This window comes from Schistocerca gregaria, chromosome 5, assembly GCF_023897955.1.
Source record: "Schistocerca gregaria isolate iqSchGreg1 chromosome 5, iqSchGreg1.2, whole genome shotgun sequence".
NCBI lineage: Eukaryota > Metazoa > Arthropoda > Insecta > Orthoptera > Acrididae > Schistocerca > Schistocerca gregaria.
In genome coordinates this window covers 239,735,997-239,808,085 of record NC_064924.1, presented here as the reverse complement: position 1 = coordinate 239,808,085, position 72,089 = coordinate 239,735,997, and positions in this window count along the sequence as shown.

Sequence of the window (72,089 nt, the reverse complement as noted above, 5' to 3'; positions counted from 1 at the left end):
GACTATTACTGACAAAGACGGTGTTCTTAGGTAAGAGAAGACTACAGCATGTCTCAACTGAGGAACAAATTTCTGACAATGCACGTTTGGTGTCCATTATTGTGGTGCTGTGAGAGATGTATTGTGGGAAAACCGGAACAGAAGAGAGCAGAAGCATACAGCATGATGCTACAGAAGAATATTGAAACTTCAGCGAACTGATAAGATTTGAAATGAGGAGGCTCTCCTCAGTCTAGACAAAGAAGGGAGTATATCGAAAACACTTACAAGGAGAACGGACAGGATGGTGGGACATATGTTAAGGCAGCAGGGAATAAATTCCAGGGTACTAGTGGCAGTTTTAGAGATTAAAAACCTTAGAGGAAGATAGAGACTGGGATACATCCCGCTAGTATTTTGGGATGAAGGCTGCAAATGCTACTCTGAGATGAAAATGTTGGCGTACCATCACGTTTCCGGATTCTAGCCTATCGCGATTGCGGCTTATCGTATCGCGACATTTCTGCTCCCGTTGGTCGAGATCGAATGGCTGTTAACAGAATATGGAATCGGTGGGTTCAGGAGGGTAATACGGAATGCCGTGCTGGATCCCAACGGCCTCGTACCACTACGAGTCGAGATGACAGGCATCTTATTCGCATGGCTGTAATGGATCGTGCATCTACGTCTCGATCCCTGAGTCAGCAGATGGAGACGTTTGAAACACAGCAACCATCTGCACCAACAGTTCGACGACGTTTTCAGCAGCATGGACTACTATCAGCTCGGAGCCCATGACTGCGGTACCCTCGACGCTGCATCACACACAGGAGTGCCTGCGATGGTGTACTCAACGACGAATCTGGGTGCACGAATGGCAAAACTTCATTTTTTTCGGATGAATCCAGGTCCTGTTTACAGTATCATGACGGTCGCATCCGTTGTATTATTTTACAGTTGCTGATTTACACGTGCTGGGGCGATTATCATACTAAAAACAGGAGAAGCAGTAATTTTCTTGGCATCTACATGGAGAACCTAATGTTCACTTGCAGCTGCCAATGGTTGCTTGGGCTATTGTCCAGACCCTTCATAAAATTTTAAAAACTTATCACACTCGTAATGACTTCAACTACAACAGAGGGCTGGTCTCACCCTAAATTTACTTTTGTCGCCTAGCCAAATATAACATTTACGTAAAATATGGTGTATAAGAATTTATACGTCACAGGAATCACAGATTTTGTCGGCGACTCACCAAACTTTGAACCCATTAGTTGGAACTGTGGTCTGTTCGGACGGGAGTCAGGGTAACTTCATCACGTCAGAGTGACGTGTATGAAGTGGGACTTAACAGGATGATAGGCCAGTCACACCTTCTGCTACTGTCGTATAGCTCTCTGACCTGCAGGGTAACACCACACTGCCTGATGTTGTCTTCCCTACAGGTCTCCTTGGGTGCAGCACCTATCATGGAAATTATACGTCTTAGACAGGCATCTAAACCCGAGTGATAACTATGGCGGTTCTATATTGGTTTCGAAGCAAGAAACACGGGTCTCTTATGAGACGACTTTGTTTAATAGTTGTAAAACAGTAAAAATTCAACAAAAAAACACAATATACAATTTTCTCTAAAAACCTTACGTGCACACACACATACACACAAAACACTCGAACAATTACCAAAATCGTATTTACAGACATTTCCAAAACTGATAATAAGACTGACAGACTCCCCCAGTCCACACAGGCCCTAGTTCTCCTCCTCCATGTTTTCAGCACATTATATCTATGCTTCTGGCACTAGATAAGTTAATGTTGATGTCTAGCTCGAGAGCAATAGATTTAGGTTTCATATTGTGTTTCTCGTTTGTGAGATGTTAGTTTTTTTGTCTTATTCTACAACTGTACGTTTTTGATATCACTTAAATGCTTTCTGTTTGTGTACACCGTCAGTCCTATAAAATTCTATGGTCGGCCATTTTGTTATACTGAATCATGGGTAATAATGACGAGACCTGCAGTATTAGCTAAAATTTGCATAAAAGCAGTGTGAGATAAAGCGACCGTTGGATGCATTTCACCACTTCCCGAAGTCTCGACAACAATCTTATGATTCCAATACGCCTTATGCGTTTCTTGATAAATCCTGTAATAAACGTCGACAAAATTCTATCGTAGGAATAAGAGATATGTTACATTTCCAACAAATAAGTGCAGTCATAATGTAGAAAATGCAAATATGGTTTAATGCTAACCAAATTCTTTATGTCATTACTATGAAGCTGCAGAACTTGTCCAATTGATTACATAGTATCCTACCAAGATTCCTTTACATCAAGTAGGTGCAAACTGACTTCAGAGACCTAGGTTGATACAAAGTGGAATAAATCGCTAGGGGGTGTTAAAGTCGCGGTATAATCAGGCAACTGTTTGTTAAGAAGTTTGCATGTCTAACCAATTTCATAATACAGGTAATCATGTCAGAAAAGAATACATGAATTTGAAAACATAGATACCAATTACATATTTAAAATACATATCGTCGAATACAATAATTATAACCGAGCTTATGTTTTGCTACGCTTGTTACTAAAAGTAAAATTTCGTAGCAGGTAAAAAGTGAATAAGCATTATACAGGGAAGAAATGATGCAAACCAAAACTGTTGCCTAGTGTAGTTTAATTACATCGTGTATGTATTGCACCATACAGTCGCCTTTGTCGCCGACCGAAAAATCGTTGTAAGTTACTATTTAAAGCTTGACGCTAAAAGGCACAAACTCAAAGTTCCTCTTAATTTTTAAAACACCTCAAAATGCTTTCTAGATTTTTAAATTTTAGTCGTGATATGAGGTGTTGTTTTTACATCCCAATAAACAAGTTTGTACTTAAAGGACTAAGGGTAGTTTTTAAGCAGTTTTTATTTTGAATATATACCAATTGCAATACTGGTTCTATGTTTTCCCTTGTGTTTCTTCTCATCCTGCCTCACTCACTTCCCAAACTCCCACCTCTCGTTTTATTATTTCACTTAATTATTTACCACATGACACGCATAACTGTAATATACGTTTCATAATATCCTTATTGTAATCTCTAAAAATTAGTTTGGATTCCATGGTTTTGAAAATGAATAAAATGGAAATGTAAACCAATTTCGTTAGGTACACAAATGTGTTTATGCCATTATTGTGGCTTATTGATGTCACACTAGTTTTATATAGATAATGTGAATGATTTCTATTTGCTATTGATTAACTTATGTGTGGCATATTCGAAATTTCGTTACTGAGGAACAATTTTGGTTTGAGTCAACCTTTATCTGTGTAACACTTATCCACTAGTTCGCCGAAATGAAATTTTGCCATTAGTAGCAGGTAAAATAATAGCTAAGCGCTATTCATATAATTTGTCTTCACGACAGGTATTTTATAAATAGTCTCTCTGTCTATCATCACCTTCCCGTCGATACAAATTATATCCGAATGTCTCCTAAGAAATTAAGTTGAGCGATATTTAAAAAAAAAATGTTGTCATAATGGTACATGAGCACAAGCATTTAGAAGCCACAGGACTCCTTTTCAAAATTTGGCAAGCCAATTTAAACGCAAACTCACCAATGCTAACGACAATGCTTCAATGAATAGAATGGCTATCAAGTCTATGCATCTGAGGACACAAACTAGTCCACGTGGTCCCGAAACTTCCTCATTAACTCTGTAATCCACGTGTAATGTAATCCTACACAATACAGAAACTAAAACGCAGTTGATATTTATCGCTCGCATTATAGGTGTTCAAGCATTCGGTTTGCTTTCATTTATTAGTCTACCTTTACCCCTACTTACGAAACTATATGGGTATGAAACAGTGGGTATCTTTCCACATTTAGCAACTGGTCATCATAGAAAAGTGACGAGTATCCTTGCAAGTAGAAAACATAATCGGAAGCACTCTTACTGAAATCAAACTACTGCTGCATTTCACTGAACTCCAGTGTGCGAATAACAATTGGTTAGCGTATCGATGCAACCTCAAACAAATAAATGAAAAGATACTTCGAACGTATGCTTAGCCTTAAGATCTACTCTAAATTCAGGATATATTCATGACGAATACTGCTTAAATATTTATGAAGTCCCTCCTCATCCTCCTACCTTTCCCGCTACGATTTATTTTGAGCGTTATAGTAATGTTAGAGACAAAACGTATGCCATAGGAGATTAATTTTTATCTTATTTTGTAATCTACAATCTTGCAAACCCGGCGTTGCTTAGGTATTCATGTTGGCAATTATGTATTGGAGAAAACACCTCTGGGATTATGGAACAGTCGTACAAAGAAATGTATAAATGTATAAGTTCAGTTGCTTCGAGTGTCTACAAAGCGATTTTGTAGACGACTCTATGGCAACGCCTATTCATAACTCTACAGACGGCTATTGTTTCCGCCTACAGCCGTTTGCGTTTCGCAGTTGAAAGTTGTCAAAAACCCTGCCAGATGTCAGAGATTTTCTTAAGCTGAGCTGACTGCACAAGAGCCTTAGTAGTAAATAATACATGCATTAAAGCGTCATGGATGATGAAGCAGTTTTTCATGCATTTCAGTTCTTATGATGACGTATCTCCTGAACTATTTGTGGTACACCGGTACAATTTAGTTGGTGCATTTAGCGGCATGTGTGGATACAGTCAGCGAAATTTATTGCGAACAGAGTTAGTAGCACGGAAGTAATAAATTTATCCCTCATGCATGATGTGGCAATTTTTCACACATTTCATTGTTTACGACATTTTATCTCCTCAACTATGAAAGGTAGGTGGTTCTTATCACGACAGCTATAACTGACAGTATGCGTTGTGTGTACCAAGTTTGATTAAAATTGGTCCAGTTGCTTCGGAGGAGGTGTGGAACACAAACACATACACACACACACACACACACACACACACACACACACACACACACACACACACACAAACACCACCGAAAGTAATAGCAGACTATTATGGGATATTTATGGGGGCTACGATATATTTGTTAACTATCTTATATAATAACCTCTTTCAAGTGAAAATTGTTGTTTCCTTCACAGTAAATGCATACCATAGATGTCTTTCCCTCGAATGTCAAAGCCTTTCGAACGTAGCGAACTGATCTCTGCCCCCACAATTTAACAGCGAGACTTAAGTCTGTGGCTAAAAGTTTGAGCTGTTTATCATTACGGCACCACAGCAGCTCGCTTCAACATTTTAACATTTAAATTTACCTTAGTCGTCAAATAACTGACCACATGCAACAGAATAGTGGATTACATCTTCATTAAACTGCTTAATGACTGTGACAGACCGTGATGTAATCTAGATAAAACCTTGGAGGCGACAGAGTTGATATGTCACCCATCACAGTAGCTGCCAGAAGTTTCTAAACACTCGTCCATTATGACTAATGACGTTATCTCAATCCCCCCCCCCCCCCCCACTTCCCAAAAAAATGGCGATCAGGACGCCATAACCGCCCATCCTCATGGTGCCAAAATATAAAAAACAATTACAAAATCCTTCAAAATCAAAATAATAAATTTTGAACCTAACAGGGACACTGTTGCAAAATGGAAGTTTTGGGCAGAGACAAATTGAATTATCAAATAAAAGCATTTTAGTCACGAAAGTACGAAAACATACAAACAAATACAACCAGAAGAACACGGTGGGATGTTTGGCATTGAAAACGCAAAAATACAACTTAAAAGCCAGACATAAATACAAAAAGCGAAAAGAGATACCAATGTATATGGTCACAAATCGCAGCTATTAATGAAGTGCTGTAACCGGAAAAACAATTGAGACGTATTTGCCTCAGAGTACTAACAATGCCGGTGTTCTTCCTTACTATTTGTCAAACAGATCTGTGCTAGCGTGCGTGTCGTCAATGTAAATACAATAATCCTTTTCGTGCAACTCGTGAGCAATCTTCGTTCAAAACAATTCGAGTTTTTTCCTTTTCGTGATGCTGAATATCGTAATTTGTATCCTCACCAGTATAAAAAATGTAAAATGTTAAATCTGTCAGAGAATAGCTTATCTTGAGTGACGAAAGTTACTGTCTATTGGATGAAGTATTAATTATTAGCAGTATGACACCCGAAGGCTTAAAACTCGTCATTCCCACTAGCCACAAGCTACAGAACGCTGGAGACAGATATATTCGTCGAACGAGAAGGTCATGGACTGATATATATGCCATGTCCACTTAAAGTGATAAACGTTGTACATCATCGTGTTTTCTGTAATAAGTCGAGGATCCGTTTTCACTTGAGCTGAAAATACTCGTGACGTCTTGAGCTTATAATGTAGGCTCTTTGAAATTTATTTTTTTGTTGTTTATTTACTTTTGTCATCTGTGAACTGACCGATTTGATGAGCCTCATCACGAATTCCTGTCGTATGCCTGCCTCTTCGTCTGAGGGGAGCTCCTGCAGCGTACATATTCAGTTATTTGTATGCTGTATTGAAGTCTCTGTCTTCTCTTACAAGTTTTACCTCATATAACTCCCTCTAATACCATTACAGTTATTAACTGATGTAGCACATGTCCTGTTATCCTGTTCATTCGTTTTTCAGTGTTTTCCATTTGTTACTTTCTTCGCCAGTTCTAGGAGACTTTCTTTATTCTTTATGTTATCAGTCTACACAATTTTCAACATTGTTAGATAGCACCACATGTCAAACGTGTCCATTGTGTTCTAGTTTAGTTTCTCCAAAGCACATGATTCACAACTAAAGAGCACTGTATTCCATCCGTGTCTTCTCAGAATTCTTTATCTCAAGGTAAGGCCAATGTTTAATACTAGTAGATATCTGTCGATTAGAAACGCCATTTTGGCCTATGTTAGCCCTCCTTGCTAGGGCCTCCATCTCTAACTTTGCTTCTAAAATAACATAACTGATTAACGTCGTCCACTTCGTGCTCATCAATTTTTACGTTAAGTCGCTACCTAATCCTATTTCTGGTACTCCTCGTTACTTTCTTGATTCTTCGAGTTACGCATATTACCAACCCATATCCTGTACTCATTAATCTATTTATTGCCTTCAACGTAACATTATTTTTCATTTTCACGGAGGATATCAATACTGTCAGCGAATCTTGTCACTGAAGTACTTCCACACTTAATTTTAACTGCACACTTGAATGTTTCATACATTTCCGACATTGTTTCTCTGATGTAGAGATTAAACAGTAGGGGTGAAAGACTGCACCCTGCCTTTCACTCTTTTTAATCGCATCACTTCGTTTTTGGTCTGACACTCCTATTGTTCCCTATTGTTTCTTGTTCATGTTTTGTATTAACGGTCTTTACGTGTACATTACTCCTATTTTGTTAAGAATTTCGATCTTCTTGCACTATTTTACAACGTCCAATGTTTCTCCTAGGTAAACAGAGGTGTCTTAATTTTTCTTAGGTCTCGCTTCCGTCATCAGGCGAAACGTCAGAACTGCCCCTCTGGTAACTTCACCTTACCTAAAGCAAAACTGGACTGTGATCGCCCACGCACGGTCCTCAGGCAGTTTTCGCCAACCCGCCTCAGATCGATTTTGTATTCTCGAAATCCCGCAGCGAAGCCACCAGGCAAAAAGAATATGTTTCCTCATGTATGAAAAAGTATTTCATTATCAGAGGATAAGGCGGTGCGGTGAACGAAACGGAAACTTTCGGTCCTTATCATGGTAAAAGGAGATGCCTGATATATCTACCGAAGGCTGTGCAGGAATAATAACCATGCGTAAATTGAATTTGAACTTCTCTGATGGGAGATAGTCTGATAGAAAATAATTGAAAATAAGTCACTTCATGAATAATTCAAGAACAGCAATAATATTTGAAAGCCACTGGGATGAAACTATCACAGTAAATCAAAAGTTCCCAGTTCCAATGCCCATATATTGAGCATGCCACAATCACCGTCTGGAAGGGATACGCAAATTTATAAATCCCAAAGGGGAACAGACAAAGTTAAATTCCCCAAGAAATGCAGGAAAGCTTAAGTCCACATACTATATATGGCAAAATAAAAACACGGACAGTTGCTGGTCATGGCGTCAGAGGGCTTAACTTATCTACGTAGAGAGAGCTGCTGGAGCAAAAGATGACGCAGATGGTGGTGTAGTCGTAGTTGTCGCTCCATAGTGACATTCTGATTGTGACATTTCTTTCGCAATTGTCGCCTGGCCCAGGAACGTCGTTTGGAGCAAACTTCAGGAGACAGGAGGCACTTGTTTCAGTCAAATGGCCCACTGGGGAGAGAAGGTTTACTGTGCCAGTGACCTCTGGGGGTGTTTGGCTTGCCGTGTTAGCCAGACTGAGTGTGACAATCTTTTACATGTCATCTAAAGAGCTTCCACTGTAAAGTCTGTACCTGCCTAATCTGTCTGTGACTTTGGTTACTGACTGAGTAGGCACAAGGCCTCGACACAGCATTCCTCCACTTCCCAAAAGGGGAAGAGAAGTGGTAGCACATCTCACCATCCCTGGAAGGGGCTGGGTCCCCATTGGCGGCCACTGTAGCTAGGTTGCTGAGGTTGATGTTCATCGTTGTTATTGACGGTATGGTCTGTGGTGCAGCTGAGGATCCCTCCAGAGACCTGGCTGTAGGCTGGAGCTCAGACTGGTGAATGATATCCAAGATGGGCATTGTGAAATACTCCATCTCTGGAAAATAGATAATGGTAATCTACCAGATCCAGGAAGAATACCACAGCAAAGCCAAATGTGGTGTAGTGCTTGTGGCACACTATTGGTCCCAAAGTTTCACCTCAGCCATCGGCCATCCCAGGAGGTTGTGAACTACTGCAGGAAATAATTACAGGCAGGTTTTGATAAAGAAACAGATCTTGGAGAGAGACATGGTTACAGCTGGATTGCTGAAAGAGTGTTGGGCGTATACATGGCAATAGTTTGGATAGATTTTGAATGGTTGCCCTGTGGGGATGGTACACATGCGTGAGGCATAGGGGAAGCCACTGCCGGAATCTATGGTTATTAACCGGTAATAGCCAGGGAAGACATCCATGAATTCAGCTGTAGATGGGACCAGGGGCAGAAGTGTCTGGACAAGGAAGAAAACGACGTAGACAGGTGACATGTTTGCTCTGGCGAGAAGGTGAGGAAGTAACCATGCAGGTGATTGCAGCAACTGTGTTCTTCCCCCAAGTGCTTGGTGAGGACAATGCCCCAATGCCCGACAGGCAAGAGGGACAAGACACGACATTGGAGAGCTGACAGCATCACTATCATGACACTGCCACTTTCCTCCCCCCCCCCCCCCCCCACAGTACGCCTGGACCTCCAAGTGTCACAACTGCTTACGCCAGGTAGAGTACTTTGCAGAGAACTGTGTCCTTGGTGGTGTGGCATGCAACAAGTTTGGCCTGCATTGGAAGGTTGGCCATGGATAGTTCAGCAGAAACGTCCAAATGGATACAGACTTCAGGATCCATAAACAAGGCAGGGTCGTGGCGCAGGGGCACAAGCAAGAGGAACTCAGTAAGAGAATATTAGCATTAACATATCAGGTTGTCGAATGGTACTGAATGTTATAATTTGAAAGAAACGGAGCCCACCGTTGAAGGTGGCATGACGGTTTGGTCGGAACATTGTCTGTACTTTGAAAAGGGGGAGTAAGGTCCTGCAGTTGCTAGGGATTCATTTTTACAGACTGTAGTTAGGCTGTGTGGTAGTTTGTCACTCCACCCCGTCAATCACATGTGAAAGAAACGTCCCCAACCCACTGACCACCGATACATCAGCTGCCGAGATAAGGGTCGTAGAGGATCCCATGTACATCTGCAGTTCCATAGAGCTGTTGTTGCTGGCTACCATTAACGATAGAGATTCCTCTGAGTGAGGAAGCACGTCTTGGATGCAGGATACACTTGGTAACATGTCAGCCTTGTCTTCCACACCTGCTACCAAGGTTCCATACATGCACATTTGACATTCATTTTTGGCACTGCTTGGCATACTTCAGCCCTATGAGTGCATTTCCCATAATAGGTGCATTTAGGATGCTGGTAGTAACACTGATGTACCCGATGATGAATCAGTTGCTCGGTGCAGGAAGGGAGCTTTTGAACACAGTGTCTAGCCTGCATTGACCGCATCCCACCCAGGTGAAGGGCGAGACTGGAGTTGAGGAAGACACATTTTCCGGGTAGCGAACACTTGTGATGAGTCTTGCAGAGTAGCAGAGGATCTGAGACACGGTTGAAAAGCTCTGATCTGGGAGGCTGTTCAAGAGCTCTGATACTGAGGATGCATGTTGGTAAAGAACGTTCCTTCAATTTAATGAGATCTCTGCACAGATATTCATTGGGGACTCAGGGACTGAACTTAACTAAATGCTTCCCTGTATCGCATTCTCAAGGGATGCCTGAGTTTAGTGATCAGAGGAGCGCGAATGGCGTGCTGGTACGCAAATTGGAGGCGATTTTAACAACTAAGCCAGCCGGGGTGGCCGAGCGGTTTTAGGCGCTACAGTCTGGAACTGCGCGACCGATACAGCCGCAGGTTCGAATCCTTCCTCGGGCATGGATGTGTGTGATGTCCTTAGGTTAGTTAGGTTTAAGTAGTTTTAAGTTCTAGGGGACTGATGACCTCAGAAGTGCCATAGTGCTCAGAGCCATTTAACTAACTATATTGATAAACAACATTTCTTCAAAAAATCGATCCTACTCCTGAACTTCAAACATGTGACCTCTATAAAATCTTAACGCCATAGTTCCAAATGTTCAAACCATATTGATCATCATTATGCAGCAGGGATCAAGTTTGGTCAGGACCGCAACGTGGGTGCACTTATACCCAAATGCAAAGGGTGAAACTTTCAACCAATAACTGAAGGTAAGCTTCACGATTCTTATTACTTGTTGAGTAGACAAAACTGGCTTGTCCATCACAGCGGAAAACGAAATGAAACTCAATCGCAAACACAATGCATGAAATGGACCGTGATTGATTCAAGAGTAAGTTCTGCCCCTCCGAATTTAGTTCATTGATAGGAAATTCGTGAATTGTGAGTACACGATATTGCCCGACAAATGACTTTACAGGCATAGAAAGTCCATTACTCGAAAAATCTCAGCTAACTCACTTTCAAATCCGCTGCATAAGTGAGCAAAACATTACTTTTATATCTTTTTTCGGGATATAACAGTATGATGTTCTGGTTGAGGGAACCTACCTGATACATCAAGGAATCGTCAGATTTGAAAGGGGACAGCTTTTGAGGCGGGTAAAAACCCCATAAGAAGGCAAAGGCATGACTACAGAGAGCAGTGTCTTCTGAATGTAGGTTGCAATCCTTACGTAGCGACGTTCGAGTCAGATTAGACTGAAGCCCTAACGACGACAACACATCTTTGATGGCAGATTTACCAAAACTGAACTCCGCCCGAACAGGCCATGAATTTCCAAAGATACCGACCGGCCATCGAGTCATCCTCAGCCAAGAGGCGTCACTGCATGCGTATATGGAGGGACATGCTGTTAGCACACCACTCTCCCGGTCGTATATCAGTTTACGAGGTTTGAGCCGCTACTTCTCAATCAAGTAGCTCCTCAGTTTGCCTCTCAAGGCTGAATGCATAGCGCTTATCAACAGCACTCGAAAGACCGTATAGTCACCCATCCACCTGCTACCCCATTTCGGTAATCTGACGGCAACCAGTGTTACCACGGCCGTTGACTTGGCAGGTTTACTAGCTTTGGGAGGAAAAGGATACAAGGTTAAGTGAGTTTTCATACATATTTTCTAGGTATTACATAACGCACAATCCCGTTCTATTCTTTTACCCTTATTATCGTAAAAATTATTTGCTGTAATTTTTTTCCTTTGCTGTGAGGTGCATAGGTTTGTTAGTAGGAGAACCTATTTATTTTATTACTCAAAAGTATTTAATAATATTACCCAAGGATCCAAGGGGGTTGGAACTTAAATGGTGGCAACTATTTATTCATAACCGATATGAAAGAGTTACATGTTTGCACCTGTTACTGTTCTTAAAAGTAGTCAGCAGCGTTGTGTAGAACCCGTGGCCAGCGATGTGGAAGGCATAGTATACCGTTAGCAGAGCCTGTTCTGTTGATGGTGCGAATGGAGCGGTTTACTGCCTGTCGATCTCTGGAACAGTTCTGAAGCGAATGCCACGAAGTGGTTCCTTCATCTTCAGAATCGAATGAAAGTATGGTGGATGGCACTGTACTTCCCAGTCCCATCGACCGTACAGACCACCCACAGCTTGCGCCGTATTCGCCCGCGCATTGTCATCCAAAATGATATGTGGGTGGCGCAGAAAGTGTCGCCATTTCTTTCGCAAAGCTGGTCGAAGGTAATACTGTGCACTGACGGTCTGCCGTTGAGGAACGTAATGCGTTAGAATAGCGCTATCACAGTCGTATACGTGAATCACCATACCTTTCACCATACTGGAGCTCTGACGCTTTTCCGACTTTCACGGGTACCCATAATGGCGCCATTCGTTGGATTGGCCTTACAGTTGTGGCTCGTACGATGTGGCCCATGTCTCATCCAGTGTTATGATAAGGCGTAAGAAAGTTTCTCATTCGCGCTCATACCGCTCCAAGAGAACCTCAGCAGGGTCGTAACGCATCCATTTTTGCATATCCATCAAATCATGCGGAACCCATCGTGATGCCTTATTTGATTCGGAAGATGAAGAAACCACTTCGAGGCATTCGCTTCAGAACTGCTCCAGAGATTCGACAGGCAGTAGACCGCTCCATTGGCACCATAAACAGAACAGGCTCTGACAACGGTATACTACGCCTTCCACATCGCAGGTAACCGGCTCTACAACGCTGGTGATAACTTTGAAGAACAGTAGTAGGTGCAAACATGTCATTCTTTTGTATCGGTTGTGAATAAATAGTTGCCACTATTTGTGTTCCAACCCTCGTACATATATCGGTACATCTATCTTCAACCAGAAAAGTGTTTCGACCAGCACAGTACTTTTCCACGCATGATCCTGTTGCTTCCTCTGACCTTTTAACTCGTTTAGCCAGTACGTTGTAGGCGGTCCTGCAGTTTAACAGGTAGTACGAGCCAAGGTTAGACCCCGAATTTCTCATTTAAACAAATCATTGTCGAACGTGAAAGAACCGATAAGCGTAAAATAGTCTTTGGGCCAGTCCCGGATTAGATGTTGGAACTTAGCGATTTGTAATCTGACACTTACCCACTCAACTGTGGAGCAAACTTGAAATGATAATATTTACCCTTTTTTTTTAGTCACACCGACGTATAATGATGTAATAATAGTGTTAATAACTCTTTTTGGATAATTAAAAATGAAATATTGACAGTGTTTTTATGATGAGAGTGAAGTACCTCACGGCAGTGGTGATAGGATGGTAGGTGCAGGGTAGCAATGGAGAGGGAGCAGGAGAATTAGGGCTTAACGCCTCGTAACGTTTTGCTCGATACCACTGTGGTCGGGGCATAGGCTTTCCTATTATTATCCAACTACAGTAATATTTGCATCAGCTGTGTAGCTGACTTCAGTTTTTAGTATTTTGTTAATTTGAAAGGTTCCAAATTCGTCGTTACATGATGAAGCAATAATTCTACTAACGCAGGATGAATGCGGTTAATGATCTATTTTTCCCATTTTCGATATTCTCTAGAAAGGGCGCTAAGGTACTCCCACTTTCCTTACAGAATTGAATTTACTTTAGAGTTACTAATCTGGCTTTTCAGCATTATTTCGTTGCATCTGCCAGGCGTCTACTAGCAGCTGGAAAGCTGTATATGTCTTTGCAGCTATTGTCTACATTTGTCAGTTTCATATCATTTTCTGCTGCAGTCGACGTAGATATTTGTGTGATGCCATCACTAGCTTATGTATTCCTGTTAAGCGTTTAGGACTCCTTTTGCAATGTCGCATTGTTACATAAGCTGGAAGGGATGCAACATTATCTTAACTGCGTGTCGATACTGTTCTCATCATATTCTTGTCTACTTACCAGCCACCGACAGAAGATCGTATTGGCGGTTGGGTCTCCTTGTTCGCAGTCGTTAGTGAAATGAGATACTACAAAATGCGGAGAACTATAACAGAATGACCCACTTATACGACGTGACTAATCTTCCCTAAAAATTTAATTGTTACATCTATCAGTAACTGACATTCTAAGTACACTATTCAGTTAAAAACCATCATAGTTGAGTTTCAATTACAGGCACAAAGATAAGTGAGACGGGTGTTCATAGCACCAAGAAAAAGTTCGAGGATGCAAGACTCGCTTTCAAACCACCATGTTGGGTCTCTGTTCTCTACGCCACTCTAGCTTAATTCGACAGTGAAATTTTGCTCTCTAAACTGGTTCTTTTCCGGAGAATACCAATTAAAATATATGAAAGGCACAATACCTCCATTTCATAAAATAATTTATTAATAAAGTAGTGAAATACACCGAAGAAAGAAACCGCAACGCCAAAAAAATTAATGTACAGTAATGAAATTTCGGAAATACATTAGTCTTGGTAACATATTTAAGTGATTAACAATACAAGAGCGCGAGACAAAGCATATGCAGCTATGGAATGATAGTACATTAAGAACAGGTGTAACCGCCAGAATGTTGAATGCAAGCGTGCAAACGTGGGTACATTGCATTACCCTGGTGCCAGGTGTCAGTTTTTGTGACGGAGTTCCACGTCCGTTGCACTTGATCCGTCAACACTGGGTCAGTTAATGCTGGTTGTGGGTGACGCTGGAATTGTCATTTGATGATGTCCCATACGTTCTCGATTGAAGTAAATCTATAAACTCACCACATCCAGTCACAAAGGTAACTAACGCTAACGACCTTTATAGTGTGTATTTAAAGCAAACATGCTTTGCATTCTTATATTGATGCTACTAGGTTGTTTCAGTTGTTTCCATCAGGAGGAAGCCAATAAAAGTACTTGTGGCTCAACTGATCCGTGGCATTGACAAATCTTCCAATTTTAAGACGGAAACATTCATCGAAAGGGTTAGGAAATTAACCACCAGAAAATGGGTTAGTTGATCGAATCAAGGTGGAAGTTAGTTGCGTTGATGCGAATTAATTTTTGTGCGTGTGAAAACATGTAAACAAATGACGTGAATGTGCAATCGAAGACGCGAGCGTACGCCGTCGTTTCGCTTTGATGCCAGAATCTGAAAAGCTGCAGCCCATGTTTAACTTATTTACAATGTCATTTCAGTGGTAGCTTAACCACTGCTATCGATGTTCCTGTACAATGGTTGGATCAGTCGCTTCTGTGATTGATGTCAAACATTGATAACAGGATATGTTAACAATAATGCTATGCTACCTAAACCGGTGAAAACCGTTGCCTTGCAATTACTTCCGTATTCTCTCGAGTACTAGAAGTGTGTACACGACTTCGTTGTGCAAGTTACTGAGTAAAAGAAGCTCCAGGTTTGATTGAAGTGTTGTAGCGTTGGATTTTGAGTTTCGAGAACATCTAACGAAGCATTTTAAAGTTCTTGGTGAGCTTTAGAAGCTTTGAACAAAGCGAACGCCCAGCTTCATAGACAAGGTGCATCGTACCCGCAAGAGGTATGAGCCATTGTTGACTTAACTATCACCTATTTATTTACCATAAAGTCATCTGTGGTTAAAATACCATATAAGATTTTAAATGACGGTGTATTTGGTGGACAAATGTGTTAAATTTGAGCGTGTGGGGGAGTTTTATTCGATCTCCGAAAATGAATTTTTTAACAGTATACAACGTGAAATAGCTCATTGCTTTAATATTTCATGCGGTTTCAAATGTTAAATGTTTACTTATATAAGTAGATCGTGGTCTTTAATCACGTATACTCAAATCAGTTGCTTAGTTTCACAACGACGACGGTGTAACCCATTTTCCTATGTTGTCGGTTATACATACAAACCATTTGTGGTTGTTGTAGGGTCGTGCTGCTGCAATTTTTGTTCCGTCTGTGAAGAAGAATTCATTTTGGCTCAAATGGCTCTGAGCACTATGGGACTTAACATTTGAGGTCATCAGTCCCCTAGAACTACTTAAACCTAACTAACCTAAGGATACCACACTGTGACGGTACGTCACATAAATATTGGGACTGATGACCTTAGCTGTTTAGTCCCCCTTTAACATCACAACAACCACAACATAAATATTGACATTTTTAGCGGTTGTAAACAGTGAACAATATTGTGAAGTGATAAGGGTAAACTAAAAATTATTTGTAAACACTTGAATATTTTATGAACATGATTAGTATCAAAGATACAGTTAATGTTCTTGAAACAACGGATATGCAGCGATAATTTAAAAGTAGCATCTTTATTCAAAGCATGTCTATGAAAATAAAAAAGGATCATTAAGAGACGCGATTATACGGCCGAGAAGGAAGGACGTACTTTATGGTACTCACACTGTTTTGTTTCACGATACGGAAGGCAGCCATTGAGCGGCTACACACATATTAACTAAGTTATTCGGTATTCTGCTAAAATAAACTAATTATTGTTTTCACAAAATGAATTTCTTTGTAATAGTTGTCACCTCAAAAGGTCGCAGTGGATAGTTATTTTTAATAAGCATTTTTCCAGTAATTTGCGCTGCTGGAAGCTAATCTTCCGATGCAGCCTCTGGTCGGCCATTGCGCGCCGAGCTATTAATTTATTTTTCAAAGTGTTAACAGTAACTGTAAATGCGAGAGATTTCGTTGTAAGATTCTATCTAAATTGCAACAGATAATTAAGTTTACGTTAAAGTTCACTTTTCAATTATACAGATTTCATGAGTTCAGTAAGTTTTATCTTAGCCGCTCACGGCAACTATCGAAATTCTATCGAGCCTTGCTTTGCAATCAATAAATAGAAATTAACAAAATTACATTCAGTTCAGTTAACGGCAACTATATTTTAGTCATCACGTTCTAAATCTGAAGTTGGTATATTAATAACAGCGGCGCTTCAAGATCCTGTTTCGCATTTACTTATGCACGTAAGTAAAAGTTATAAGAAAAGATAATATCCCTGAGAGAAAGAATCATGCTCTAACAAAAGAAAAATTCACGTGAGAATATATATAACGTAACAACATACTCCATGCCCGAGGCAGGATTCGAACCTGCGACTGTAGCGGTCGCGCTAATTCATTTTGGTACTGGTACCAATTACGTAGTCATACTGAGCTGAGCTGGCAAAGTGTGTCTAGGGTTATATTACAAGTCGCTCTCAGAATTCGTGAGGAAGTGGCTGGATTACGGGGACTGGTTTGTGCCCTCAAATGCAGAGTCTTTATAGCCACTCTACTCTCTAAAGCATTATCGTTAGTGTCAACGATTTTGCATATAAACTTATTTTCCTAAGTTTGAAATGGCAGTCCTTTGGGTTCTAAAAGCTTGTTCTTGTATAACATTAGGAAAGTATTTTTTTTAAATATTGCTCACCTCTGTTTCTTATTGACATAGATGTAAGAAATATTAAATATTACGGTCTAACCTTCATCGACTAAGAGGTGATGACAGAGCTCGCATCGGAGAGGAAAATCGTAACAGCGTTATTGGGTCAAATGGCTCTGAGCACTATGGGACTTAACGTCTGAGGTCATCAGTCCCCTAGAACTTAGAACTACTTAAACCTAACTAACCTAAGGACATCACACTCATCCATGCCCGATGCAGGATTCGAAACTGCGACCGTAGCGGTCGCGCGGTTCCTGACTGTAGCGCCTAGAACCGGTCGTCCACACCGGCCAGCTAACAGCATTATTCCGCTTGCCTTAATCTATTTACACAAACCACTGAAAACCTAAATCTTGGTAGTCGAAAGGGGATTTGAACCACCGTCAACTCAAATGCGAGTCCCATGTGTGACCACAACACCACCTTGTAATTAAATTAAATAAGAAGGTTATGCTATCTCATTAATTTCAAGTTTTACTGAATCTGCAACTGTGGTTTCAGGTGGTACTGGATGCGTGTCGCCGTCGAACAGTTTAGCAGGCAGAATGTCCTCTGGAGACATCTCATTGACGTCAACGCCCACACGTGCAGCGTCTGACGTCGTAGCTCTGAAGACCTACGTGATATGAAGTACGGCGCCTCCACGGTGGGCGGAGAGGGCCCTGGAGTGACCTGAAGACGAATTAAAATTTCGAAATTAATAACGTCACCACATTATGGTGGACTGATGTAGCATATGTGAAAAATGCTTTTCGTAAGACACCAGGCTAATATAGAGGCTATTTCTGTATAGATATTCTTCAGACTGTAGAACAGATTCAAAGCTCATTTGTTATTGTAAGAAGTAAAATACACTAAGCAATAAAGGTTCAATAAAAGTATGATGCAATGACAATATATTTTATAGTTGCTCTGCGCCTACGATGCAGATTAAGCGAAGACATGTTCATGTCGAAACTACCTGGCAGATTAAAACTGTGTGCCCGTCCGAGTCTCGAACTCGGGACATTTGCCTTTGGCGGGCAAGTGCTCTACCATCTGAGCTACCGAAGTACGACTCATGCCGGGTACTCACAGCTTTACTTCTGCCAGTATCTCGTCTCCTACATTCCAAAATTTACAGAAGCTCTCCTGCGAACCCTGCAGAAGTAGCACTCCTGAAAGAAAGGATATTGCGGAGACATGGCTTAGCCACAGCCTGGGGGAGGTTTCCAGAATGCGATTTTCACTGTACAGCGGAGTGTGCGCTGATATGCAGGAGAGCGTCTGTAAAGTTTGGAAGGTAGGAGACGAGATACTGTCAGAAGCAAAGCTGTGAGTACCGGCCGTGAGTCGTGCTTCGGTAGCTCACATGGTAGAGCAATTGCCCGCGAAAGGCAAAGGTCCCGAGTTCGAGTCTCGGTCGGGCACACAGTTTTAATCTGCCAGGAAGTTTCATATCAGCTCACACTCCGCTGCAGAGTGAAAATCTCATTCTAGATGTTCATGTCGTCCGTACTTTTCAAGCCAAGAATGCTAATTATTGTAAAAAAGAATTTAAACGTGAGAACTACCAGCCGTGACTATTTGTCTCTATCTCAGACCCTGAATACAGTTTCTTCTGATGAAATAGACTATGGATTCTGCGACGGGGCGGGGTTTGACTATTCCGGGTGCTGTGCAGGCTGCAAATTAGAATTCACCTACCTCAGAACGGCGTCTGCTTGATGTCCCTTCACTCGACAACGTAGGTACTAACAAGATGATGTAATAGCAGCGTTGATAAAAAACACCATCTGATATCCACAATTACTGAGGCTGTGCAACTCTAGTAATGAAATAAAGTTCTGCAAAAAATCTGTCATTAAAAAATTTATCGGGCGATAAGAAAATGGATTGACTTCTGGAAAATGATGTCCGAAATTTCCACACAAAAATGTTTATTTTTGTCCTTAAAGCCAAAGAAACGGTACTATTCAGTCCACATTTAAACTATTGGCAATTTTCTTCAAGTTAACAATTCTGACATTAATTTCACACGCACATCAGCCAGAAATCTGTGCAAACCCGACCCAAATTAAACCATGTTTTCACAGTCATTAATTCCACCACTAATATGAGTTATTACATTCTGTCCTTCTTGTGGATTTAAAAAAAAGAAATCGCTCGCCAAAAATGCTCAGTGGTTGAATACTGAAACATTCCACGCTGATACTATGAAGGCCAAATTTTCACACGCAAATATCATTCCAACAAAACAGTTCTAAAACTTCCAAACTTCTCAAAACTCTCATTAACTACATCGGCGTTATTCACGACGTATTGAAACGTGAGAAACTCAATTATTCCATCATTTTACACATTATTTTGACTCATACTAGAAACATGACAGTCCGCTTTCAAAGCTAGCGAGCGACTCCCTTCTTGCGGCGTCACTCCCGGTATTGCTATCACAAACGAATGGGGACCGTCCCAATTCTGATTGGCTTACCATACTCGCTGCCAATCAGAATGATCACTCATGTTCATACTCGCGCCAAAACTGGTCTGCACCAATCCTTACATACACATGCATCTACGTCAATCTGATACACAAATATTAAAGTAGTGTTTAATAATCGACAACCAAAAGGCAGTAAATATGGAAATATCCTTTAGGTATAGATGATACTTCAGCTGACTGACTGGCCGCTCTGATACAATAGCAATCACACCTAGACATACGTCATCAGCAAAGTGGATAAATTCCCTATGAAAATTTTTCCACAACAGGCTTAACTACATTAAGACCGCAGTTAGTTGGTGAAAATGTAACATATCTTGTATTCCAGCTTGAGACATTTTGACTTTACATTTCTTACAGCATTTCATAATCAAGTAATGTCGAAACGAGTAAGGCGTATTGGAATCATAAATTGTGGTCAAGATATCGGAAAGTGTTAAAATGCATCCTATGGTCGCTTTGTCTCACAGTGCTTTCATGCTAATTGTAGCTAATACTGCAAATATCGTCATTCTTACCCAAGATTCAGTATAACACAATGGCCGACCATAGAATTTTATAGGTCTGACGATGTACACAAATTGATAGCAGCTAAGTGATATTGAAAATATACAGTTGTAGAGCAGGACAAAAAACTAACATCCCAATGAATTCGTCAAAACGAGAAATATACTTTGAAACCTAAATCTATTTCTCTCTGTACTACCAGAAATCATACTTATTGTAGTAGCATGGCTTTCTTCCTCCCACTGCAGCCGTTTGCCTGTTGGGAACAGCTTGTTAGTTTTATTATATCCGATCTGTGGAGTAAATCAGAAGTTTTCTTAGTCCTGACAGGTACAGATGTTACGAAGTGTTACATTTACCACGAATTTTGGAAGTTGGAGATAACGATAATGAATGTATATTGATTGACTTCAATATTCAAGTTACACCACTGTTCTGCCCACGTATGAGAGTTGGAGATGCTTTTCAGGAACACTTCAAATTTCATAGACTTTCAGTTGTTAAAAAACAGAGTATTTTTTCTGGTACCAGTAGGAGGAAGGAAGGATTCGCGCTCAGCTAGTGAACGAGTGAGAAGCACGCCATTTTTAGTGAGTAATTGTAGACCGCCATTTTGGGGTCGCTATGAATAAGTGAGGAGTATGTATTTCATATGTGCACCGTTTAGAAAAATATAGTATTGTTTTATTAACAGAAATGTCGTGTGAGTTGTTACTTCAAATAGTACAATAATTACAAGAACTGAAGCCCACCTGTGTACTTTGGAAAATTACGAAGATCCGATAAGCTTAACGGGAACACGGTCAAGACTTCAAAGGTGAACATGGCGACAAAACGTAGCATTATAAAGAATGGTAAGCACAAATCTACAGCGGAGAAAGAAACTACTTCGCCCTGCAAAATAATATAAACTAATACGAACTTATTTCCAGGCATAGCTCAGCTTATTGTGCTTATCATTCATGCCGAAAAATTAACCTCAGTAATTCAATACATTTTAAAAATCCACGCATTTCAACATTTTATTATCATCTATTCCATTGTTTTATTATATTATAAAGTGCCCTACTGTATACTGTCGGAAATAAGTCTCTTTATTTAGGGAGACAGTATATGTTGTAGGTTTCCATAATTTACTACCATCATCAGCCGAACGTACCTTCACCTGGAAGGACAGGACGCTACAGTGGAACTACTTTAGGCACAGGTGTAATCTTTTTTTACTCGTGTTCCTATTTGTTCTTCCTCTGGAAAAGAAAGTAAGTACTTTAAAAGATTTTCTAAGAATTCCAGTTTCGCTATTCACGAGCTCCACGAATAACATACTGTGTGTTACTTCAGATCACATGAATAGGTTGCAACTCTTAAATCCAGGTATAAATCTCGTCTGGTCATCAGTTATTCACCATCTGCTGATATCTAGTAAAACAATCAGATGATCTATAATGTTATTCCGGGTTCGCGGGTTCGACTCCTGGCGGTGTCAGGGATTTTCTCTGCCTCTTGATGACTGGGTGTTGTGTGCTGTCGTTAGGTTAGTTAGGTTTAAGTAGTTCTAAGTTCTATGGTACTGATGACCATAGATGTTAAGTCCCATAGTGCTCAGAGCCATTTTTTATAATGATATTTTCTACGAGTTGCCAGTGTTGGCCGCATATTAACCGAAGCTCTGCTCTTACAATACGTTCCACCATAATTCTGAGGAACTTAGCAGCGACATTTCCTTTATCAAGCCTCCTACGTATCATCACTATAGTTCGAGCTCTCTTAACTAATGCCGTACATAACTTCCCGGTATGTAAATCTTTTGGTTTGCAATAAACCGTCTCTGTCTTAGGTCAGTGTTAAATTTAATACCTCTTAGTAGAGATGATACAACCATATTATCGGGATTCGGGCTAGACTATCAATATTATTATATTTAACGCAAGAAGTACAGAAATAATGTGCTGATAACATGGAGGAGGGGAAGTGGGGCCGGTTGGTGCCAGGGAAAAGAGCGAGCAGATGCTGCAGGCAAGGAGGTCTGCAGTGAACACCCCATGACGCACTGTGAATTATCCTGCAGATCAGAGAGATATACGAATGTGGCAGAAGGTGTGACTGGGCGATCGTCCGGCCAAGTCCCGCTTCATGCACATCTATAATGTTAAGACATTACCCTGACTCCCCTCTGAACAGGCCACAGTTCCAGCTAATGGTTTCATGCTATCATGAGACGCCCACAAACTCTGTGACTCCTGTTACGTATAAATTCTTATACGCCATATTTAATGTGCATGCTATCCTTTCAAGAGACGGCAGAAGTAAATTTAGGTAGAGATCGGCCCTACCTTTACTGGCAGTTAAGACAAGTGTGATAAATTTGTAACAATTAGTAAAGGTTCAGGACATTAGCGCAAGTACTCGGTTAAAGGCTCTTCAGTGCTTCTCAGTGGATTGCACATCACCTTTTGCTCCAAAGATCGACAAATCCACATATCCGCCGGTAACCTTCTTCTTTTGTAACATTTAAGATCATTCCATTGAATCAGTAAATCGCTATCAGTCTCATCATCAGTTTTGGAAATGTTTTTAAATGTGACTTCGGAAATCGTTCGAATGTTTGCGCATGTGTTTGTGTGTGTGTGTATGTGTGTGTGTAGGAAGGTAAAATTTTTAGAGAATATTGTATATTTCAGTTTTTCGTTGAATTTTTATTGTTCTATAACTTGTAACAATACTCGTCTCATAAAAGACTTGCATTTCCAGCGTCGAAATCAATACATAATTTCACAATCATCATTCGAGTATAGGTACCTGTCTAACACGTACGATCTTTAATGACATATCGTATAAAATGTTTATGGCGAACCACAGATGCATTTACAGTATATCGTCACAGCCCTGTAATATCTATTCACCATGCTATGAACACTCAGGTAGCTCCCAGACTTCACTGCTTTGCATGTTATGACATCGGTAGTGCAACATGACATGGCTCACCTGTGAAGTACCTCCATCAGCGACGAAGTCCTTCTTCAGTTGCAGATTTTTGTCTTCCTCCCGTCCTACACGCAGGTAAGATAACTTCTTTCTGAGTAGGAATATTGCTGTAACGGTAACGGGTAACACGTTAGACAAGGCCAGTCTCCGCGAGTAAATCTTATTCCGGTGTGTCACAAGTGGATCGCAAGAAAAAACTTTGGACCCTGACGCCATGTCTGTAAACTTAGCTTTTTTAATAGAAATAGCTGTCGGCGCAACGAACGATCGACAGTATCCATATTAAATAGCATTTTTACAATTCAATAAGCTTATCTATGTATGACTAGTCTAGAATTCATTATTTTAGCTCTTGGATTTTAATTCCTAATAGACGCATCAAAACGACAGCACTTTTCTAATAGACGCATCAAAACGACAGCACTTCTTCGATGCCAGGCACAGGTGTGTTCATTATGTGGTACACTTATTCAGAAAATAATCATTTTGTTTCCATAGCTATTATTTGAAGGGCATACTGTTAGACAGAACATTAATAAGTAAGGCGGTACAACCCTACACTAGTGTGAGACATACACCACGTATAGTTATTACAACTTCATATTTGACCAGATACTACACCGTGATTTACTGACTATCTTACGTTCCCTCAATATGGTGCTGTGACGCAGGAGCGGTAAAGTGATTTGTGCACACGTAGAGCATCATGTTGGTGATGGCATGAAGCTACTAACTAATAAACTATGCAACAGTGCAACAGTCTGGTGACTCAAGTCCCTAATCTATCCACAGTGTCTGACGAGCTTACAATTCTTCCAGCTTCCCATCTATCTTAGTCATCGTATTTTTGCTGGGCCGGACTGTACCTTCATTGTGTCAAAGTCATCAACAACGTAATTTCAGTACTAAACCTAGAAGCATTCTTCACTGCCAGGTGAGCTAAACCATAACACGTACTGACCTGAAAGAACTGAAAGTTCCTTGAGACATATTAGTCTCAACTTCATCTTCGGTAACGATAGAACCTGAAGAAATTAATTGAAATTTTTGCCACGACAAGGACTTGCACCTAGATCTTCTGGTTATTCGGAAGATGTGTTAGCAATTACTCCAAATGTAAAAACTCTTCCTCTGCCTCAGACATATTTAACCTATTGGTGTGATGGAATTTCGTTTTTTTTTTTTTTTTTTTTTTTGCATGTGAGTCTCACCTTTCCCTATTATGCTGATATGGTCGTATAATGGCTAACACACGAGCCTAGTAGACAGGAGATTCCTGTTCAAGTCGTGTCTGTGGTACAAATTTTAATTTTAATTGATGTACGAAGCTGGGGTGCTATTCCAGTAACGGAGAGCCTTCAGAATACAGACTATTTAAGGGAAAAATAGTCTGAAGGCTTGAATTGAAGTATGTGGTAGGGAAAGCAACGGACTATGGTAGTCTGTGCAGGTGCGCTACTAATACTGCTGAGGTACTGTAGTTGCTGGCACGCGTGCTTGGTTACGAAGACACCAGGGTTCAAGCCTTGGCTGCGACACAGATTTTAATTCATATCTTCAGCCTCTATCACTATCGGAATAATGTGTACGTTGTAATAACCATAGTTTGCCATTTAAATATACCCAGCGATATCTAAATCAAGAAAACAGTCAAACCACTTATAAACAGCCAATCGATATAACACTGAATGATGCTCCAAAATATTAATTCAATTTCGTTAAGCAACAGGAAGAGAAAACTCTTTTGCTACGGCGACATATCAGCTCAGTATGACCTTACACAGCTGGAACCCGTTTGCAACGTTTCTTCATCTTCACACAGTATGAAGGCGATAGAGATGGGTTACTCCGATGCCCTGTGAAAGGAAGCATCAAATTTAAGAATGCACGATTCCACCAGACGAACACTGTCAAAAGCACAGTAAAGAGATGTGCCCCTACAAGTCAAGCACTTAATCTTTGAAGCCAGAAGACAAATTGAAACAGCGGGTTGGAATGTGAATCGAACTCTACATATTCCTGTTACTTATTACATGTTCCAAATTTACATCACGCTCCATCAGATGTCAGTTTATCAGAGCTTCTCCAATACGTCCCAAGTCATTTGAAAACTTACACTATGTTCTAACTGCGGACGATTGGCTCAAAATGGTTCAATTGGCTCTAAGCACTATGGAGAGTAACATCTGAGGTCATCAGTCCCTGAGACTTAGCACTGCTTAAACCTAACTAACCTAATGTCCTCACACGCATCCATGACCGAGGTAGGATTCGAACCTGCGAGCATAGCAGAAGCGCGGCTCCGGACTGAAGCGCCTAGAACCGCTCCGCCACAGCGGCCGGCTGCGGGTGATTCTGGATGGTGAATAAAAAGGTGGCAGTTTATGAATGGCTCGTACCTCTTGCAGGTGCAACGCACCTTGCATCTGAAACTGGGCACTCGCTTCGTCCAGAGCTTTTAAAGGGCCCCAAGAACTTTAAAATATTTCGTTAGTTGCACTTGAAACACAAATTCCAGAACTACAGCACTTGAATCAAAAGTGAATCTTTTTCCACTCAAGAACACTAATGAAGTATTCGTATCGCCACTTCCAGTACTCAAGAGAATACAGTGGTAATTGTTCAGGAATGATACACCACACTTCAGGAGACGTAGCATTCTTGTCAGTATCCTCTATGCTCAACATTTCAGTAATTACAGAGGACATCATTATTTGACATCATCGACAGTACTTATTAGAGAAACAATGAAATAATAATAATAATAATAATAATAATAATAATCATTTAAGAGCAATGTTAGCACTGAATAGAGGATCATGGAGGAATTTTATAAGGGGGTCTATGCTCCAGACTGAACACTGAACGGCATAATCAAACATTGGTGCCTCTTCTGATGTTAGACCTATTACTTCAAAATCATTCTTAACCGAATCCAGGTACCTTCTCCTTGGTCTGCCCCGACTCCTACCCTCTACTGCTGAACCTATGAGTCTCTTGGGTAACCTTGCATCTCCCATGCGTGTAACATGACCCCACCATCTAAGCCTGCTCGCCCTGACTGCTGCATCTATAGAGTTCATTCCCAGTTTTTCTTTGATTCCCTCATTGTGAACGCCTTCCTGCCATTGTTCCCATCTGCTAGTACCTGCAATTCCTAGCTACTTTCATATCCGTAACCTCAATCTTGTTGATAAGGTAACCTGAGTCCACCCAGCTTTCGCTCCCATACAACTAAGTTGGTCGAAAGATTGAACGATGCACAGATAACTTAGTCTTGCTACTGACTTCCTTCTTGCAGAAGAGAGTAGATCGTAGCTGAGCGCTCACTGCAATAGCTTTGCTATACCTCGCTTCTACACTCCTGGAAATGGAAAAAAGAACACATTGACACCTGTGTGTCAGACCCACCATACTTGCTACGGACACTGCGAGAGGGCTGTACAAGCAATGATCACACGCACGGCACAAAGGACACACCAGGAACCGCGGTGTTGGCCGTCGAATGGCGCTAGCTGCTCAGCATTTGTGCACCGCCGGCGTCAGTGTCAGCCAGTTTGCCGTGGCATACGGAGCTCCATTGCAGTCTTTAACACTGGTAGCATGCCGCGACAGCGTGGACGTGAACCGTATGTGCAGTTGACGGACTTTGAGCGAGGGCGTATAGTGGGCATGCTGGAGGCCGGGTGGACGTACCGCCGAATTGCTCAACACGTGGGGCGTGAGGTCTCCACAGTACATCGATGTTGTCGCCAGTGTTCGGCGGAAGATGCACGTGCCCGTCGACCTGGACCGGACCGCAGCGACGCACGGATGCACGCCAAGACCGTAGGATCCTACGCAGTGCCGTAGGGGACCGCACCGCCACTTCCCAGCAAATTAGGGACACTGTTGCTCCTGGGGTATCGGCGAGGACCATTCGCAACCGTCTCCATGAAGCTGGGCTACGGTCCCGCACATCGTTAGGCCGTCTTCCGCTCACGCCCCAACATCGTGCAGCCCGCCTCCAGTGGTGTCGCGACAGGCGTGATTGGAGGGACGAATGGAGACGTGTCGTCTTCAGCGATGAGAGTCGCTTCTGCCTTGGTGCCAATGATGGTCGTACGCGTGTTTGGCGCCGTGCAGGTGAGCGCCACAATCAGGACTACATACGACCGAGGCACACAGGGCCAACACCCGGCATCATGGTGTGGGGAGCGATCTCCTACACTGGCCGTACACCTCTGATGATCGTCGAGGGGACACTGAATAGTGGTGCACGGTACATCCAACCGTCATCGAACCCATCGTTCTACCATTCCTAGACCGGCAAGGGAACTTGCTGTTCCAACAGGACAATGCACGTCCGCATGTATCCCGTGCCACCCAACGTGCTCTAGAAGGTGTAAGTCAACTACCCTGGCCAGCAAGATCTCCGTATCTGTCCCCCATTGAGCATGTTTGGGACTGGACGAAGCGTTGTCTCACGCGGTCTGCACGTCCAGCACGAACGCTGGTCCAACTGAGGCGCCAGGTGGAAATGGCATGGCAAGCCGTTCCACAGGACTACATCCAGCATCTCTACGATCGTCTCCATGGGAGAATAGCAGCCTGCATTGCTGCGAAAGGTGGATATACACTGTACTAGTGCCGACATTGTGCATGCTCTGTTGCCTATGTCTATGTGCCTGTGGTTCTGTCAGTGTGATCATGTGATGTATCTGACCCCAGGAATGTGTCAATAAAGTTTCCCCTTCCTGGGACAATGAATTCACGATGTTCTTATTTCAATTTCCAGGAGTGTAGTTCTTTCACTTCTTTGATTTCCTCATTGTGGACACCCTCCTGCCATTGTTCCCATCTACTAGTACCGCAATCATCCTAGCTACTTTCATATCCGTAATCTCAACCTTGCTGATAACGTAACCTGAATCCACCCAGCTTTCGCTCCCATACAACAAAGTTGGTCGAAATATTGAACGATGCACAGATAACTTAGTCTTGGTCCTGACTTCCTTCTTGCAGAAGAGAGTAGATCGTAGCTGAGCGCTCACTGCATTAGCTTTGCTACACCTCGCTTCCAGTTCTTTCACTATGTTGCCATCGTGTGAGAATATGCATCCTAAGTACTTGAAACCGTCCACCTGTTCTAACTTTGTTCCTCCTTATTGGCACTCAATCCGCTTATATTTCTTTCCCACTGACATTACTTTCGTTTTGGAGATGCTAATCTTCGTACCATAGTCTTTACATTTCTGATCTAGCTCTGAAGTATTACTTTGCAAACTTTCAATCAAATCTGCCATCACAACTAAGTCATCCGCATATGCAAGACTGCTTACTTTGTGTTCACATATCTTCATCTCACCCAGCCAGTCTATTGTTTTCAACATATGATCCATAAATAATATGAACAATGGAGACAGGTTGCAGCCTTGTCTTACCCCTGAAACTACTCTGAACCATGAACTCAATTTACCGTCATCTCTAACTGCTGCCTGACTATCCACGTAAATACCTTTAATTGCTTGCAAAAGTTTGCCTCCTGTTCCATAATCTCGTAGAACAGACAATAACTTCCTCCTAGGAACCCGGTCATATGCCTTTTCTAGATCTATAAAGCATAGATTCAATTCCCTGTTCCACTCATAACACTTCTCCGTTATTTGCCGTAAGCTAAAGATCTGGTCCTGACAACCTCTAAGAGGCCTAAACCCACACTGATTTTCATCCAATTGGTCCTCAACTAACACTCGCACTTTCATTTCAACAATACCTCAAAGGATTTTACCCACAACGCTGATTAAAGAGATACCTCTGTAGTTGTTACAATCTTTTCTGTTTCCATGTTTAAAGATTGGTGTGATTACTGCTTTTGTCCAGTCTGATGGAACCTGTCCCGAATCCCAGGCCATTTCATTTATCTTGTGTAGCCGTTTAAGACCTGACATTCCACTGCATTTGATGAGTTTTGATTTAATTTCATCCACCCCAGCTTCTTTATTGCACTGCAATCTAATGACCATTTTCTCCACTTCCTCAAATGTGATCCTATTTCCATCATCATTCCTATCCCATTCTACCTCGAAATCTGAAACATTACTGATCGCATTTTCACCTACATTGAGCAACTCTTCAAAATATTCCCTCCATCTGCCCAAGGCATCCACAGGATTCACCAGCACATATGAAATAAAATTTTAAATAATTCAAATATCTGATGAATGTAGTATCCTTATTTTGCCATTGAAAAATATCCAGTTGTATCCATACATATTACGAAAATGTATGTATGCATGTATGTATATATATTTGTATGTTGCACAACTAATCCTAAACCACTGCACCATTGCCAACCAAATTTGGTAAAGCTATCACTTTCCGTCAGAAAAGAATCGCTATGAGCGTAAGAACCACGTACTTGTCAAAGGAGTAGCCAACGGCTCGTGAATTTCCAGTGTTTATTCATTTCGTATTTGAAAATGAGAGCATTTATTGATTTCAGCCAAGTTTTACACGTAGTTTCAACCCTTTACGACACTTTTTCTCGCTGATAACCACTACAAAATGATGAAAGGGAAAACGTTAATACGTTTTTGCTGTTGATGCAGTATGTTTTGTCTGCTTGGTGGCCCAGTGGGAAGAAAAAAGAAACAGTAGAGGAGCGCAAAACTGGCGGGAGATGAACGGACAGTAAGGAAGGGAAAAATATAAAAAAATGGATTAACGACCAGGCAACGAATTCAAAGTTCCAGGGGATCGATACTTGGTCAGAACTAGGATCCTTAGCAGTCAATTATTGCTCATTTCACTTCTGCCAATGTTTGATAATGCCTAAAATACCGAGTAGCACCGTGTTCGGAGTGAAACTACAAGTCACCTTATAACTGGTTGACTGTCTCTTCTTTGAAATTTGGTATTTGCCTCCACTGTATCAAACGAGAGTGAGTGTCGACAGAACAAACACCACACATACTACAGCATTTTTTTAAATTATTCGTTGTATATCAGACAGGAGACTGAGTTCCATCTTTAAAGTGTGCAGTTCGTTATTTATATTATTTTCGTCTGTATTATTAGTACAAGCCAGACTTCAAAACAGAAAGAGTGATAATTTTGCACCTTCTCCTCGTCCCGCTGCTCTGCTACCGCTTTCCATCGTTCTTCGTAATTTTAAAACGACTCTTTCTCTGAGACATACACACACACACAAAGAAACAGAGACACACTGACAAACAAATAGATAGATAGTTAGAGAGGATGTCCATGGTCAAACATACATTCACACACACACACACACACACACACACACACACACATATATATATATATATATATATATATATATATATATATATATATATATATATACTCCTGGAAATGGAAAAAAGAACACATTGACACCGGTGTGTCAGACCCACCATACTTGCTCTGGACACTGCGAGAGGGCTGTACAAGCAATGATCACACGCACGGCACAGCGGACACACCAGGAACCGCGGTGTTGGCCGTCGAATGGCGCTAGCTGCGCAGCATTTGTGCACCGCCGCCGTCAGTGTTAGCCAGTTTGCCGTGGCATACGGAGCTCCATCGCAGTCTTTAACACTGGTAGCATGCCGCGACAGCGTGGACGTGAACCGTATGTGCAGTTGACGGACTTTGAGCGAGGGCGTATAGTGGGCATGCGGGAGGCCGGGTGGACGTACCGCCGAATTGCTCAACACGTGGGGCGTGAGGTCTCCACAGTACATCGATATTGTCGCCAGTGGTCGGCGGAAGGTGCACGTGCCCGTCGACCTGGGACCGGACCACAGCGACACACGGATGCACGCCAAGACCGTAGGATCCTACGCAGTGCCGTAGGGGACCGCACCGCCACTTCCCAGCAAATTAGGGACACTGTTGCTCCTGGGGTATCGGCGAGGACCATTCGCAACCGTCTCCATGAAGCTGGGCTACGGTCCCGCACATCGTTAGGCCGTCCTCCGCTCACGCCCCAACATCCTGCAGCCCGCCTCCAGTGGTGTCGCGACAGGCGTGAATGGAGGGACGAATGGAGACATGTCGTCTTCGGCGATGAGAGTCGCTTCTGCCTTGGTGCCAATGATGGTCGTATGCATGTTTGGCGCCGTACAGGTGAGCGCCACAATCAGGACTGCATACCACCGAGGCACACAGGGCCAACACCCGGCATCATGGTGTGGGGAGCGATCTCCTACACTGGCCTTACACCTCTGGTGATCGTCGTGGGGACACTGAATAGTGCACGGTACATCCAAACCGTCATCGAACCCATCGTTCTACCATTCCTAGACCGGCAAGGGAACTTGCTGTTCCAACAGGACAATGCACATCCGCATGTATCCCGTGCCACCCAACGTGCTCTAAGTCAACTACCCTGGCCAGCAAGATCTCCGGATCTGTCCCCCATTAAGCATGTTTGGGTCTGGATGAAGCGTCGTCTCACGCGGTCTGCACGTCCAGCACGAACGCTGGTCCAACTGAGGCGCCAGGTGGAAATGGCATGGCAAGCCGTTCCACAGGACTACATCCAGCATCTCTACGATCGTCTCCATTGGAGAATAGCAGCGTGCATTGCTGCGAAAGGTGGATATACACTGTACTAGTGCCGACATTATGCATGCTCTGTTGCCTGTGTCTATGTGCCTGTGGTTCTGTCAGTGTGATCATGTGATTTAGCTGACCCCAGGAATGTGTCAATAAAGTTTCCCCTTCCTGGGACAATGAATTCATGGTGTTCTTACTTCAATTTCCAGGAGTGTATATATATATATACCATGTTTTCAACTCCCTTTCATTCTTTCCAGTGCCCTTATAGTCAAATCAGATGTTTCTATACATACTCAAATATTTCGTAACATATTGCTAAAATTCTTAACCTAATTCATTACGATAAATACCATGAAGGAAGACTGCATAATGTGACAAATAAATATTTATTAACAGCCGACTGTCCTTTGCAGTATATATGAAAATTACACTTTTGGAGAAATACATGTGTGTGTGTGTGTGTGTACAGAAAAACATTGTGTTTGTGCACGTTTTTGAGTAATGTAGACTATGTGGACCATTTTCTGTAGTTGGCCATTATAATCAGGGTAGTACCTAGAGAGGAGTAGGAGACGGCAGCAATCATTCCTCCATCCCCCCCCCCCCCCACCCCATCCCACCTGCCACACCCGATCTCCCAGAAAAAAAAATTGTTTCCAAACTGAAATTTTGTTCTGCTTCGTCAATCAATGTGGTGTATGGCTCTAGTAATATATAACAAAATTATTGACAAGCACCGAGGGTAGCCAAAACAAGTTGTCGTGAAGTGTAAGTACTATTTCGTCATTCACCTTGAAGATAACCGTGAGTTGGCCCACCTCTAGCAAGCTTATGCCCTGAATACGCTGATGTCATTACACAGTTCAAGCACAGGCCTTTATCTTTTGCAGATACCAGCTTACATCCATTGTTGGTCTTTGTACCGGTCATTTACCTCCTAGGCTATTAATTACTAGCTCATCTTCGCAAAAGTGTGTTGCTCGTAAGCGGAACACGGGATCTGCGCTTCTGGTGGAATTTCACTGGTTGTTATACAGGGTACAGAGCAATTCGCGCACTAGTTCATCACAGGGCAATCTATTGCTTGCCAGCAATACAAATACACCTCCAACAAAATTTCCTAACGTGCATATTTTCGCTACAAAATGCACGTCAACTTATGGCGATTAGACTACACAGCACTCACAACTATGACTCCCATACAGTGTAACAAGTAGTTTAGTGTTTCAGGAGATTAAACAAATAAGGTCAACAGTCTCCTATTCACCCCTCAGGACAGAGGTGATGTACCCATTTTATCTGCATGTAGAGTATATTCTGTGTACAAGTACGAGAAAGTGCTTCAGGGGTTTTCATGGCGTGTATCTGAGGCGGAGCATGAGATCTAGTCCGTTACCCATCTAGTGGAATGTAGAAACCCTCATAAAAGACACATCCTGATGTGCTGTCACACCTACCGTCATCGTTAAGTCGCCGAACGGTTTACGTGCGGGACCGTACCGGAAGCGGCAGCATTAACACCCGCTGCTAACTGGACTGTAGGGTAACAGAGATGCACAGTTAGTGCAGTGTGTAGAGTTTGCAATGACGTACTGGAGGTGGGGAGGTAAACTGCAGGTCTAAGTGCCATGGTAGTAGATACGGCTTCCTATACAATACGCTTCCTAGAAATACAGTAGTTCTTGTCGATGAAGATACTAATCATTCGACAGAACTATACATGAACATTAACAGCCAGTTAAAAATGATACATGCTATAGGAAAGAAATAACTACAAAATTTAAACGTATTACAATCAGTAACAGAGAACACATGTAATTTAGTCAAGTACACTATCAGTGAACAACGTTTCTCACAGATCGTAAGCCGTCTTCAGATCATATGCTCAAACCGATCTCACTGCGCATCCATACATTTATCAACTTGTTGAATCATGTTTCCCTGAACTTTTCGCAACAAAGGTACAGCCACAGTTACATCGCAGCGATCTATTCTTGTATATTAATTGTCGGAGCAGACTAACCGTGTCCTTCAGCTGCCCCTGCGGGAAGAAATCCAGGTAATTTAGTTCAGGCTATCGTGGATACCGTGAAGCTCACCATCTGTGACCGGTCCAGTTTCCACGCAATATTATGTTGAAACACCGTCATATATTCCTTCCGATGGCTGCAGGTGCTTTTCTTGTTGGAACAATGTCCATCGTTGCGGGAGACGTCCACGCTAACTTCACACCACTGATGGGCGTTGTGCATACTGAAGATAGCATCGTGCGTGAACGCAGTATATTCAGACCTTATCACAATGTTTATGAAGTCGTCGTTGACTTTCTGTCATTAGAACCACCCATATAACTATATGGGCAAATATGAGATGTTCAGGACGCTGGTGTTATGTTCGCCAGTGATGACAGACGTGCAGCTTTCACCATCAACAACCAGGCATGCGGCTGCCTCGTATGTAGCTCGCTGGGCTGGTCCGTGAATAGCTGCAAAAATAGAGTTCTTCATTAGCTGCAGGACGACCTGTCTGTGATCGACGCCTTTTAGATTATACTGGAAGGAGAGAAACCAAATAAGAAACCTCCAGATGACGAAATATATTTTTGTTCGGTGTCAACCCTAATTTTAGTGCAGTATGTTTTCACAATCGACATGTATGGGCAGATGTACGTCCTTAGGCAGCTGTCAATGCAAGTCATCAAAAAAGATTTTCTTTCGATGCTTGGGCCGGCATTGCTGGTGAATCTTTGGTATGGCCTCAGTTTCTTCCCCCCAGGCTCAAAGGATAAGGTTATCGTAATTCCGTAGTTAATGTTCTACCTGATCCGCTGGGAGATGTGCCCTTACATGTGAGACAAAACAGTACTTGATACACGACGGAGCATCTCCTTATTTCAGTGTTAGTGTCCCTCAGCTTCTAAGTAACAGATTATGAAACGTCCCCTTAGAAAATATACAAGACTGTGCTTAAGCTGACACACAATGTTTTTAGCGCAACGCAACCTGACTTTTTAAAAATCCCTACAAAAGAATGGCCCTCACTAACATTGACCTATACGTTTCACAAACACTTACCTCAAAAAAATCTTTGTTACTCAAGCTACTGCAATACAGCGAGCGCCACTACTGCCAGCTAAATAAAAGATTCAAACTACTGAAGGCACTAACTACTGATAGGCATAGTTAGCAAATGAAAGATTTTAATACAGAACAAACAATGTATTTACCTTAAAAGTCATAATATATATAGCAGTTCATGACATCCAGTCTTACAAATTTCAAAACTCCGCCATCTCTCTCCCCACATCCACCACCGCTGGCGGCTCACCTCCAACTGCGCAACGCTACGCGCTGTTAACATCCAGCTGCCCAACACTACAATGGCGAGTATTACAGCAATGCCAACCAGCCACTGACTGCACACAGCACAGCCAGTGATTTTCATACAGAGCGCTATGTGGCGTTACCAATATAAAAAACCTAAACAGCCTACTTACAAGATTCGAAGGCAGAGTGATGATTGATGATGATGGTTAGTGTTTAACGTCCCGTCGACAACGAGGTCATTAGAGACGGAGCGCAAGCTCGGGTTAGGGAAGGATTGGGAAGGAAATCGGCCGTGCCCTTGCAAAGGAACCATCCCGGCATTTGCCTGAAGCGATTTAGGGAAATCACGGAAAACCTAAACCAGGATGGCCGGAGACGGGATTGAACTGTCGTCCTCCCGAATGCGAGTCGAGTGTGCTAACCACTGCGCCACCTCGCTCGGTCGAAGGCAGAGTGATAGGTAGAGTTGGGTCAATTGCCTGGCCTACACATTCTCTGGACCTGAAGACGCAGGGCTTCTATTTGTGGAGACATTTGAAAGCTCTTGTGTATGGGACCCCAGTACAAGATGTTTAAGTCTCCATGCCCATGTACTGGACGGCTGCGAAACTTCATCAGCGTATCTGAGATTGACTATGATGGTGGACTGATGCTTGCATCAGGACATGCTGAACGTCTCCAATCAGGTGGAATTGCATGTGGCTGCTGCGTTCTCTTTGTGTGTTCACCGCAATAAATGAGTTGGAGAAAATGAGTTGTAACATGGAAACAAAGCGTTGTCCACTCCACACAACGCCTACTCCCAACCTCTTATCTCATGGCTCAGATTCCTAATAGACCTAGATGCAAGACCTGTCCCATACTTCTTACCACCACCACCACCTACTCCAGTCCCCACAAACATCATTTATCCTGTCAAAGGCCAGGCAAACTGTGAAACAAATGGCGTGTCCTACAAAGCTAAGCTGCAACCACTGTTCTGCATTATGTGTGGGTATGACAGCCAACAAGCTGCCTGTCCACATCAATGGCCACTGACAAACTGTGGCCAAGAAATATTCCTGAGCACACTGCCCAACACAGCATCCTTCATTTCAATGACTGCTTCCCATCAACACCAGCTTTTCTGAACTGCACAGTGGTGAACTCTCTTTGCAATATATCTAACATTCCCATAACCCTCCTGGCCCCTGACAGCCATTTTCTTCACCCCTCCCCTCTTCCCATTCCAGCACTACACAGCGCTCAATTCACCAATGTACCCAGACTTTTTACTTCTCTCCTTTTCTGCTATCATACCTCCCCACCTCACCTCACCCCTGCTCATCATCTAACCTCCTGACTACACCTAGCTAACCTACCCTCTCTATCTGGTCCCTGTGTGCTCCCTATAAGTACTTCACTATCCCCCACCTCTACCCTACTATCCCTCCCCCTCCCCACCCCAGCCTCCTTCTTACCCCAAACCAGCTACCATTCCTATCATGCACTGCTGTTGCTTGCAGTGTCGCTTCAGCTGCCACAAACTGCAGACATGTGTGTGGGTGACTTGTGTTTATGTGAGTATATATATATATATATATATATATATATATATATATATATATATATATATATATATATATATATAGTTGTGCATGCCATCTATTTTCGACAAGGCCTCATTGGCCAAAAGCTTATTTGTGACTTTTGCCTTGCTGCGTCTCAGCATCTCCGCTGTATGGTGAGTAGAATCTTTCCTTTTCATAAACTTGTTAATGTGCTAGTAAGTGATACATACTCTAAAGATAAAGCACAAGTTGACATCCTGAGACGAAAGAAATCGTGCCACCCAGCAGTCCTAAATCCATTCTTTTATCAATGCAAAACATGGTAAGCAAAGAAAGGGGGCAAATGTGCCTTGCTAAAGTATTTCAAAATTCCATGAGATACATAGGAATTTTAGAAAGATGTCCTAGATGAATAATGTGTAGTTGTAAGAGGGAAAACTTGAGAACAATGAGATTGTAACATGCAATACTTTTTGTGTTATTCATTTCATACTTCACATAGTATTGATAATAAACATTTAAGCTATAGAATAATGTTAAAATAATTATCGTTAATGTCACTGTATTATGTCATTGCATTTTTGTTATTATTACTTCTATTCGCAATAAAGTCAAAAATATAAATTGAAAAAAGCTGCATAGAATAATGTATGCAAAATGTGATTTTAAAACGATGCAGGCATATAATAAATACTACAGAAAATAAAAAAGTTTGATATGAAAAAAAAGACAAGGAATTGAAGGACGAAACATAACTGCTACCAGCAAATAATTCCAAGTGTTTATCAACTTTTGAAAGAAAAAAGGAAATTCACACTTTAATATACATCTGTCTCGCGTGTGTATCTCTCTCAAAAAAAAAAAAAAAAAAAAAAAAAAAAAATAAAAAAAAAAAAAAAATAAAAAAAAAAAAAAAAAAAAAAAAAAAAAAAAAAAAGAAAAAAAAAAAATCAAAAAAAAAAAAAAAAAAAAAATAAAAAAAAAAATAAAAAAAAAAAAAGACAAATAAAAAAAAGAATAAAAACGAAGAGATTGAGGAAGGAAGGTCAGGGTATAACATCATGACTTTGAGGTCAATACAGGTGAAGCACAAGTTCAGATTGTTTCCAGAATCGAGAAATCAGCTGTGCACTTTAACTGAAACCATCCTGGCGAGTGCCTACAGTGATTAGGGAAACCACAGAAAACCTGAATCTGGATGACCTGATGGGATTTGAACTGTTGTCCTCCAAATACAAGTCCAGTGTGCTAACCGCAGCACCATCTCATTCATTCACTAAGAGGGGAAAAGCGTAATGATACGAGCCTAGGCCGAGTGCTCCAGGCCATAAACTCGGCTGCTAGTGGCAGTAACCTGACCCATCTTTGCACCATAGCGCTTACTGGATGTCGGCCATCCGCTTACCGCTCAGTGTCCAAACAGTTACTGTTATCGGGGCAGCTTAGAACGCAGACTACATGACTTCTGCAGCTGCAACATCATAGAGAAAAACGTTTTGGCGGGAATAAATATTGGACATCTGTCAAGGTAGGGCAAGTGTCGATGTATCGGGACAGTAGCTCATCGAATCACCATAAATTGGCCGGAGAGTCAGACGGAGGCCCTCCCAGCCTCTGAGCTATTGTGGCGCCTACCAGCACCGGTAGCTACCAGCTAGGTTCCAAAGACAATAAAAAAATTCTTCCTTCAAGGTGTTGGCCATCTCCCCTCACAGTGGCATGAATGTATTAAGTTACAGCTATTACTTTTGAAATAATGAACTGTATACGTAATATTTTTCCATCATTGTTTTCATTTGACCGCTCCTGTTTAGAAGCCTGCTCTTCGTCCTGGAAGAAATACTGTATTTAGAACATGTAATTACACGTGAGGAAGTCCAGATGGGCGCAGGAAAGATAGAAGCCGAATAGGATTTCCCAGTACTGCGTACAGAACATAAGTGGCTGTCTTTCTGGGGCATAGGAGTCTACTGGGGCACACTTGCACGTGGCATGCATATACGACGATAATTTTAATGTAAAGTAAAATGAATCTAATATACTATAAACGACATATGTCTTTGATAGGTTTTGAGACTGAAGAGCCAAAGATTCGGCGAGTTTGTAGTGTTAGAGTAAGAGAGTGCTCTGTCAACAGTTGTATGTATTTGTCTGCGAGTGAAAGAGGGAGTTGTAGGCAGTTTTTGTAGAGTGCTGTGTGAAGCCACCAAGTGTTAGATTAATGCAGGAATTACGAAAACATGGAAGCAGAAGTCTTCATGAAATCTAGGTAAAGACGTTAAATAATTATGATTTTCGTTCTGCCAGTGCATCAGTATAGATGAGTTGGCTGACAATTTGCAATTGTTGATTAACGCCATGAACCATGGACCTTGCCGTTGGTGGGGAGGCTTGCGTGCCTGAGCGATACAGATAGCCGTACCGTAGGTGCAACCACAACGCGGGGGTATCTGTTGACAGGCCAGACAAACACGTGTTTCCTGAAGAGGGGCAGCAGCCTTTTCAGAAGTTGCAGGGGCAACAGTGTGGATGATTTATTGATCTGGCCTTGTACCACTAACCAAAGCAGCAATGCTGTGCTGGTACTGCGAATGGTTGAAAACAAGGGGAAACTACAGCCGTTATTTTTCCGAGGGCATGCAGCTTTAGTGTATGGTTAATGATCATGGCGTCCTCTTGGGTAAAATGTTACGGAGGTAAAATAGTCCCCCATTCGGATCTCCGGGCGGGGACTACTCAAGAGGAGGTCGTTATCAGGAGAAATAAAACTGGCGTTATACGGATCGGAGCGTGGAATGTCAGACTACTTAATCGGGCAGGTAGGTTATAAAATTTAAAAAGGGAAATGGATAGGTTAAAGTTAGATATGGTGGGAATTAGTGAAGTTCGGTGGCAGGAGGAACAACACTTTTGGTCAGGCGAATACAGGGTTACAAATACAAAGTCAAATAAGGGTAATACAGAAGTAGGTTTAATAATGAATAAAAAAAAAAGAATGCGAGTAAGCTACTACCAACTGCATATTGAACGCATTATAGTGGCCAAGATAGACACAAAGCCCACGCCTGGTACAGTTGTACGAGTTTATATGCCAACTAGATTTGTAAATGACGAAGAAATTGAAGAAATGTATAACGAAATAAAATAAATTATTCAGATAGTGAAGGGAGCCGAAAATTTAATAGTCATAGGTGACTGGAATTCAGTAGTAGGAAAAGGGAGAGAAGGAAACGTAGTAGATGAATATGGATTGGGGCTAAGAAATGCAAATGGAAGCCGCCTGGTAGAATTTTGCGCAGAGCACAACTTAATCATAGCTAACACTTGGTTCAAGAATCATAAAGGAAGGTTGTATACATGGAAGAAGCCTGGAGATACTGACAGATTTAAGGTAGATTATATAGTGGTAAGACAGAGATTTAGGAACCAGGTTTTAAATTGTAAGACATTTCCAGGGGCAGATGTGGACTCTGACCACAATCTGTTGGTTATGAACTGTAGATTAAAACTGAAGAAACTGCAAAACGGTGGGAATTTAAGGAGATGGGACCTGGAAAAACTGACTAAACCAGAGGTGTACAGAGTTTCAGGGAGAGCGTAAGGGAACAAATGGCAGGAATGGGGGAGAGAAGTACAGTAGAAGAAGAATGGATAGCTTTGAGGGATGAAATAGTGAAGGCGGCAGAGGATCAAGTAGGTAAAAAGACGAGGGCTAGTAGAAATCCTTGGGTAACAGAAGAATTATTGAATTTAATTGATGAAAGGAGAAAATATAAAAATGCAGTGAATGAAGCAGGCAAAAAGGAATACAAACGTCTCAAAAATGAGATCGTCAGGAAGTGCAAAATGGCTAAGCAGGCATGGCTAGAGGATAAATGTAAGGATGTAGAGGCTTATCTCACTAGGGGTAAGATAGAAATTGCCTACAGGAAAATTAAAGAGACCTTTGGAGAAAAGAGGACCACTTGTATGAATATTAAGAGCTCAGACGGAAACCCAGTTCTACGCAAAGAAGGGAAAGCAGAAAGATGGAAGGAATATATAGAGGGTCTATACAAGGGCGATGTATTTGAGGACGATATTATGGAAAGACAAGAGGATGTAGATGAAGATAAAATGGGAGATATGATACTGCGTGAAGAGTTTGACAGAGCACTGAAAGAACTAAGTCGAAACAAGGCCCCGGGATAGACAACATTCCATTAGAACTACTGACGACCTTGAGAGAGCCAGTCCTGACAAAACTCTACCATCTGGTCAGCAAGATGTATCAGACAGGCGAAATACCCTCATACTTCAAGAAGAATATAATAATTCCAATCCCAAAGAAAGCAGGTGTTGACAGATGTGAAAATTACCGAACAATCAGTTTAATAAGTCACGGCTGCAAAATACTAACGCAAATTCTTTGCAGACGAATGGGAAAACTAGTAGAAGCCGACCTAGGGGAAGATCAGTTTGGATTCCGTAGAAATATTGGAACACGTGAGGCAATACTGACCCTACGACTTATGTTACAAGCTAGATTCAGGAAAGGCAAACCTACGTTTCTAGCATTTGTAGACTTAGAGAAAGCTTTTGACAATGTTGACTGGAATACTCTCTTTCAAATTCTAAAGGTGGCACGGGTAAAATACAGGGAGCGAAAGGCTATTTACAATTGGTATAGAAAGCACATGGCAGTTATAAGAGTTGAGGGGAATGAAAGGGAAGGGCGTGAGACAGGGTTGTAGCCTTCCTTGATGTTATTGAATCTGTATATTGAGCAAGCAGTGAAGGAAACAAAAGAAAAATTCGGAGTAGGTATTAAATTCCATGGAGAAGAAATAAAAACATTGAGTTTCGCCGATGCCATTGTAATTCTGTCAGAGACTGCAAATGACTTGGAGGAGCAGTTGAACTGAATGGATAGTGTCTTGAATGGAGGATATAAGAAGAACATCAACAAAATCAAAACGTGGATAATGGAATGTAGTCGAATTAAGTCGGGTGATGCTGAGGGAATTAGATTAGGAAATGCGACACTTAAAGTAGTAAAGGAGTTTTGCTATTTGGGGAGCAAAATAACTGATGATGGTCGAAGTAGAGAGGATATAAAATGTAGACTGGCAATGACAAGGAAAGCGTTTCTGAAGAAGAGAAATTTGTCAACATCGAGTATAGATTTAAGTGTCAGGAAGTGTAGCCATGTATGGAAGTGAAACATGGACGAGAAATAGTTTAGACAAGAAGAGAATAGCAGCTTTCGAAATGTGGTGCTCTAGAACAATGCTGAAGATTAGATGGGTAGATCACATAAACAATGAGGAAGTATTGAATAGGATTGGGGAGAAGAGAAGTTTGTGGCACAACTTGAGCAGAAGAAGGGATCGGTTGGTAGGACATGTTCTGAGGCATCAAGTGATCTCCAGTTTAGTACTGGAGGGCAGCGTAGAGGGTAAAAATCATAGAGGGAGAGCAAGAGATGAATACACCAATCAGATTCAGAAGTATTTAGGTCGCAGTAGGTACAGGGAGATGAAGAAGCTTGCTCAGGATAGAGTAACATGGAGAGCTGCATCCAACCAGTCTCAGGACTGAAGACCACAACAACAACAACAACAACAACGATTATCCCCAGAATGAACGTAAACTGATTTATAAAAAGGCTAGTTAGATATTTCAATTTTGTAATGTTTCTAAGATTTCTTAACAGAGCTACATGTAATTTGATGATTTGCATTTATGCTGGTTTAGTGAGGTCAGATAATACTTGTTGTATACATCTCATTTTTCTTAGTCAGTTTGTAAATATGATGTTTTTCTCTGACTAATGTGACCTCTGTTGTCAGATGTTTCTAAAAAGACAAACTTAATTTGCAATATAATTTTGCTAAAGAAAAACAGCGTCGGTAGTTCATCAAAATTATTACCGCCTCCCAGTCCAGGTTCAAATTCAAATCACACACATCCATGCCCGAGGCAGGATTCGAACCTGCGACCGTAGCAGACGAACTGTTCCGGACTGCGCGCCTAGAACCGCGAGACCACGGTGGCCGGCCACAGTCCAGGGACACATTTTCAAAGCAGTTGAATTTTTGTTAAATGTTTTAATTTTTATCAGCCAAAAGAATTTCATGTGCATTTCAACGTATTACGGCCACCCATTGCACACTGCTGAGACTGTAGCTGTAGCTGTAGCTGTTTAACTTGGCGACAGCTTTGCCAGTCGTTCGCTTTCATATTAAAATAGTCAGAGTTATATATTCTGTAGTCTCTACCACTCAGTATCGGTAATGGTAGTTAGATTTTTTTGCCGCAACGCAATTTTCTAACATGTACAAATTTTTCCACAGTTTATCTGCATTCCTATGCTCCACCTTTTTCATTCATTTGGTTGCAATTTTTTTTTTTGTCTTTGGCTTTGTATTCTGTATTTGATTTACGATGCCGCGCACAGTTATTACGAATCTGGCGCGTAATTTGTCTGTTAACGATACTGACACGAACAATATACCGGTTAACGATAACAATATTGGATGTAACAGCGACAATTCTGCGGTGTCCAATTTGCAGTGCACCACAGATAACGTACAAACCGATTCTCAAAATAATGTACAAATTCCTGACACTATAATTTCACTCACTAATTTGACTAGTAATCAGGCGGTAGATTCCGGTATTGCGGACGACGCATTGCCCTCAGGCTTCTTTTAAAAATCCGTCAGATTCCATTCGTGGTGTCACCGCCAGACATCACACTTGCTAGATTGTAGCCTTTAAATCGGCCGCGGTCCGTTAGTATACGTCGGACCTGCGTGTAGCCACTATCAGTGATTGCAGACCGAGCGCCGCCACACGGCAGGACTAGTCTAGAGGGACTCACTAGCACTCGCCCTAGTTGGACAGCCGAAATTGCTAGCGATGGTTCACTGTCTACATACGCTCTCATTTGCAGAGACGACAGTTTAGCATACCCTTCAGCTACGTCATTTGCTGCGACCTAGCAAGCCGCCATATTCGGACACATTATTTCTAACGAAAATGGAAGAGATACTTCAAACTCTCACGCAACTGATGGTTAAACAGATTAACAAACAAGATGCCTTGTTTGCTCGGTTAAATGAACAGGCAACTGAGTTCAATGAACAATTTTCCATCATGGTGATGGGCCTAAATCATACACAGAAACGACTGATAACTGTTTCAAACAGGTAGATACAGATATTAAGGCCACTGAAAATAATTCTGTAGAGCCCGTTACAGAAGTTGCCACATCGCGAATCTCACATTCTATCAAAAAATCAGTCGACAGTATAGAGCAAAATTTTACTGAGGAATTAACCATCACCTGTATCAAGCGGCATGAAATTGTGTTTTTCCTCCGACACTTCCGCCAGCAACAGTAGTTCCATAATATAGGAAAACACTGATGAAGCAATTGTGCATAGTAAACCTGATAACAAAGCTAAGTTTCCCACGTCAGAGGTTACAGACAGACAAAGTGTGATATCTGCAGTAGATAAGTGCCTTGCCGTCCTGGAAACCAGGAGTGGCGCGATCAACAGTGCTGTTCCGCCGCTTAACGGCACGCCACGGCTTACTTCAAAGCACTGTGGCGCCACGCCGACAAAAACAAAACTCTCCTCCACATTCATCGAGCCAACCGACGTCAAAGCTACTTCTCTTCACTTGCAAAGCCAATATGATTTAATAGCAGCGGACAGATCCTATCACATTAATCGCCAAGCCATCATCAGCAGATCAGTTAACAACAAACCAGGGCTCAATATCACCAGCTCTAAACCGTCATGCATATTTATTTGAAAGTATCGCTTTCCAAAATTAATCATATCTACATTAATCCCAAAAACATTCTGCCAAGCCAAACAGAGAGCTGGAGCAATTATATTTCGTTATGTAAATTCAATATTTCAGATAATGGCATCAAATAAATTATCTTTTATACGATTTTGCCTTTCCAGACTGCGACGTTACACACGATTTCAACACTGATACATTGAATTTGTGCATTTTTTAAAGTTTTTTTTATCTATGCAACACCTAAATGACCTTCTTGTGCGAACGCACACACTATGCCCGAACTCGTATGCGACTTGGTAGATTAATCTGCCACGAGTAATGACTATGATGGGCAAACACCTCTTAGGCGCACTCGAATGATTGATGTGCTCATGTTGGGAATGTGGGTCTCACGGGGAGCCTGCAAGGGATAAGTCCCTGCAGTCGCTCTATATTCTGTGCCCTCGGTGGCTCAGATGGATAGAGCATCTGCCATGTTAGCAGGAGATCCCGGGTTCGAGTCCTGGTCGGGGCACACATTTTCAACATGTCTCTTATGAAGTACATCAATGCGTGTTTGCAGCTAGGGTGTCCATTTAATTATCGTTTCATAATTTTTTTCCTACTTTTCAGGAAATATGATACTTGGTATTTTTCTTGCAGATATGCATCACCAGTAAATATAAACTTATGCTTATTTTCTTCTACATACTAGTTCACAGACCCATAAAACACACTAGACGTTTGACTTGACACATTTCCCACCCTTATACAAATGAAGAGTCCATGGAAAAAGGATGAGGGTCCACGCTTTATGAAAAATAAGCTTGCAGTGAATTTGTGTAGTTTAACCCCAGCATAATATGCTGAAGTACTCCAAGAAGGCTAAAAAGATGAATGTATGTGGATACACAGCCAACAAAAGTATGTTGTTTGGGCAATAAAGATGAGGGAGCCATTGTATGTGAGCTACAAGGATGAGGGTCCCCTACTTGGCTGTGCAACCTGCAGAGTGCTCTGCTTTCAGTTCACCCAGATGTTCTTGGTTTAATGTTGTGTTAACCACTGAAGCGTGTTAACCCAGTGTTGGTTTATTGATTGTTGTGCCTCGTTTAGTCTATAACATATTAATGAAAATGTGTGAAAATTAAGAGGATACAACCTTTGTAAAAACTTCAAGGAAAAGGAAATCCTTTGCTCACATACAAGATGTAATGAAAAATTTGAGGTTATGTAGCCATGAAACAGGACCACACTGTAAGTGCTTAACACAAGAGTGTTTTAAATACATAAGTGAAAGTGAAAGAAGTGATAATATTTCAAAGTTTAATCAGATTGAATCACATTAAAAAGAGCTGATGCATCTTTGTGGATTAACACAGTGCTCTTCTGTCACTCGTCATTGGATAGGAAACCACAATCTGAGGCTGACTTTCACACATATTCATGTTCTTATGAGGTGAGAGCAATAAGGAATGAACACGTCTGCAAAATCCCTGTATGTTACAAATCATTTTTACCACTTCATGGCATTACAGCTAAAAGGCTGCAACGCCTACAACAGAGTATTAAAACAACAGATATATCACCAGTGGGTATGCAAGGAAAACACAGCTCCAGGCCTAACAACTTTTCTGATGATATTGTAAGTTCTATAATTGAAGACATTCAGTCCTTTGAAAGCATAAAGTCTCGGTATGGTTTAGCAAAGTCTCAAAAACGCTACTTATCAAATGAACATAACGTGATTAAATGTTTTATCTCTAGAAAAAGGCTTTCCCAGACAACAAAATGTCACTGGAAAAGTGGAAAGAAGTATTTAACAGCAAATTTGGTTTGACCTTCGGCTATCCAAGGTGTGACCCCTGTGGCACCGGTGACGAATTTACTGTGAAAATGGAATCTGTTCATTCGAAACAAAGCCTGCCTATCACTACTCAGAATGAAGCTTTAAAACTTAACTATGAACTAAAGAACCTAGTAGAAAAAAAAGAGTTACACTTAAAGAGAGCGACTCTTTTTAGAACCTAAAGAAAAGTGCTAGGCATGCAGAACAAAAAGAAAAGACCAAAGAAGCAATCGCCATGGACTTTCACAAAAACCCGCCTCTTACAAATATCAGCACAAACGATATTTACTATCGATGGCAACTATCATTCTATATGTTCAACATACACCAATTATCAGATTCTGAAGTTATTTTCTACACGTATCCTCAAATCTCCAGCAAATAGGAGGAGATGAGGTATGTTCCATGCTGTCATTATCTTGACTCTGCAGTAAACTAACCTTCAATTTTTTGCGACTTGTGTAGTGATCAAAACAAGACTGCTTTGTGTTTAGAATGCTGCAGTACATTGTACATAACACCAAATGACTAGATACAACAGAAATGGTTTTTCCAATAAGAGGACATTTGTATTTAAAAAGCGGTAAAAACATGGGTTTAGTTAACCACAAGTCTGCGGTTGAACATCCGCCTGAGCGGAACGGAGTTTGCCAAAACTCAAGAAACAAGTCAAGACCATTGAAAGCCATTTCTTGTGACAACCTAGAAATATTCAGATCGTGGACCATTTCTTTCCCCACTATATGTAAAACAATGTCCCTTTAAAATACGTCCTGTGAGGAAACTGAAGATCATCCATCACCATCTTACAATGATCTTACATTGGCAAACCTACAATGGCATGGATGATGAAAGTGTTGTCACTAAACTAACGAGGAACATTTTCTCTCAACCTGACAGTTGCTTTCACCTTCCTGAACTAGCATATGATGGACCTATACCTATTTCAAAAGCAAAGTTTGGTGACCTTCAGCACCTGAAAAAGTTTTGTTCTGTCAAAGCCCAAAATTTTATGCATAACTCCCTCATTTACGAAGTGTACTGTGTATTTAAGAAGGCTAGTATTAGTTTCAGGTAATAATGTAGATCAATTTATATAAAATGACATTTTAAGTGTTTCAAAAACTACTACACAAACTGTATACTCATATATTTTACTACGAATGAATGGACAGTCATCCTTTTTGCCTACATTTTTATGACATGAGTCATTTATAGTGTAATTTTTATATACTACATTAATGGAAAAAATCTATGTACATAATTAAAATGTGCCAGATATGTTATTTATCAGTGTAACATCTTATCAATTATCGTTTTTTGTTTAGGATTTTGTGATTTGGCTTTAAAACTAAAACCGCTTTTTTCTCAAAACTTTGTCTACTGGACCCTCATCTTTTTTCCCTGGACTCTTCAAATTCTATTAGCGCCTTGTTTTAACATTTTCTCGATTATTCAGCATTTTATTAGGTGGTGACGTGTATGCTAGGGAGAATCTTACAGGTTGGTTGCCTTACCGCAAGCTTAGGCCTTGCAAATTCTTCTGTTTTCATATGCATGTTCTTGAAAAAAAAAGAGACAACACTTATTTTGACATGTTTCCAGCAGATCATTTTCCTTGGGTGGTCTAACCGCTGAAAACTGTGACTCAACCTTTTTTACAAAATGAGAATTTGGGTTCTTTTGCATATAGATTCTATATATTTTATGTTCATTTGTTTCTGATGCTATTTTGTCTTTAATGATGCCAAGTAATGTACATTTTTCTGATGCTATGAATTTTAGGCTGTTGTCTGATGAATATTATTAAATATTTTGTTAAATTAGTCACTCTTAGTATTTTATAATGTTGCCATGTTTCATTTATGCCCAGTCTTGTGCTATATTTTGCTATATCTCTCTTGGACTTGATGATGTCAATAGTTTACATTCTTTCAGCTATGTAGATTTAAGAAATCCATACCCCCTTGTTACTCATGTCCATTGCATATACTCATGCATTTCGTATATTTTTGCAGAACCACTGTACTGAAGAATCATTGTATCCAAACGAGACATTATGCTCATAAATAGGAGCACATCAATATGTGAAATGTTCCACCGGTAAAGGTGTGCAGGAAATGCAACACATGTAAAGTATGACACAAACAAATTACATGGAGTACTAAACACCACTGACACTCCTCTCACTGTTTCCTGGCAGACCTCTATAAACATTTTCCTCTTGGTGTACTAGGTGAATTAGACAGATTGCCTATAAACATTTTCTATTAAGAATGTTCTTTCTCTTCATTTTGCGTTAGGTATAATGGTATTTAATCAGTATTCATGACCTGAGCTGCACCAATTTAATTGAATAATGAGGGAATATTGATGTTTAATGAGTGTTCATGGTCTGAGTGAGCTCCAATAATGAGGATTATATTGCTAAACTGATGATTTTCTATAATGATATTGTATAATGTTAATTTGTATTTTGTGTATGTTGTGTCCTTTCTAGAAAGGTCTGTCTTACTTTGCGCCACATGATTGGATGCATTTGTGGAAGACTGTCACAGAAGCTTTACCACTAAAATCATTTTTTCACCATTACTTATGACTTTGTATATGATACTGCCTTCTTATGTTAGCATGCACGATTTTTTCTCCAGGTTAATAATCATAATTCCAGGTTCCATTATTTCTGCAATTCACACTCATCTTTGATATTTATCTTATGATTTAATGTGATATGTTACAGTTGCCTAGTCAGTAAGCTATACTGCACTTAGTATTCTGCCGCACGGAGTGGGCACGGTTCCAATCACCATGTCACAGATTATGCAGCCCCTCTCACCAGAGGTTCAAGTCCACTCTTGGGCATGGGTGTGTTTTGTTCTTAGCATGAGTTAGTTTTAGTAGTGTGTAAGTCTAGGGACCGATGACCTCAGCGGTTTGGTTCCTTAGGAGTTCACACATTTGAACATTTGAACTTGGTATTCTTGTTTTTATGTTTGCATATGTTATAACCACTTTTTTTTTGCTTAGGCCATTGCAGTTCCTGACTAAAGACGAATGTCGATTGAGTGTTATTTTCTTCACAAACAAACTTCAGTGCCATGATTAATCACTCACTTACCCTTCTCTGTAAATAAGCACATTATTAGAGATACAAGTCATTTAATAGATTAAAATTTATGAAGCCCTGAAGGTGCTATAGAAACTCTGAATGTTGTGTCTTTACTCATACAATGCCATACTTTGATTTTATGATGCTATTTGCCTAATATGTACTCATACAGGCCATAGAGAGCCATACTTCCACATAATACTGCACTTTGTCCTTGTAAAAGACATATCGAGTTACGTATTCTCATTATGAATTATCTATAGGCTTCAGAGTGTCCTGCACAGTTATAGGTAAATGATTTTTGAGATGATTTCTCAGCTTTGATGTTTATGCTATGTCAGACTAGGCCACTTTGATCCACAAAGAAGATTTCTGTCACATTTTTAGGTGCTAAAGTCAGCATTTACTTAATGTAATACAAGGACACTTTGAGCCACAATGATGATTTCTGTAACACTATATTGGTACTATGATCAGCATTGATGTATGTAGAAAGACCACTTGGAGCCCCTGATTGGTATTACCTCTGTTAATGGTACTGGAGCAATTTATTACTGGTATTTATACTTTAACATAAATGTCTTGGATGTCTTGGTACTTTGAATGCAATTCACATTGGTCACTACTCATTTGTTGAACCTGCAGAAAACAAGAAGAAATGGACACCATGATGCAGTCACTTCAACATGCTTATAGACTTCAGCCATGAATCTTCCTTTCCCTTGCCCAATCCTGTAACGTTAACTTGACAATTAAGATTGCATACTGATTTTGCTTTACTTGATTTATTTGACAGCACCCTTCTTTAAGAGACAAGTTACTTACAATATAACCAGATTATGACTCATACTAGTACACCTGAGCACTATCAATTCTTTCAATTTTAATGATGTTAGGCAGTAAACGTTATTGTACAATTATCACATATTACTTTATAACAGTTCTTAGGACTACACTATTATTGTTTTATACTATTCAAGGTATCTACTGATCAGTAATGACATAAACTTACCATAAAGTTTTTATACAAGGTACTTCTAAATACGTGCCAAATTTCTTAAAGCCCACTGGAGGGTTGTGAAAGGAGTCAACTGGGGCACACTTGTGTGTGGCACCCAAATACGATAAGAATATTAATATGAACCAAAATGCAACTAATCTACTACAAATGATCTCTGACTGTGCGCAATGTATTTCTCTGACTAATGTAATTTCATTTATCAGATGTTTGGGAAAGACAAACTTAACTTGCAGTATAATTATGCTAAAAAAATCAGTGTTACTAATTCACCACAATCAGTACCGCCTCCCCATCCAGGTCACATGTTTACAAAGAAGATGGGATTTTTTTAAAATGTTTTCACCAGGAGAAACAAAACTGGCGTTCTGCACATCGGAGCACGGTGTGTTAGATCCCTTAATCGAGCAGATGGGTTAGAAAATTTCAGAAGGGGACTAGATAGGTTAAAGTTAAATATAGTGAAGTTCAGTGGCGAGAGGAGGAGGACTTCAGGTCTGGTGAGTACTGGATTATAAATACAAAATCGAAAATGGGTAGTGCAGGAGTGCGTTTAATAATTAATAAGAAAATAGGAACGCTTCGAAGTTGCTACGGGGTGTTTCAAAAATGACCTGTATATTTGAAACGGCAATAAAAACTAAACGAGCACCGATAGAAATACACCGTTTGTTGCAATATGCTTGCGACAACAGTACATTTTCAGGCGGACAAACTTTCGAAATTACAGTAGTTACAATTTTCAACAACAGATGGCGCTGCAAGTGATGTGAAAGATATAGAAGACAACGCAGTCTGTGGGTGCGCCATTCTGTACGTCGTCTTTCTGCTGTAAGCGTGTGCTGTTCACAACGTGCAAGTGTGCTGTGGACAACATGGTTTATTCCTTAGAACAGAGGATTTTTCTAGTGTTGGAATTCCACCGCCTAGAACACAGTGTTGTTGCAACAAGACGAAGTTTTCAACGGAGGTTTAATGTAACCAAAGGACCGAAAAGCGATACAATAAAGGATCTGTTTGAAAAATTTCAACGGACTGGGAACGTGACGGATGAACGTGCTGGAAAGGTAGGGCGACCGCGTACGGCAACCACAGAGGACGACGCGCAGCTAGTGCAGCAGGTGATCCAACAGCGGCCTCGGGTTTCCGTTCGCCGTGTTGCAGCTGCGGTCCAAATGACGCCAACGTCCATGTATCGTCTCATGCGCCAGAGTTTACACCTCTATCCATACAAAATTCAAACGCGGCAACCCCTCAGCGCCGCTACCATTGCTGCACGAGAGACATTCGCTAACAATATAGTGCACAGGATTGATGACGGCGATATGCATGTCGGCAGCATTTGGTTTACTGACGAAGCTTATTTTTACCTGGACGGCTTCGTCAATAAACAGAACTGGCGCATATGGGGAACCGAAAAGCCCCATGTTGCAGTCCCATCGTCCCTGCATCCTCAAAAAGTACTGGTCTGGGCCGCCATTTCTTCCAAAGGTATCATTGGCCCATTTTTCAGATCCGAAACGATTACTGCATCACGCTATCTGGACATTCTTCGTGAATTTGTGGCGGTACAAACTGCCTTAGACGACACTGCGAACACTTCGTGGTTTATGCAAGATGGTGCCCGGCCACATCACACGGCCGACGTCTTTAATTTCCTGAATGAATATTTCGATGACCGTGTGATTGCTTTGGGCTATCGGAAACATACAGGAGGCGGCGTGGATTGGCCTCCCTATTCGCCAGACATAAACCCCTGTGACTTCTTTCTGTGGGGACAATTGAAGGAGCAGGTGTACCGCCGGAATCCAGAAACAATTGAACAGCTGAAGCAGTAAATCTCATCTGCATGTGAAGCCATTCCGCCAGACACGTTGTCAAAGGTTTCGGGTGATTTCATTCAGAGACTACGCCATATTATTGCTACGCATGGTGGATATGTGGAAAATATCGTACTATAGAGTTTCCCAGACCGCAGCGCCATCTGTTGTTGACAATTGTAACTACTGTAATTTCGAAAGTTTGTCTGCCTGAAAATGTACTGTTGTCCCAAGCATATATTGCAACAAACGGTGTATTTCTATCGCTGCTCGTTTAGTTTGTATTGCCGTTTCAAATTTACCGGTCATTTTTGAAACACCCTGTATGTATAGCATCGTGAACGCATTATTGTAGCCAAGATAGACATGAAGCCCACACCTGTCACAGTAGCACAAGTTTATATACCACCTTGCTCCTCAAATGATGAAAAGATTGAGGATATGTATGATGATGTAAAACCAATTATTCAGATAGTTAAGGAAGACTAAAATGTAAGTGATAGGGGACTATAATTCGATAGTAGGAAAAGAAGAAAGAAAACATGACACCTTCAGACTTCAAGAGGGATATAATGATTCCTATTCCAAACAAAAAAAGCTGGTGCTGACAGATGTGTATACTATCGAGATATCAGTTTAATGAGATATAGTTTGCGAGATACTAACAAGAGTTCTGTACGCAATAATAAAAAAAATGGTTGAAGTTGACCACTCGAAAGGTCAGTTAGGACTTCAGAGAACTGTAGGAACACGCAAGACAATACTGACCCTACTATTTCTGTAAGAATGTAAGTTATGGAAAGGTAAACGTGCATTTGTAGCATTTGTAAGCTTAGAGAAGTCTTTTGACTATATTGACTGGAATATTGCCTTTGAAACTCTGAAGGTAGCGGTGCTACAATACAAGGAATGAAATGCTGTTTACAAGTTGTATAGAAAACAGATGGCAGTTGTAAGAGTCCAAGGGCATGAAAGGAGGCAGTGATTCAGTGAGAGAGTATTGTAGCATATAGCTGATGTTATTCAATTTGTACCTTGAGCAAGCAGTAATGGAAGTGAACGAAAAATTTGGGGCAGGCATTAAAGTCCAGGGAGAAGCACTAAAAGCTTCAAGGTTTGGTGACGTACTTTAATTCTGTCAGAGACAACAAAGGACTTGGAGGAACAGTTGAGTAGAATAGAAAGGGTCTTCAAAGGGGGATATAAGGTGAATGTCATCACATAAAAACGAGGATAATGGAATGTAGTCGAAATAAATCAGATGATCGTGAGGGAATTAGATTAGGAAACCAGACATTTAAAGTAGTAGATAAGTTTTGCTATTTGGAAAGCAAAGTAAATGATGATGGGCGAAGTAGAGAGAGTATAAAATGTAGACCAGTAATTGCTAGAACAGCATTTTTGAAGAAAATATGTTTGTTACAATCGAATATAGATTTAAGTGTCAGTAGTCTTTTCTGCAATTATCTCTGTGGTGGGTGAAACGGGCTTTCACGGTTCGTTAATACCACCCAAGGGTGAATGACAGAAGGTGTGGACCAAAGGAATTTAGGGCGCTTTATTCACTGTTTATTTTTTTTTTTACAACACACTTCTTTACTAATAACATTGATAATACTTTTAAAAGGAAACAACTCAACAGGCTTTGTAAGTAGCCTAACTGCATAAGTGAACTACTAAAAATAATCGTTAATATGTTTAGGAACACAATAAACGTCAACTCACAAATGGCATTCAATTGTTTACTAATTAATTAAATGTCTGTTCAAGGCAATTTCCCCACATAATCAACAGAACTCGAAACCAGAGTTCAATACACATCCTTGCTATTAAATGTGTGCATAAGTTAATGGCCATACATAGTAACCTCTGAACAACAATTCAATTGCCTTAGAAGAGAACACAACCATCTAAACATATTTACAGAATTATGGGAAAGAAATGCATATACACCTTCTGTTTAGCAAATGAACCACTTTCGGCCTGGGCCACCAACAACATAAGTCGTTGTCATTACCCATATAGAGCCACTCCGAGGTACTGGAAGCGAAACATAAGTCTTGCACGTGTACACCAACGGCACGGTTTCCCAGACTGCAAGCCGTAAGAAACCAGTCAACAAGCTCCCGGTACCAAGTACAGGATGGCGTCGGGCTAGTAAACAACGCCCGCTAAGGTGGGCGGGCGCGATTACGTAACTTCTTGCCACAGTGGGTCAGTTCCTCCCGCAGCCTCAGCGAAGACCGGTGGCGAAATTAATGAAATTAGCACCACCTGTGACACAAAGGGCAAGCAAATCACCAATGTAATAAGGACATAAATGATTTGCATATACAACGTGTCCAAAACAGCAGTCTATCCACTACTTCCAATTCAGAGTCATCTAAACATAACGCGCAATCTGCGCAAAACCACATAAACGTCCTGTGCATGAACACACTACGCTTACAATAAGGAGTATGAACTTAAGACAACATACAACTTCTAAATCTCCGGGTGACTGGCCTGGACTCGTGAAATGGATCTACCAACACAGGATCATGGCCAATAAACGGCCTCCGCTCTCCACTTGCGAAGCACAAATAGGATATGTCCTGCAACACACTGATTAAAATATCTAAAACAGTGTTCGTTACAAGATTAACACTCAATGTCACAGGGAAACATTAATCAGAAACAGACATCGGTTTGTTGCAATAAACGCACAAATTACCTGGCTGAGAAACACAACCAAGTCAGTGAGTGACACACAAGAAGGTCAGTAATGGTAAGGCCCTTTATCATTTTCCCATTCAGAGGGGCGTAAACCATAACACTTAAGCAGAGAAGTATGAATGCATTTGAGCAATCCAGTGACTGACAACAACTAAGTTTTTAAATGCAGAACACAAGTCCTCACAGGATAAACGCGGCCTTACGCAATAGACTCCTAATAGTAAGGTCGAGCGTCCAAAGCACACTGCTCAATAAATACACCACAACGGCAAGCACTCTCAGTAACCGCCAGAACGATGGACACTGAGAACAAAATGCTGCTTATATCCAAACCAACTGTGCTCGCAATGGCATCACATCAGTCACAGAGCCACAGAGACGAGAATGTAGTCACTAGAAGCAAACGGTAAATCCATCAGAAACAAGGAAGCAGCATGTTCGCAACAGCATCGGCGCCTCAACCCACCAAGTCCGCCGCAAACGCCCAAACACATTCAGGTAACGTAGCAAACTTTCCTCTTGCCACCACACACGGAGTCGGCAGACACGGCTTCACGCTCCGTGCAGTACTGCCTATCTCACTGTTTCTGCTCGCCCCCCAAAATCCAACCACTCCGCTGTCACAGGTGCCTCGCCGACTCCCCCCCCCCCCTCCCCTCCCACCCCTCTGAGGGGGCGCCAATTCTCTCTTTCCTACTCGATAAAGCGATAATATTATACGCGGTACGTTCGGTAGATCAAACCCGAGCCGCCACGGCTCAGTGTGTAGTCATGTATCGAAATGAAATATAGACCATAAACAGTTTAGACGGGAAAATAAGCTTTTGGTATCTGGTACTACAGAAGATAGCTGAAGTTTAGGTGGCTAGATCACGTAACTAATGAGGAGGCATTCAGTGGAACTGAGAAGAAAAGAAATCTTTTATACAATCAGAATAGAAGAAGGGATCGATTGATAGGACACATTCTGAGACATCAAGGGATCACCAGTTCGGTACTGGAGGGAAGTGTGGAGGGAAAAAATTGTAGAGGGAGACCAATAGATGAATACAGTAAACATATACAAAAGGATCTTGGTTACAGTAGTTATTGTAGGTTGCAGGAGTTATTCGAAGATGGTGAGGTTTGCAAGGGTAAAATACCATGGAGAGATGCGTCAAACAGTTTTCAGACTGAAGACAACAACAACAACAACAACAACAACAACAACAACAAGCAGGTCCTTTAGGACAGATGATGGCAGGGAATCACTTTTTGAGCTCCATATTCCTAATCAACAAACCAATATAGTGGCTGTGGGATAATAGGGTACCAAGTTACCTAGGAACCATGTGGAGATTTGGGTTATATTGACAATCCCTTACACATTGGAGTGAAAAGCTAAAGAAAATTATGATCTGTACCAAGGTTTGTACTATGTCATTAAGAGTAGTTTGCTTGTAATGTGAAAGTACAGGTCCCAATTCATATGACAGTTACTCACATTGAGGGCATTCAACCCTCTCAGGTCATACCGAATGTTTTACCACTATTACTGGCATTGGACATAAAAATGGCCTAGGGAAGTAAAGGAAGGAACTTGTTAATATAAAGTGAGCAAGCTGCTCTCATGTAATCTTCATTTACCTCAGTTTACGCAGTAATATCAGGAAATAGGCCGACATCCAGAAGATAGGAGGGTGACCTGAAAGAGTGAAATAGGGACATAACAGGAATTTTCATGTGTCTGAACGAAGAAGACTGTGTCAGCTACACTCAGTGGCAAATATCATGCTTTGACGGTATCAGAACAGATGGGCCTAGGCCAAAGGTAGTAACAAACTCCTGGAAATTGAAATAAGAACACCGTGAATTCATTGTCCCAGGAAGGAGAAACTTTATTGACACATTCCTGGGGTCAGATACATCACATGATCACACTGACAGAACCACAGGCACATAGACACAGGCAACAGAGCATGCACAATGTCGGCACTAGTACAGTGAATATCCACCTTTTGCAGCAATGCAGGCTGCTATTCTCCCATGGAGACGATCGTAGAGATGCTGGATGTAGTCCTGTGGAACGGCTTGCCATGCCATTTCCACCTGGCGCCTCAGTTGGACCAGCGTTCGTGCTGGACGTGCAGACCGCGTGAGACGACGCTTCATCCAGTCCAAAACATGCTTAATGGGGGACAGATCCGGAGATCTTGCTGGCCAGGGTAGTTGACTTACACCTTCTAGAGCACGTTGGGTGGCACGGGCTCAGCAGCTGTTGTGGCTCAGCACCTGAAGAATAATTTGGAAAATATTTCGAGTAGATTTCCCCACCACGTTATAGTTCTGGGTGGAGATTTTAATTTGCCGGATATAGACTGGGAGACTCAAACGTTCATAACGGGTGGCAGGGACAAAGAATCCAGCGAAATATTTTAAAGTGCTTTATCTGAAAACTACCTTGAGCAGTTAAACAGAAAACCGACTCGTGGCGATAACATATTAGACCTTCTGGTGACAAACAGACCCGAACTATTTGAATCAGTTAATGCAGAACAGGGAATCAGCGATCATAAAGCGGTTACTGCATCGATGATTTCAGCCGTAAATAGAAATATTAAAAAAGGTAGGAAGATTTTTCTGTTTAGCAAAAGTGACAAAAAGCAGATTTCAGAGTACCTGACGGAGCAACACAAAAGTTTTGTCTCAAGTACAGACAGTGTTGAGGATCAGTGGACAAAGTTCAAAACCATGGTACAATATGCGTTAGATGAGTATGTGCCAAGCAAGATCGTAAGAGACAACCGAGTTAGAAAACTGCTGCGGAAGCAAAGGGAACTTCACAGCAAACATAAACATAGCCAAAGCCTTGCAGACAAACAAAAATTACGCGAAGCGAAATGCAGTGTGAGGAGGGCTATGCGAGAGGCTTTCAATGAATTCGAAAGTAAAGTTCTATGTACTGACTTGGCAGAAAATCCTAAGAAATTTTGGTCCTATGTCAAAGCGGTAGGTGGATCAAAACTAAATGTCCAGACACTCTGTGACCAAAATGGTACTGAAACAGAGGATGACAGGCTAAAGGCCGAATTACTAAATGTCTTCTTCCAAAGCTGTTTCACAAAGGAAGACTGCACTGTGCTTCCTTCTCTAGATTGTCGCACAGTTGACAAAATGGTAGATATCGAAGTAGACGACAGAGGGATAGAGAAACAATTAAAATCGCTCAAAAGAGGAAAGGCCGCTGGTCCTCATGGAATACCAGTTCGATTTTACACAGAGTACGCGAAGGAACTTTCCCCCCTTCTTGCAGCGGTGTACCGTAGGTCTCTAGAAGAGCGAAGCGTTCCAAAGGATTGGAAAAGGGCACAGGTCATCCCCGTTTTCAAGAAGAGACGTGGAACAGATGTGCAGAACTATAGACCTATATCTCTAACGTCGATCAGTTGTAGAATTTTGGAACACGTATTATGTTCGAGTATAATGTCTTTTCTGGAGGCTAGAAATCTACTCTGTAGGAATCAGCATGGGTTTCGAAAAAGACGGTCGTGTGAAACCCAGCTCGCGCTATTCGTCCACGAGACTCAGAGGGCCTTAGACACGGGTTCACAGGTAGATGCCGTGTTTCTTGACTTCCGCTAGGCGTTTGACAAAGTTCCCCACTGTCGTTTAATGAACAAAGTAAGAGCATACGGACTATCAGATCAATTGTGTGATTGGATTGAGGAGTTCCTAGATAACAGAACGCAGCATGTCATTCTCAATGGAGAGAAGTCTTCCGAAGTAAGAGTGATTTCAGGTGTGCCGCAGGGGAGTGTCATAGGACCGTTGCTATTCACAATATACATAAATGACCTGGTGGATGACATCGGAAGTTCACTGAGGCTTTTTGCAGATGATGCTGTGGTGTATCGAGAGGTTGCAACAATGGAAAATTGTACTGAAATGCAGGAGGATCTGCAGCGAATTGACGCATGGTGCACGGAATGGCAATTGAATCTCAATGTAGACAAGTGAAATGAGATGCATAGAAAGATAGGTCCCTTAACATTTAGCTACAAAATAGCAGGTCAGCAACTGGAAGCAGTTAATTCCATAAATTATCTGGGAGTACTCATTAGGAGTGATTTAAAATGGAATGATCATATAAAGTTGATCGTCGGTAAAGCAGATGCCAGACTGAGATTCATTGGAAGAGTCCTAAGGAAATGCAATCCGACAACAAAGGAAGTAGGTTACAGTACGATTGTTCGCCCAATGCTTGAATACTGCTCAGCAGTGTGGGATCCGCACCAGATAGGGTTGATAGAAGAGATAGAGAAGATCCAACGGAGAGCAGCGCGCTTCGTTACAGGATCATTTAGTAATTGCGAAAGCGTTACGGAGATGATAGATAAACTCCAGTGGAAGACTCTGCAGGAGAGACGCTTAGTAGCTCGGTACGGGCTTTTGTTAAAGTTTCGAGAACATACCTTCACCGAAGAGTCAAGCAGTATATTGCTCCCTCCTACGTATATCTCGCGAAGAGACCATGAGGATAAAATCAGAGAGATTAGAGCCCACACAGAAGCATACCGACAATCCTTCTTTCCACGAACAATACGAGATTGGAATAGAAGGGAGAACCGATAGAGGTACTCAGGGTACCCTCCGCCACACACCGTCAGGTGGCTTGCGGAGTATGGATGTAGATGTAGATGTAGATACATGCGGACGTGCATTGTCCTGTTGGAACAGCAAGTTCTCTTGCCGGTCTAGGAATGGTAGAACGATGGGTTCGATGACGGTTTGGATGTACCGTGCACTATTCAGTGTCCCCTCGACGATCACCAGAGGTGTACGGCCAGTGTAGGAGATCGCTCCCCACACCATGATGCGGGTGTTGGCCCTGTGTGCCTCGGTCGTATGCAGTCCTGATGGTGGCGCTCACCTGCACGGCGCCAAACACGCATACGACCACCATTGGCACAAAGGCAGAAGCGACTCTCATCGCTGAAGACGACACGTCTCCATTCGTCCCTCCATTCACGCCTGTCGCGACACCACTGGACGCGGGCTGCACGATGTTGGGGCGTGAGCGGAAGACGGCCTAACGGTGTGCGGGACCGTAGCCCAGCTTCATGGAGACGGTTGCGAATGGTCCTCGCCGATACACCAGGAGCAACAGTGTCACTAATTTGCTGGGAAGTGGCGGTGCGGTCCCCTACGGCACTGCGTAGGATCCTACGGTCTTGGCGTGCATCCGTGCGTCGCTGTGGTCCCGTCCCAGGTCGACGGGCACGTGCACCTTCCGCCGACCACTGGCGACAACATCGATGTACTGTGGAGACCTCACGCCCCACGTGTTGAGCAATTCGGCGGTACGTCCACCCGGCCTCCCAGCATGCCCACTATACGCCCTGGCTCAAAGTCTGTCAACTGCACATACGGTTCACGTCCACGCTGTCGCGGCATGCTACCAGTGTTACAGACTGCGATGGAGCTCCGTATGCCACGGCAAACTGGCTGACACTGACGGTGGCGGTGCACAAATGCTGCGCAGCTAGCGCCATTCGACGGCCAACACCGCGGTTCCTGGTGTGTCCGCTATGCCGTGCGTGTGATCATTGCTTGTACAGCCCTCTCGCAGTGTCAGGAGCAAGTATGGTGGGTCTGACACACCGGTGTCAATGTGTTCTTTTTTCCATTTCCAGGAGTGTATTAATAGCCTTTTCCTGAGATGATTGATAATAAATCACACTGTAATTTCGCTTCTGTTGTTTTGATAACTGCAATGATTGATCACATATCTTCGATCATTTGTTACCTGGCCGACCGCGGTGGTCTCATGGTTCTAGGCACGCAGTCCGGAACCGTGCGACTGCTACGGTCGCAGGTTCGAATCCTGCCTCGGGCATGGATGTGTGTGATGTACTTAGGTTAGTTATGTTTCAGTAGTTCTAAGTTCTAGGGGATTGACGACCTCAGAACGTAAGTCCGATAGTGCTCAGGGCCATTTTGAACCAAACTGTAATAGGGGAACAGACTCGGGCATATGCCTGTGGGTCACCCTTGCAGCTCACATAGATTTTCAGAGTGTAGCACCACTCTGGATGTGCTTATTGTATGGCTCAGTCGTAATCGTCATCAATTGCTAAGAGGAGGATTGATCAAGGAGAATACAGTAAATGGTATTTGGAACACTGAGATACTACTAAGAGGAGCGCAGTGTGACATCTCAGACCCCTTCTTTCTGGCTACTAGCGACGTTAGCAAGGGCTCGTCTTTGGCTCTGATGTTTTGTGCCTTGAAGAAGCGATTCACAGCAGAGTGGGAGTTTCACCCCACAAGGCAACTGGCACCAGCGTTGGTGTTGTGTTTCTGCTTCAGCAGAGCATGCCAGAATCTGCAAAACTGCTGAATGCAGCACCATGGCGAGGCCATGAGCATCATGGAACGACAGCAGAGAGCAGCTTGTAATGGACCAAGGAAGCGACATGATCTTGGAGCCAGCACAGTCAGGTTTGAACAAGATACAAGCAGACATTAGTGTGGGCGTTCAGCTATGGTGGCGTATGAGTAGAGTGTTCTGCCATTTCTATTTAGTAGAAAACTCCTGATCCCTTTGCGTGGCTGGCTTTTGGCTTAATTTGTGGGAGTTGTTATGTTGTCATCGTTCCAAGGCCGCTGCAAGGCGATGTGTGTTACCTGTAATAGGTTTCGGTAGGATCTTTTTTCTACTGTCAGTTGCACTCAGCGCAATTTCGTTTTATCTCTTTGTCGCTGGTGTTGGTTGAGGTGTCGATTCCATTCATTTTAGCTTGTAGCCAGCATTATGTAACTATGTTCAGAATGTTTTCATTATCTAGTTAGTACTCATCTTGTTAATTGGTTATACTGGTATTGGTTTGTGGAGTTGGTGTGTGTACTCCTGCTGGGCTATTTTTTTATATTGCATTCTGAGCTAGAATCTGGTTTTTTATTATTATTGTCATTCCTGATTAGTGGTGTGGTTGGCTACTGCTTTTCGCCCTTAGTTATGACTGTAAAGCTTAGATTATTCTGAAGTGCAGAATCTTTCACTGTTCATTACGTTCTAGTAGATTTCATGCTTACTTGTGAATCGAACACAGGTCATTTTGCTTATGTTTTGGATATGTCAAGCGCTCTGTTTTAGGCAGTGTTTTGTTGATAAACGTACTTAAAGTTTGCCAATTGCTTATGCCCATACAACCTGAGCCACTTTCCACTCTGACTTTTTCCTGCACCACAGTTGGCAGTAGAATATGGTTGTGTGCTGTGTTGGCATGTTGTCAGTAAGTAAGACAGTTGTGATATTTGCTCAGACTAAAAAGGTCGTAAGACAGCAATGTAGTCTTTCGCCATTACTGTTCAGCCTATACATCAAAGACGTAATGACGGAAGTAAAAGAGAGGTTAAAGAGGGGAATTAAAGTTCATGGTGAAAGGATATCAATGTTAAGATTTGCTAAAGACATTGCTGTCGTCAGTGAAAGTGTAAAAGAATTACAGGATCTGCTGAATGGAATGAACAGTCTATTGAGTACAGAATATGGATTGAGAGTAAATGGAAGAAAGATGAATGTAATGAGAGGTAGCAGTAATGAGAATAGCGAGTAAGTTATCGCCAAAGTTGATGGTCACGAAGTAGATGAAGTTAACGAACTCTGCTACGTAGGGAGCAAAATAGCCCATGACGGATGGAGCAAGGAGGACATCGAAAACAGACTAGCACTGGCAAAAAGGGCATTCCTGGTTAAGGGACGTCTACTAATATCAAATATAGACCTCAATTCGATAAAAACATTTCTGAGAATGCACATTTGGTGCACAGCTTTGTATGATAGTGAAACATGGTCTATGGGAAAACTGGAACAGAAGAGAATCGAAGCATTTGAGATGTGGTGCTACAGGCAAAATGATGAAAATCGGGTCGACTGATACGATAAGGAATGAGGAGGTTCTGGACAGAATTGGAGAAGAAAGGAATATTTGGAAAACACTGACAAGGAGAAGGTAAAGGATGAAAGGACAGGTTTTAAGACACCACAGAATAACTTCCATAATACAAGATGGAACTGTAGAGGGTCAAACCTGTAGAGGAAGACAGAGATTGGAATACATCCATCAAATAACTGAGGGCGCTGGTTGCAAGTGCTACTCTGAGATAGGAAGTTGGCACAGTGAGACTTAGCATTTTTAGCTCTAGGTGCTGTTAACTGTGATGAATTGGAGGGAATTCATATGTAGACTGTGCAATTAGAATTAACATTACGCTGCTACGAATTTATTTTAAGGTGGCGGGGTTCATTTAAACATTATGTAGGAAGATGACAGCCGTCAAGCACCTCTGGTGTAGAGGTAGTGTATTTTTCTAGGTTACCCCATCCACTTCTAGCTCTGATGAAAGAGCAGAAGTTTGTTTCTAAGGGATATGGAAGTAATACAGATGTTGTACATAAACAAAGGGAAGTTTGAATCAGCGTGTTGTAACATTTATGTCAAATAATGGGTGCCTGCTATTTCATTATATTGTACAATATGATGCCAGCCTACTGCAAGAGAGAGTGAGGGAAGATAGCATTGGATGACGTGGCATGTCCAATATAGCACGTAGGTTGATGTCGAATGGTGTCAGTCACATACAAGTAAGCTATTGGCTGAGCTATGCTGCAGCATATTTGGTCAAACAAAATCGCTGTTCCGCTGATTGGTCGAAAGACAAGGCTGCAGATCCCAATTATGTCTTTTGTTGTTGTTGTTGTCTTCAGTCCTAAGACTGGTTTGATGCAGCTCTCCATGTTACTCTATCCTGTGCAAGCTTCTTCATCTCCCTGTACCTACTGCAACCTACATCCTTCTGAATCTGCTTGGTGTATTCATCTCTTGCTCTCCCTCTATGATTTTTACCCTCTACGCTGCCCTCCAGTACTAAATTGGGGATCCCTTGAGGTCTCAGAACATGTGCTACCAACCGATCCCTTCTTCGGGTCAAGTTGTGCCACAAACTTCTCTTCTCCCCAATCCTATTCAATACTTCCTCATTAGTTATGTGATCTACCCATCTAATCTTCAGCATTGTTCTAGATCACCACATTTCGAAAGCTTCTATTCTCTTATTGTATAAACTATTTCTCGTTCATATTTCACTTCCATACATGGTTACACTCCAAACAAATACTTTCAGAAACGACTTCCTGATACATAAATCTATATTCGATGTTAACAAATTTCTCTTCTTCAGAAACGCTTTCCTTGTCATTGCCAGTCTACATTTTATATCCTCTCTACTTCGACCATCATCAGTTATTTTGCTCCCCAGATAGCAAAACTCCTTTACTACTTTAAGTGTCTCATTTCCTAATCTAATTCCCTCAGCATCACCCAAATTAATTCGACTACATTCTATTATCCTCGTTTTGATTTTGTTGATGTTCATCTTATATCCTCCTTTCAAGACAATGTCCATTCCGTTCAACTGCTCTTCCCAGTCCTTTGCCGTCTCTGACAGAATTACAATGTCATCGGCGAACCTCAAAGTTTTTACTTCTTCTCCATGAATTTTAATACCTACTCCGAATTATTCTTTTGTTCCCTTCACTGCTTGCTCAATATACAGATTGAATAACATCGGGGAGAGCCTACAACCCTGTCTCACTCCTTTTCCAACTACTGTTTCCCTTTCATGCCCCTCGACTCTTATGACTGCCATCTGGTTTACGTTCAAATTGTAAATAGCCTTTCGCTCCCTGCATTTTACCCCTGCCACCTTCAGAATTTGAAAGAGAGTATTCCAGTCAACATTGTCAAAAGCTTTCTCTAAGTCTACAAATGCTAGAAACGTAGGTTTGCCTTTTCTTAATCTTTCTTCTAAGATGAGTCGTATGGTCAGTATTGCCTCACTCGTTCCAACATTTCTACGGAATCCAAACTGATCTTCCCCGAGGTCGGATTCTACGAGTTTTTTCATTCGTCTGTAAAGAATTCGCGTTAGTATTTTGCAGCTGTGACTTATTAAACCGATAGTTCGGTAATTTTCACATCTGTCAGCACCTGCTTTCTTTGGGATTGGAATTATTATATTCTTCTTGAAGTCTGAGGGTATTTCGCCGGTTTCATACATCTTGCTCACCAGATTGTAGAGTTTTGTCAGGACTGGCTCACCCAAGGCCGTCAGTAGTTCCAATGGAATGTTGTCTACTACAGGGGCCTTGTTTCGACTCAGGTCTTTCAGAGCTCTGTCAAACTCTTCACGCAGTACCGTATCTCCCATTCCATCTTCATCTACATCCTCTTCCCTTTCCATAATATCGTCCTGAAATACATCGCCCTTGTATAGACCCTCTATATATTCCTTCCACCTTTCTGCTTTCCCTTCTTTGCTTAGAACTGGGTTTCCGTCTAAGCTCTTAATATTCATACAAGTGGTCCTCTTTTCAACAGAGGTCTCTCTAATTTTCCTGTAGGCAGTGTCTATCTTACCCCTAGTGAGATAAGCCTCTACATCCGTACAATTATCCTCTACCCATGCCTGCTTAGCCATTTTGCACTTCCTGACGATCTCATTTTTGAGACGTTTGTATTCCTTTTTGCCTGCTTCATTCACTGCATTTTTATATTTTCTCCTTTCATCAATTAAATTCAATATTTCTTCTGTTACCCAAGGATTTCTACTAGCCCTCGACTTTTTACCTATTTGATCCTCTGCTGCCTTCGCTATTTCATCCCTCAAAGCTATCCATTCTTCTTCTACTGTATTTCTTTCCCCCATTCCTGCCATTTGTTCCCTTATGCTCTCCCTGAAACTCTGTACAACCTCTGGTTTAGTCAGTTTATCCAGGTCCCATCTCCTTAAATTCCCACCTTTTTGCAGTTTCTTCAGTTTTAATCTACAGTTCATAACCAACAGATTGTGGTCAGAGTCCACATCTGCCCCTGGAAATGTCTTACAATTTAAAACCTGGTTCCTAAATCTCTGTCTTACCACTATATAATCTATCTTAAATCTGTCAGTATCTCCAGGCTTCTTCCATGTATACAACCTTCCTTTATGATTCTTGAACCAAGTGTTAGCTATGATTAAGTTGTGCTCTGTGCAATATTCTACCAGGCGGCTTCCATTTTCATTTCTTAGCCCCAATCCATATTCACCCACTACGTTTCCTTCTCTCCCTTTTCCTACTACTGAATTCCACTCACCCATTACTATTAAATTTTCGGCTCCCTTCACTATCTGAATAATTTATTTTATTTCGTCATACATTTCTTCAATTTCTTCGCCATCTGCAGAGCTAGTTGGCATATAAACTCGTACAACTGTACTAGGCGTGGGCTATGTGTTTATCTTGGCCACTATACTGCGTTCAATATGCAGTTGGTAGTAGCTTACTCGCATTCTTTTTTTTTTATTCATTATTAAACGTACTCCTGTATTACCCCTATTTGACTTTGTATTTATAACCCTCTATTCGCCTGACCAAAAGTGTTGTTCCTCCTGCCACCGAACTTCACTAATTCTTACTATATCTAACTTTAACCTATCCATTTCCCTTTTTAAATTTTCTAACCTACCTGCCCGATTAAGTAGTCTGACATTCCACGCTCCGATCCGTATAACGCCAGTTTTCTTTCTCTTGATAACGACCTCCTCTTGAGTAGTCCCCGCCTGGAGATCCGAATGGGGGACTATTTTACCTCCGGAATGTTGTACCCAAGAGGACGCCATCATCATTTAACCATACAGTAAAGCTGCATGCCCTCGGGAAAAATTACGGCTGTAGTTTCCCCTTGCTTTCAGCCGTTCGCAGTACAAAAACAGCAAGGCCGTTTTGATTATTGTTACAAGGACAGATCAGTCAATCATCCAGACTGTTGCCCCTGCAACTTCTGAAAAGGCTGCTGCCCCTCTTCAGGAACCACGTGTTTGTCTGGCCTGTCAACAGATACCCCCGCGTTGTGGTTGCACCTACGGTACGGCTATCTGTATCGCTCAGGCACGCAAGCCTCCCCACCAACGGCAAGGTCCATGGTTCATGGCGTTAATCAACAATTGCAAATTGTCAGCCAACTCATCTATACTGATGCACTGGCAGAACGAAAATCATAATTTTTTAACGTCTTCACCTAGATTTCATGAAGACTACTGCTTCCATGTTTTCTCCCATTTCGTCTTCATCTACATTCTCTTCCATTTCCATAATATTGTCCTCAAGTACATCGCACTTGTATAAACCTTCTATATAATCCTTCCAGCTTTCTGCCTTCCCTTCTTTGCTTAGAACTGGGTTGCCATCTGAGCTCTTGATATTCATACACGTGGTTCTCTTCTCTCCAAAGGTCTCTTTAATTTTCCTGTAGGCAGTATCTATCTTACCCCTAGTGAGATAAGCCTCTACGTCCTTACATTTGTCCTCTAGCCATCCCTGCTTAGCCATTTTGCACTTCCTGTCGATCTCATTTTTGAGACGTTTGTATTCCTTTTTGCCTGCTTCATTTACTGCATTTTTATATTTTCTCCTTTCATCAATTAAATTTAGTATTTCTTCTGTTACTCAAGGATTTCTACTACCCCTCGTCTTTTTACCTACTTTATCCTCTGCTGCCTTCACTACTTCATCCCTCAGAGCTACCCATTCTTCTTCTACTCTGTTTCTTTCCCCCATTCCTGTCAAATGTTCCGTTATGCTCTCCTTGAAACTCTGTACTACCTCTGGTTCTTTCAGCTTATCCAGATCCCATGTCCTTAAATTCCCACCTTTTTGCAGTTTCTTCAATTTTAATCTACAGCTCATAACCAATAGATTGTGGTCAGAGTCCACATCTGCCCCTGGAAATGTCCTACAATTTAAAACCTGATTCCTAAATCTCTGTCTTACCATTATATAATCTATCTGATACCTTTTAGTATCCCCAGGATTATTCCATGTATACAACCTTGTTTTATGATTCTTTAACCAAGTGTTAGCTATGATTAAGTTATGCTCTGTGCAAAATTCTACCAGACGGCTTCCTCTTTCATTTCTTAGGCCCAATCCATAATCACCTACTATGTTTCCTTCTCTCCCTTTTCCTACTGACCAATTTCCAGTCACCCATGACTATTAAATTTTTGTCTCCCTTCACTACCTGAATAATTTCTTTTATCTCATCATACATTTAATTAATTTCTTCATCATCTGCAGAGCTAGTTGGCATATAAACTTGTACTCCTGTAGTACAAATTTGTCTATCTTGGCCACAATAATGCCTTCACTATGCTGTTTCTAGTAGCTTACCGGCACTCCTATTTTTTTATTCATTATTAAACCTATTCCTGCATTACCCCTATTTGACTTTGTATTTAACCCTGTATTCACTTGACCATAAGTCTTGTTCCTCCTGCCACCGAACCAGTTTTCTTTCCCTTGTAACTACGTCGTCCTGAGCAGTCTCCGCCCGGATATCCGAATGGGGGGCTATTTTACTTCCGGAATATTTTACCCAAGAGGACGCCATCATCATTTAATCATACAGTAAAGCTGCATGTCCTCGGGAAAAATTACGGCTGTAGTTTCCCCTTTCTTTCAGCCGTTCGCAGTACCAGCACAGCAAGGCCGTTTTGGTTAATATTGCAAGGCCAGATCAGTCAATCATCCAGACTGTTGCCCCTGCAACTGCTGAAAAGGCTGCTGCCCCTCTTCAGGAACCACGTGTTTGTCTGGCCTCTCAACAGATACCCCTCCGTTGTGGTTGCACCTACGGTACGGCCATCTGTATCACTGAGGCACGCAAGCCTCCCCACCAACGGCAAGGTCCATGGTTCATGGAGGGGCGTCTTTTGTTAGTGTGTCATAAATTGTACCTCAATAGATGAATTTGCAGTGGCTACAACACTCTCATGTGAGGTTCAGGTGGTGATTCACAACACAGTTTAAGTCCTGCCCTGCAGTCTATTGTTTCCAGCACCGGTTTTGCATCACTGCCATGGCAGAGCATGCCCAAAACTGCAAAATTTTCGAATGCAGCACCAAGACGAGGTCTGGTGCAGCGTGGAATGATGGTGGGACGAGTTTGTGGTGAGCAAATGAGGAGGCATTAACATGGTATCAGGGCTGGGAACCATAGACAGATATGAGACGAAAGTTTGATTACAGAGTTGGGGCATGGATGGTTTGTACATTCCCCAGCTCGCCTGGGTTGGGGAGTTGATCAAGGAACAGTAGCACGTGGGAAGACAGGTATTGCCATGCAGCTGGCCGCCACTGATACTGGCACAACGTTTATGGAGGAGGGGTACTCTCATCATGTTTTCTGAAGCTAAAGAAGACAGGAACTGTAGTGCGGAGGCGGTAGTATCAGATAGGTGGCAAGCAAGCTTGACAGCAAGCTAGTACGAGTGTTTGTGAAGACAGTCAACTGGGCTGCATGGAGCAACGAGTTTGTGCCGCCAGACCAGAGGCAGCCTGGTGGAGACTGCATTACAATTCACAGCAGTCTTATCAACACGAGGCACTGTTTCCTGTTTGTGACTAAGTTTCTGCAGGGTCAGTATTTTATTGTCTATTGTACTCTACAGATTTTCATTCTACCTCTTAGCTGGTGGCATTGGCTGAACTATTAACATCTCTTGTTTTATCACATGAGCTGCACTAAATAGCTGGACTCACACTGTTTCAGTTATCTATTTACTGTTCATTTTGTATACCTGCTAAGACTGTAAACATAACGGAAGTAGTAGTGAATGAAGAACAAATGAGTTTTACGAAAGGACACACTACAATGGATTGCAAGACTACTCCTCACATCTGCACGTCGATTACAATTGGTTTTGACAATGAGTGGCCTGATTGAATTGATTTAGATTGGAAATACTGCTTTCTTACTGTTAACTTTACTCGTTATTGTAAGTGATGCAGGGCAACACACTACTGAAATTAGTAGATTTTAACATATAACATTTGTCTTTTTAAACCCACGAGCATTAATATTAACAGGCCCAATTAAAGAATGCTTCAAACAACCTCTGTGCCACTACATGATAACCAAATGCATACCTGACTGTGAGCTCTACCTGTACAGTACAGCTTTAAAAGAGCGGCCAATTACTGTGGTATCGATAGGTAGCATGCCATAACGTAGTTCTGCTCTGCTAGGTTGGCACTAGAAGAGACACCGACGACAGCGCCCTCCAGCCGGTGCTGTCGAGGTCTACGAGCTCCGCAGCTGCTTCAGCCCATTTCATCAGGTGCAGAGAGCAAGGACACTTCGCCTCAACTTCGCACCACCTTCCAAGATATGTAATATGTTTGTATATGTTTATCCAGTAGTATAGGTGCTTAAACCGTATTTGCAGTACCGAGAGATTAGTACCTTTTCCTGTTCCTGTTCCTTACCCACGTGCCGCCTCCCAGGCGTGATACAAAAATTACATTTGCACTTTCTGTTGCCAGCGCATAATCGATCCAAAGATCGTGTGTTAATGGTACTGTATCCTTACATATTCCTACCGAACAATAACATTTATAAATTAAATGGTGACACATAAGTCAAAAGAAAGCTTACAGGAAGTTAAATATTACGTACATTATGAACAGTTAAGTAGCTGTAGGAAGAGACATAATTACCTTAATAAGATGCTAAAGTATCACTATATTTATAAAGTAAAAATTATGCAAATTATACATTCATGAAGTTGCAGACATAAGAAAATCAGTAAATCATGAAAAGAATATTCTGAATTGTCTGTATACTTGATTAGAGTCCATATGGAATATACTGATCTGATGACTGAATGCCATGTAAATGAGATAATATAGCTGAAATGACCTGTAAATTTTATCTCATCATACCTAGTAATACAATACAATGGGTCTCATCATTCAATTATGAAAGTTATTAATTCCGAGAAGGAAAGACATTATTTCCATAAATAATTAAAATTCAGAGACATACGAAAATTTTAGTCTACCATTACACAAATAAACAGGACATATATGAAAATGTTACGATTTTGCTACCTACTTAAAATTATCCCAGGTTTTGTAAGAAAATGGTCAGAGCAATGAACTACTTTGGCCCACAGTGTATAGGTTATTTAAATGTTTACCATAGTATTGACAACATGACATACCTTGTTATTAGTATTCAACATTTCCTTCAAAATATACCTGAGATTACTCTTTTGTTCCACTAAACATTTTTGAGAATAAGCTGTCATTGCACTGTGCACATTTGGTGATAATTTCCGAACTGTGTTCTCTGCTTTTAGCCCCTCACTATATGTTGAGTAGATCATCACATGTGTCAGTGCCACTGGGGACAGGTAATCACAGTAAACATATACACTGGTATTCTGCTTCATACACTTTAGTATATGACAAGGTGTAAATCGCACGCAGATATGTCTCATCTTGATGAACAAGGGCTGTGGCATCGACGCCACAGGGGTCTGAGGACTCGGTCGTCACCGTTTCGCATACTGGAACGACGAATTTGCTTCCACGTTTGCCAAAACATAGTAAAAACCGTCGATCAACAGATAAATAAATGATCATTGACGTCAGCATAATATTGTTCCAAGAGCTGATGAGTGTCTCCCTTCCAGACAGCGTACCAACGTTACGCCTGGCTGAGAGTATAAGCCACATGGAACAATGCGCGCGCATCCAGACGGCTCTCCTACGTGTGAACACAAAGGCGTTCTTGCAGCAGTGTGCAATAATGCTGAGGCTCCGTGTGCATCGCCTAGCTTTCCCGACAGCCTCTACTGACAAAACACTAGCATCACTCCACACAAACATCGTCTGCCACAGCGCTCTTTGGGGTAGCAAAACACAGTTCATAACAACACTTGACGTTAATATTTGTTTAAATCTAACTCACTGTGGCTAACCACTTCAGTCTATTGATCCTAGCTGACAACAGCTACCGACTATTGCC